This window comes from Meles meles, chromosome 5 (genome assembly GCF_922984935.1).
Source record: "Meles meles chromosome 5, mMelMel3.1 paternal haplotype, whole genome shotgun sequence".
Lineage (NCBI taxonomy): Eukaryota > Metazoa > Chordata > Mammalia > Carnivora > Mustelidae > Meles > Meles meles.
In genome coordinates, this window is record NC_060070.1 from 97,689,774 (window position 1) to 97,761,862 (window position 72,089).

The 72,089-nt window shown below is 38.4% G+C and overlaps 2 protein-coding genes across 2 annotated transcripts; both read right to left on the reverse strand.

Annotated features, from left to right (window-relative positions):
* Positions 1–7,499: 7,499 nt before the first annotated feature.
* LOC123942177 (cytochrome P450 2K6-like) lies at positions 7,500–26,634 on the reverse strand. The gene is made up of 9 exons (XM_046006076.1): positions 26,449–26,634; positions 23,103–23,265; positions 18,710–18,859; positions 17,046–17,206; positions 14,538–14,711; positions 13,783–13,924; positions 13,212–13,396; positions 11,018–11,159; positions 7,500–7,687 (listed from the first exon to the last, which is right to left on the reverse strand). Exons 1-9 carry the CDS (start codon positions 26,632–26,634, stop codon positions 7,500–7,502), a joined length of 1,491 nt encoding a protein of 496 aa, XP_045862032.1.
* A 10,277-nt stretch (positions 26,635–36,911) lies between these two features.
* RHAG (Rh associated glycoprotein) lies at positions 36,912–55,930 on the reverse strand. Its single transcript, XM_046006820.1, has 11 exons — positions 55,774–55,930; positions 47,400–47,583; positions 46,630–46,780; positions 44,472–44,619; positions 44,201–44,367; positions 42,445–42,582; positions 41,744–41,865; positions 40,980–40,988; positions 38,064–38,137; positions 37,659–37,732; positions 36,912–36,944 (listed from the first exon to the last, which is right to left on the reverse strand). The coding sequence occupies exons 1-11, from the start codon at positions 55,928–55,930 to the stop codon at positions 36,912–36,914; spliced, it is 1,257 nt and encodes a 418-aa protein (XP_045862776.1).
* Between the last annotated feature and the right edge of the window lie 16,159 nt (positions 55,931–72,089).

The following is a 72,089-nucleotide window of genomic DNA, read 5'->3' on the forward strand; positions in this document are numbered from 1 at the left end:
GTTTTCAGGCCTGACTTGATAATTTGGTTGTGAGTCATTATATGCCCCCAGGTGACTGAGCATCGAACATACAGTCAGTCAGAAAAGCCTCCTTACCGTGGACCCAAACATCATTGGTTGCCTTCTCTCTGGAGGCCAACCCGGAAGTTTAGCTTCTTGGGTTCAAAACTGTGCAACTTCTTACTGGGACTTTGGGCAAGTGTTTAATCTCTGTGTGTCTCTGCATCCTTATTCATTAAGTAGGGGTAATATATAGTATTAACCTCATAAGGTTTTTTCCCCAGGATTTTGTTAAATGAAAAATACTTAAAATAATACTTCGCATATAATGAATGCTCAAAGTTAGCTTTTACTAGTTCTGTGTTGTAATTGTTTAATTCACTTTCATCCCAAGTAGGCATTTGTCTTTTATTTAAAACAAACAAACAAACAAACAAACAAAAACAGCCAAAGGCATACAACACAAGGGATTCTGTACAACCCAAACTGGTGATTTTTATTGACTCTTTTCTGGATTCCTGAAAGAAAAAACTTCTCTCTAGCTTTTCCCAGCATTTAATGGATCAGTAAATACATCCTTAAATCTCTTAGAAATGACCTCCACGTCTTGTGATATTTATCCTATGATTCAAAGGCCTAAGGTATACATTGCTTGACAGGGTCTTTGAGGAGGTTTCAAGTCTGCTTAGCTCCCTGTGGGCAGTAGGAGTTTTAAATACTTTCTTTAGGTGTCAGGTTTGTTCTCCCTCTGGGATTTTAAATCTGATGCCTTGTTGTCTCAGAAAAACAGAATACACGGAGTTTTCATTTTATCTCCTTTTTGCCAAAAATGTATTTGTTCAAGTCAGCTTAACTCTCTTTTTTTTTTTTCCAGCTTAAATCTTTTAGTCCCAATATAGTTAGGTTAATTTTACCTCAAGTAAAAATCTTTCTATTATTATTTATTAAATGTTTTACTTTTTTATTTGTGAGAGAGAGCCTGCACAAGGAGGGGGAGCAACAGGTAGAGGGAGAAGCAGGTTCCTCATTGAGCAAGGAGCAGGATGTGGGGATGTGGGTCTCAGTCTCTGGACCTTGGGATCATGGCCTGAGCCAGAGGCAGACGCTTAAAGGACTAGGCCAACCAGGTGTCCCTAAAAGTTATTTTTAAAACACTCCCCAACCTCCTTGTTAACTGCCTGTAACACACTTAACAGATTTCTTTCAAACTGATGTCTCCCTGGTAGGAAGTAATAAGTTGAAGCCCTGTTGAATTTGCTTCACAGCTTTTCCTGATCCAAGGAGAACCTGGTTTGCTCTTTGGACTTACCTCCACTTTGTGGAAAAATGTGACCATCTAAAATTGCCTTAGGTCGATGAATCATAGCAAGGACTTCCAGAAGCCACATGGCCACTCAAGGGACCATAAGGTAAATATCACACAACAGCCATTAGGCAAGTGTTGACCTCTCTGAAGACCTTTGTCCACAACCTCCACAGCCTTTGAGATTCATTACATTTGACTTGCTGTTCTTATTCTTGTTAATACCGAATGTGGTTTTTGCCTATGAAAAAGGAGAAGGATGAATCTTACTGTTGAAAGAAAATTTGTTTTCACTGCAGAAGAGTTTGAGGAAATATTTTGCTAGGAAGAAAGACAATTGGGAGTAAAAGAAAATTCACCCTTGCGCCATATCTCTTAATATTTGGTATGTTTCCAGTCTTGTTTTATGTATTTTACTCTATTTTAGTGTGCATTTTATTCTATTTTTTATGTGTATATATATATATACATTTTCTTGGCAAAGCTATATATAAAATCTGAGTATTATAAACTAAGGTATACAGATATTATTCAGAGGGAAACAGGAGCATGAACATCTCTAAGAATGTTTTTTTTTTTTTTTTTAAGAAATGCAGAATCTCAGACCCCAGTCCAGACCTACTGAATCAGAATTTGCATTCTGACAAGATCCCTGTGTGGTTCGCATTAAAGTGTGAGAAGCATTGATATATATATATACACGCTGTATTTAGTTCTGTATCCTACTTTGTGACTTACAAAAACTAGAAAGTTTTCTTTTCATCCTGGTTCCCCATTCATTACCAATCTTTAACAAGGCCATGGAAATTATATTTTGTAGAATTCGGAAAGTGTATAGGGATTACAAAAGAGTGAAACAGATACTGATTTGTGAATGGACAAGATCTGTAATTTTTTTGAGAGTCTTATTCTAAAGTTTTGTAATGAAACACTGATTATTGGAATTCAAATTGTTTCTGAAATGTGGTTCTTTTACTGTCTCAGAATGGGAGACAATACTTATTTAAAAACACCTTGAGGTGGCTCAGTGGCTTAAAGCCTCTGCCTTAGGCTCAGGTCATGATCCCAGGGTCCTGGGATTGAGCCCCACATTGTGCTCTCTGCTCCACAGGAAGCCTGCTTCCTCCTCTCTCTCTCTCTGCCTACTTGTGATCTCTGTCTGTCAAATAAATAAATAAAATCTTTAAAAAAAAAAAAAAGCCTTGAGGGAAGAAGGGCAGGAAGTCATTAAAGAAGGCACAGTTGCCACACTTCTGCAGGCTGAGTCAGGACTTGCCAGCCTAGTGCACTCTCTGCTAATGAGTGGGGAGGGGGTGGGGAGAGAGGCAGAGCCTGAATGTGAATAAACTGCTTCAGGGGAGAAAACAAAGGCTGTGACTTTTGGACACCCTGACGCGATTATAGCTCTAGATAGTACTTCGCTCTTTAATTAGGGAGGGCAAATCTTTATAAACTTGCTAGATGAAGAGAAGAGAAGACAACAGTGCAGTTTACTTTGCAAAGAGGAGGAAATCACAATCAGTTCTTATTCACTGTGCTGCCATTATTAGCCACAAAATGGTAGACCTGGTCAGCTTCAAGGCGTGGAATTAACTTTAAATTCAAATTCAGATTCTAAGTGTAAGATAGAATGAATACTTTTTGGGGAGCTGCAACCTTCACAAACTTGGACGGACAGAGGTTCTGGTTTGGAAGGGAGTCAGGCAACATCACTTGGCACTTGGCAGGGAAGCAAGGCAGTCAAGGTGGTGAGAAAGCTTGACAGAGACCAAGGTGACCTTAACGCTATCCTCAGCTTGACTAAACTGGACAAGTCTCTTTCTGACTGCTTCTCCCCCTCCCTTTTCTTGGAGAGTTTTCTTTAGAAACATGCAATTGCAAATGCATTCTCTGCCTTATTGACGTGTAAATCTTTCAACTTCTTGTCTGTTCTCATCAAAGGAATGTCTTTCTCCAGAGTCTGGGAGCTATCTCTTGGAAATGTAATCAAGAAAGACAGGGTCCCTAACTTCCAGTCTCTGGGAGATGGTAAGAGCCTACCTTAATAAGTATCAATTAACCAACAAGATGGATTAATTGAATTGACCAGCCTCCTCCACAATGTCCTCTAGTACTTTTCCACTAACCTGCCCTAGTGCTTTAAAAAAAACCCACATTTTATTTCAAGGGCACTAAGTTCAGTCTCTGTCTCCTATTGCAATAATTGCTAAAATTTATTTATAAAAAATCTTGAATAAATTCTTCCTTGCCTGCTCAATTCTGTCTGGTACAATTTTTCTTTTACACTAGTGAAAAAAATCATATCTGCTCTGATGGGAAGCTGTTAGCATGGAGAAGCTGGTGGTAGGCTAGCCAAGAGAAGCTTTTTCTGTGATCTACATAGGCATGGGTATTACCCAGTTGTCACTGAGGCTGTTGGTGCGTAAGCATAATCTTAAGGCTGGTTTGTTGGACAATGTACCCCAGACCCCAAACCCTGAGTATTAAAGCTGATTCTATACCCACTGGATTATCCTTAGTCATATGTCCATCTTCCAAAAAAATTCTTGTGACTTTGAGGTTATTTTGGAGGTTTTTTTGTTTTGTTTTTAAAGATTTTTATTTTATTTATTATCTTAGAGAGAGAGGGGGAGAAATGAGCAGGGAGAGAGGCAGAGGGAGAGAATCTCCAGCAGACTCCTTGCAGAGTGCAGAGCTCAAGACCCTGAGATCATGACCTGAGCTGAAAGCAGGAGTCTGTTGCTCAGCCAACTGAGCCACTCAGGAACCCCAACTTTGAGGTAATTTTCAAAGCTGACTAGGTCTGTGGGAATATGAGTATAATTAAATTCCCCAATTCAACTTACATGGGAGAAGGGTTGGCGGGTACAACGGGCACGAAATTATTTTTACTAAACCAAGAGAATTTTCAGGGAGGACTCCTTTACATAGTCAACTTCGGTAAAGACTGATTGTCTCAGACAGCTGGGCTCCATATCTCAGAGAAAAGCCTGAGCGATGCCTGTGGACTTCCCATGCCAGCCTCAATATTAATCCAGTTCACTGGATTTATAAGGCTCAGGCTACTCAGTCCTTCTTTTTTCTTTTCTTTCTTTCTTTCTTTTTTTTTTTAATTAAAGTATAATTAGCATACAATATGACATCAGGTTATACAGTCTTTCTATCCCCATATCACTGAGTGTGAAAATGTGCAAATGTTTAAGTGAATAAGTCTATGATCAAAATGTTGGAGTGGAAGAAAGGAGATTCTGTGACCTGTATTGAATGGTATGCCAAGGACTAGGCAATGGTCAGGATTTGTCGCAGGAGCAAAACACAAGCCATGTGTCATCTTTGGAGATCCTAAAACTGTGATAAATCTGGACTAAAAGTATCATTTGATAAAAGTCTGCTTTTATCAACACCAAGTGCTTAGTGATACAGTACTCCTTTCTGAAAAAAATCTCTTGTTGATCAATTTTTTTTTTTTGGTTGATTTAAGTTCTTAAAACTTCCTTATTACTTTTTGAATTTTAATAATAGAGGAGATGTAAGCTTGAAAGTAATACGTTAAAATTTTTCTTTTCCTTTTTTTTTAAATGAGGAAGGTAATTTATTTTTATTTTTTGAATTTTGGGGTTGGGGGTGGTAGAGGCAGAGGCAGAGTGAGAAAGAGAAACCCAAGCAGGTTTCAAACCCAGCGTGGAGTCCAAAAGGGGACGTGATAGATCTCACAAACTGAGATCATGACCTGAGCCCGAATGAAGAGTTGGATGCTCAACCAGCTGAGCCACCCAGGTGCCCTATGGGGAAGATAATTTCAAAATCTCTCCCATGTTGTCCTTCTAATATCTCTCTCACACACATGCGGAATCAACTACATCTGTTCATTTTGAGAGTAAATTCCTAAGGGTTCAGAATCTCCTGAACTCACTCAGAGTGCACTTTGTGTTTCCAACCTGTGTATATTCTTGCATTTCAAGATTCAGTATAAACATTAATACAGCCATTATATAGGATTATATACAGCAATTGATTAGGAAAATGACATTCAGTTACTTCAATTCTGACATTGTATGTGACATTATATATAAAATTTAAAATAAGGAAACATTAATTTGAATGTTAATTGAATGTAAATTAAATTTGAATACAACTTAAAATAAGGAAACTATTTTCTGTTTGACAAGTGCAAATTTAGTTCAGACATAAACTGGATTTGGATAACATAGTTACCATTTTTATTCGTTATTTTAAAACCAAAGAGTGAATCAAGAAAATAAAACACTACATGGGTGGTATAATTTAGTAGTTGTTTCTGTAGCAGACACTTCAATTTTATTAAAATTTACTTATTAGTTACTTGACAGTTTTTTACATAAATGATTATTATATCAGGCTAACCAAAGGATTAGTTATTTGTTTTACTTTATGATTATTCCCGAACATTCTTGTCTCATTTTAAAGATTATCTTCCTTTTGGTGCCAGATTCACTATGTATGCCACTGCCGGCATGTGGTCATAAAGTCTCAAACATGGGGGACTAAATAGGTTGGAGTTAAAATTCAAGATTTCCTGCTCTCTAATCACAACTGTTTCCCTCATGAGAGAAAGCAGTCCACAAATTCATGTTGACTTGGGATTGCGAATTCACTGATATGTTATTGAACACCAGTAGGTACTGGGGGCAACTCAGAAGGTGCAGCTACCTGCATTTGAATGTGATCAAACAATACATTAAAATTAGCAGCTCCCATTTCTTTGTCACTGACGGTTTTGCCTATTAGGTCAACAAAGTCAGGGAAGCTGAGTATCCCCCATCTGACTCATTGTAAAAAGGTTCTGTGGAAAATGCTACTTTGGGAATGACCAGGAAGGACTTTACATTCCTCTCGGGTTGACTAAAATTTAGAGGAGCTTCTTCCTGGCTCCAGGCCCCGACTTCATTTTCTTAGGGCATTTAGTTGAGAAAACTTCACTTGTAAATTATTTCTCTGCCCTCTGACTTGTAAATCTTAAACAAACAAACAAACAAGCAAACAAAAACAAAAAACAAACTCTTAGCAGTTTTATAAGCCAAGAAGGTCTTTCTCAAGGACACCTGGTCCCATCCCTTTGCAATGGGGTCATCAAGGAAGTCAGCTACCCTATCTCCTTGTCTCTGTTGGAAGGGTAGGAGCCCAGCTTCAGTGGAGGCTAAGTAGCAAACATTAATGGCCTAATCCTAGAGAAAAAAAAAATGTGCCAATTAAGGAGAAACAGTGTAGGGGCACATGCCTTTGAGCCACCTCCCCACTAACATCTTTTCTAACTCACCACAACATTGAAAAACTTTTCCCCTCACCCCGTGTTCCAGTGGATTTTAGTTCAGATGAAGTTCTGGTTTCTTTCCTCTATGACAATAGCCTCAAAGTCTTGCTTGATCGATTAACTTTATCCACTGCCAGTTTTGCTTTGACAGGGATCAGATAAGAGCAGAAGAGAAACACGTTGATGATGGGGAGATACATTTCACTTCATAAAGGCTGAAGATGCTTTGTGTCTCAGGGGAACTGACAATGATTTTGTTACTCTGAAGTCCATGTGTCTTGCATAAGCCCTCGCTGGGACTTCAGGGCACTGGACACTGGCAAGTGGGGTCAGCAAATCCCAGTTAAGTGAGGAACAGGAGCACTCACTTGCCGACCTCAGCAAACTGGCAGGACTCATAAGTAATTCTCCGTTGTTAACCGCCCTTTCTTGGTGAGTCACAGAATGAAACCAATGTCTTCTATATCTTATGTTTAGTGTGATCCTCACTTAAAAGCTGAATTTTCTTCCTTGCAGTTTTGAAGATGTTCATGGGCATATTGGGACAAAGCATTCTGTAGTCATCCTGCCTGAACCAATTAAAACTACCGATTGGTGATACTTAGATGTCTCATATGCCTTGGAGGAAAAGGACAGTTTGGGTTGGAAAGAAAGATCTTAGAGAAGGAAGTGAAGGTTCTAGTTGCCACATGTTCTGTCTTAGAGAATGACTGCAAGGAGTCTCTACAGCGTTGATCAGTCCAGGAACCCAGTCTGACCTAACATGAGAATTCTTGGCAATGATGTGGCTGACTGTTTAAATAAAGCTGAAGTGCTTGGCAGAATATCACGTCTGGCAAAATGTAGCAAAGAGGGGTTTGTGAAGGACCCCATTAAGAACAGGGGCTGCTGCTTGCAATGCAGAGCCTAGGCCCGGGGCAGGGCACGTAGCTTGTGAGGCATTGGTCGAGTGGTGAAGCCAATGTCTGGGGTTAGGTCCAGGTCCAGATGGGAGACCCCGGGGGGTGGCTGGAAGGTGAACTTCTGCATGAGGCTGGTGAAGAACAGGAAAAGCTCCATCTTGGCCAGCGACTCACCGGCACACATCCGGGGCCCTGGAGAGAGACACAGTGGAGGGTTATGAGATGTAGGAGCCCAATAAACAAACATAATCTGGACAGAGAGAAAAGCAGTCCACGTGTGATTTCTCCTACTTTACAACGTGTGGATTAGTCGTGTAGCCTGTTCTGGGCCTCATGGGCTCTGCCGAAGCCCTGGAAAAGCAAAATCAAGTACACATGCCCCCATGTGTACCCAAGTACATATGCCCCCCGTAACTGCCTCCCATAAGGGAAACAAGCAGCTCAAACATTAACATTTCAGTGTGAAAAATGTAAGGGTAAAGCCTAGTGTGTCATGAGAACAGATAGTGAAGGTACCCAATTGAATTTGAAAGGTCAGGGAGGCCTCCTGCTTTGTATGAGAGCTTTCTATCTCGGCTCTTGTGCCCAGGGTGAGAAGAAGTCAGTCAACAAAGACATGGTGGGATGTGGAAGGGTCATGATGTATATCAGGGCTAAAATTATTTGGCTCTGACATGAGCATAGAACATGAGTTATGAAGCCTAAGACCTGAGGCCAGAGGCTACGTAGACCCAAGTCTACGTAGCAGTCTATGTAGCCTCTGAAGACACATGAAGCATTTTAAGAGAAGAGACTTGGTTCATATTACTTTTGAAACATGACTTATTGGGGAAAATGTCAAGATATCTGAAAAGTAGAGTCAATAAAATTGAGGAAGGAAGTCTAGGTTAGTTTTTATTGAAAGAAGAGGGTCCAGTTAGATTTCCTTTGTTGTTGGTTTATGTAATTTCAAAGATAACTCTCAAGTGTACTGAGTCACAAAAGACTTCAAGGTTCGGAAAAATATTGAAATGTAGATATTTTACATCTCAAGGAAAGTAGCACTTTGGTTTAAATGGAACTTCCAGGAAGTAGATGAACACCATATAGGATAGTGGGGGGCAGTTTTTCATGATGTCTTCTACCAAGGCAGGATTTTTAGGGGTGAAAGGCAATGTATACTACGTCTCTCTGTTGGAAAATATTTATTAAATAAAAGCTAACAATTCAGTCCATCGATGTATGTGCAATGTCAACAAGATACAGGTATTTAATTTAGCTTGGCTCTGAGACTTTGCTCAGGGAGGGTTCACTGCCCAGTAGGTGAGCCCAACAAGGAACTAGGTAAATATTATACAGTGTCACAAGCTACGATAGGGTGTTGAGGGCGCCCATGGAAGGCACACCTAATCTAGCTTTTGGGATCAGATCTTCCCACTTGCCCAGAACAACATGTGTGATTGAGTGGTGTCATCTAATGGATGATAAATAATACAACTTAGGGTGTGAATTATCTACCCTATATTTAGGTTTATTCAGTTAAGGTAAGAGTCTAGCTGCCCAACAAAACAAAGCATGTATTGTTTTATTTTAGTTTTAAGAATATATAGGTGAAGGGACACCTGGGTGGCTCAGTGGGTTAAAGCCTCTGCCTTCGGCTCAGGTCATGATCCCAAGGTCCTGGGTTCGAGCCCCACGTCAGGCTCTCTGCTCCACGGGGAGCCTGCTTCCTCCTCTCTCTCTGCCTGCCTCTCTGCCTAGTTGTGATTTCTCTCTGTCAAATAAATAAAATATTAAAAAACAATAATATATAGGTGAAAACATAGCAAATGATCTTGTTGATCTTAAGAAGAAATGCTGTGTGCAAAATTAGTTGAGTGATTGTGATCAAAGATCAAATAAGCCCACCAGAGAGCAAGATGTCTATCTTAATGCAGTAAGTAAGGACAAATGTGAGGACTTTGCACTCAACATTGGTTTTATGACATTTTTTTTTATTGTGATGGTTTTGTTATTGTTATATTTTAAATATGTTCCCATTTGTTTGACTATGATAAAACAGAGTATCACTACTCCTATATTTCCTAAAGCAGGAAAGACAAAAAAACACAGTATATCGGGAAATGTTTGGAATTCCTGTGGTATACTTTGCCAAACTTGTTTGAAGATGAGGCACTGTGTAAAAATCTGGACTATTTGCTCCTTGTCTCACAGTCCAAAGAAGCCTCTAAGCCCAGGTGTGCGAGAAACCAGGAAGGACCTGGAGACACAGTTGGTCAGAAAAAAAACAGTAATTGTTGCGCATGGAGACAAGGAAGTGTCAAGGGGAACATTGTTTCTTCTCTCTAAACATCAGTAAATCCAAGATTAATAAATGAGTCTAGGGAAAAAAAAACACAACATTATGTATGATAGAGTAATTACTCCATCTCTTCACTTGTAAAATGAGGGTTTGGAATTAGATGTAGGTGAATTGCCCTCCAGAGAACATTGTTTATGTTTCCATGGCTTTCTTTTTCAAAATATAATGCAAGGAAACATGAGAAAAATCTAATTCATAGCACTTTGAATTACATGTGGATTTTTTTTCATTTCCTTTAACTCCAGTTCCAGATGTGACATTATGTTTTTATTTAAAGAAGTCATTAATACATGTACTGTTTTCTCATATGTCATCCTACATGTGTTTGCGTGTAAAAAAAATCAGAAGAATGCATTGTACTTTGTATCTCTCTGTATCCCTTGGGTATCAGTAGGTAAGAAAAGTCTATCCTTTGGGTGACCGCTGTTTACTTATCCCTGAATGGGTATATGGAGTGAATACTAACCTATTGTTTGTGTAAGTGGAAAGGCACAAGGTGACAAATTGCTTATGGTATAGTTTTGCTAAGATTCTTTTCTAGGAATGGAGAATTCATTTCAGGTTCTTAAGAAGCCAGAAAATTATAGAGTAAATTCATTTAGTTTCCTGGATTCCAAAATGTACTCTACTGGAAAGCTCTTCTCTCTTCCCTAATCCTAAACCCCCTGCCTCCCTTCCCTACCCAAGAAATTCTAAGAGTAACACTGGCATTTATACATACTAAAGCAAAGCTTTCCAGGGGTGGCTGGGTGGCTCAGTCAGGCCACCAACTCTTGGTCCTCGGGGTCCTGAGTTCAAGCCCTGAAGTGGGCTTCACACTGGGCATGGAGTCAAATCAATCAATCAATCAATCAATCAATAAATCAAGGAAAGCTTTTCTGGTTGGAGTGAAGTAGGCTATCCACTGTCCCCATGCTTAACTTTCTCCTCAAATTCTCAAGGCTCTACCCTAGCCTCAGCTACAAGGAATCTTCAGGGACTCCCTAAGAAAATGCCATTCCAATGCCTAATGTCTTACAGCCAATTTAAAGCCTGGGGAGGAAAGGCCCTTTCCACTCTCCCATATTTCTGACGTTTAGTGCCACATGGAAAAAAAAAATACAAAACCTAAGTACAGTCATCAGACAAGGCCAAATCTCTCCAGATTTCTCAAACCACCTGTCTCAAAGGCGAGACCTTACCCGCTGAAAAAGGCATGAAAGCGTCTTTCTTGACAAACTTTCCGGTGGAAGTCAGGAAATGCTCAGGATTAAATGTGTCTGGCTTTTCCCACTGTGTTTGGTCCCGAAGTACAGAGGTCAGCAAAGTGATGACCTCGGTGCCCTAGAAACAGAAGTGCTATTAATGACAGAGATTACATTCCTTCTTTAAAAAGTGACTCTTGAAAAATGTGTGAAGGTCCCGTTGGTAATTTTTCAGAAGCGGTGTGTTCTGGAAGAATCTGGAAGGAGGGGAAGAGGAGGGGCTTGGGGTTGGTGTAGAACAATCACTTACTGAACCACTTTTTTATTCAGTACCTCCTAAAAAACACAAGCTTTGGACTCAGAACCGGAAACATTCTTTACTTAGACCCATGTTTGCTATGAGATAATGGCACATGATTTAACTCTTGATATAGCCCAGCTTCTACATATGAAGGGAATTAAATAACCCTCATGGGTGACTTTTGAGCCTCAGATGCAACAGTATGTAGGACAGACCCTGGTGCAGGCTCAGTGAGGTTCTGCTCTTTTACCTCCAGGGACTGTGACAGGGGACAAGCTAGACTGAACAAGCCCATCAAAGCAAATTCTCAAAAATCAGTTGCCCCCACACAAGGGAAACAATCACAGAAAGGAATTGTAACTGTGATACAGGAAAGAGCACTCTGGAAACTAAAACTAGAATAATGGGAGGAAAAGCCTGCCCCTTCTTTAAGGACAGTGTTCACTACTTCACCATCGTTAATCACAGCCTCCTCCTCCAGAAAGCTTCGTAGTACCGTCATTGTGGTTAGCTGTTTCAGTGCATGAATCTGGATAGCATTGAGTCACCAAAAGCAAACAACTGCTTTGAAGTGTTTTACTCTACAACTTCCTTTGTTGCTCTCTCTCTCTCTCTTTTTTTTTTTTTTAAGATTTTATATATTTATTTGATGGAGATAGTGAGAGAGGGAACACAAGCAGGGGGACAGGGAGAGGGAGAAGGAGAAGCAGGCTTCCCGCTGAACAGGGAGCCTGATGCAGGGCTCTATCCTAGGACCTGGGATCATGACCTGAGCAGAGGGCAGACGCTTAAGAAGTGAGCCACCAAGACACCCTTTTTCTTTCTTTTTTACTTATATATACCTGGGCATGTGGATTTTTCCTCCTCAGAACAGCTGTGCTAGATTATTTCCATTGGAGCTCAGTGAAAGCGAGGGACCTAGCTGCCAGTAGCATGGTGGGCGTGTGAGACCCCCTGTACCTGCAAAGCTCTGATAAGCTCTGATAAGCTCCCTAGCTTGCAGCCAGATAGAGAACTAGAACCCAAATCCTGCCATTATTATAGCGTCCTTGGGCGGGGGTGTCTCTTTTTCTTCTTTTTGATATTGGTTATATTTGTTTTCATCAGCTACTAGTCTGACTAATTCAATCCAACAGTGTGTTTAATGCGTGCTGGGAAGAGAAACTCCAAAGATGAATGTCACCCCTGTTTGTAGGGTACGCACAGGGTAGCAAGTGATGGTGTGGGGAGGGCGGCCATGTAACCAGTGGTCCCTGGGGATTCATACAGAGATGGACCCAGAAGCAGTCACCTGACGTAGCTTTAAGGAAAAGAATTAGTGTTATGGGCATGCTCTGATGCTAGGCCAATTTCTGCCTTGGGTGTACTTTTAGCAAAGATCTATGCATAGTTCACTTTGCCAGGGGGAAGCACAGGAATGCCTCTAGAGGTCTCAAGATTGAAAAGAAGAGGGCCTGAGCATATTTCTGTGTGAGGAGGGACAGGAGGCTGGGGGTGATGCAGTCAGGAGCCCTGTGTGGGGAAAACCAGCTCTGAAGAGGCTGCACGCGCCTTTCCCGCGATCTGGCCCCCTTACCCACCCACCTCACTTAAACTCTCTGAACCTCAATTTCCTCAGGTACCACATGGAAATAATTATACGTTGCAATACCTTGTGCAGAGTAATTACCACCTATTCTCTGCACACATACTCTGTCACACTCAGTTACCTTTTACTGGATGGTAGGGAGGGAGAAAAGGAGGAGAAAGGGAAGGGAGGGAAGGTGAAGCGGCGGATGGGGGGGAGGACATGAAGAAAGGCAGCCTGTGATTGCCTTCAGCAGTTTATTTCCGTACTTCTGTGATTTTGAGCAGCTGACATCCTTTCCCTCTCCCCTCATTTCCCCTTACCTTAGGAATATAGTAATTTTTAAACGTCACATCTCTGGTTGTGGCGTGAGGTAAGCTCGTGGGCAGGATGTTAGCAAATCTCTGTACTTCGTGAATGACAGCATCTGTGTATGGCATTTGAGTTCGATGTGCAATTCGAGGCTGGGCTGACCCCACAACTTTGGTGATCTCATCACAGACCTTTTCTGGATAAAATGCACTGATTAGAGGTGGGGGGAGAGATATTGGAACAATCTCTCAGTTTTCCATCCATGTGAAAATCAAACCTAAGTGCTCTCTGAGTTCTGACCCACTTTTTTCTGCACCGTTTGCACTCCCAGACCTCTATTCCTGAGACTCCGCTGGGGACCTGCATGGAGTGACACCTGCAAAGAGTGACACCTGTAGACTGTCTCAGGAAGCTTGGAAAGCAAAATCTACTTTCTTATGTCCAAAGGAAACTGAAGGTACACATTGTCCTCAAGGATATAAATTAAAGGTATCCAGGGTGGCCACCAAATTCTGCTTTTTCCATCCCAAGAGATTTCTGAGTCCTTCCTTCAGGCAATGCCCTGACTCTTAAGAGACTTACTCTGGACTTCAGGATACCGCAGCATGAGCAGTAGTGCCCAGCGTAGCGTGGAGGCTGTGGTCTCTGTACCAGCCGCAAACAGGTTACTAACGAGTGCCACCAAATTGTCATCACTGAAATAGGCAGGAGATGTATCTTTCTCCTGAAATGCGAAAAGGAATCATGAGTGATGAAAAAATTTTATACTTGACAATCATAGCAGATAACCTAACATGAATTGAAAAAGCAAAAAGCTTGGCATTCTTTCCTCAATAGTGTGTTGTTGTTGTTTTTTTTTTTTTTATGAGGATGTTGTGCAGAATTTTCAAATAAAACTCATCCTGGATGCTAATGATGATAAATAATTCTAACAATGGGAAAGGCTGTTTGTCATTTTGGAAATTAGTTTTTCACTGAGTGATTAGAATGTGCCCAACATTGTTTCTTTAAAAAAATGGCATTACATAATCTTTCTTGAGTTATTAGACTGAAACACATTTTCAAGATTGCAATAAAAGGAATGCTGTACTATTTCTAAAAGTAACATTCAAGGTCTTCTATGTATCTTTTTTTTTTTTCAGAGAGTGATGTGAAAAGCAGTGGAAAAAATATTAGAGAATGGAAAATGTAGTAAATAGCACTCTTGGTAGAGTACAAATCTGCCATTACTAACTTAATTGAATCCAATGATTTTTCTTCTTTGCAAGAAATATTTTTCCTCCAGATGCTATTAATTAAACTAAATAATAAACAATATGATAAGGTAACACCGTTACCTCCTGCTGTCTGACCAAAAAGGCATCAATGAAACTTCTTGGATCATTTTTGTCAATGTCATGCTGATGATCTAGGAAGGTCATCCTTATGAAAGAGAATAATTCATCTCTATTCCTGAGTACTGTCTTATGACTTTTTAGGAGGAACCCCAAAACTGGAAACATATTGAAAAGCTGAAAGAATAAAAAAAACCAAAGTAAGTTAAATACACACATGTCATGCATGCAGTAGTGGGAATAACACCATTATTTCTGGAAGGATTATAGAATAGCAGCCCATTTGGACTTCAATTTTATCTCAACTAGCTGGCAGACTGACCTGGACAACATGATTTCCTCACTTAGTGGAGTTAGGTAACTTACAGTGAATATTGGCATGGTTTATAGTAAGTCCTATGCACCCAGAGTATTTTATATATTATGCCGGTAGTAACACATCTACTCAGAGGTCAGGCGAGACATGAAAACAATATTAGCTTTTCGGTTAAGGCTATAAATCTAAGTATTTTTCCTGCAAACTCCTAGGTGATTCCAGATCAAACCATTTTAGTGCTATGTAGCATACTCACTTTACCACTGATCTTTCTTTGTAGGATCAGAATACTTATTTTTGTTATTTAGATGTAGCTGACTGTGTCTTGGTTCCCTAGAGAAGCACCATATAATCTAATATTTCCTAACCCTTAGAAAGTTCAGGAAGAACTTCCCTGTTGGCTAAATTTGGTGTGTTTCTCGGTATATTCATGTATGTGAGAGAGAAGCTCTTTAATATTTCATCAGATTCTCAAAGGGGTCCCTAACCACCCAAGTGACCTAATAAATACCCAAGATAAAAAGCCACACCTAACGTTAGACATAGTTGGGCGCCTGGGTGGCTCAGTCGGTTAAGTGTCAGACGCTTGGTTTTAGCTCAGGTTATGATCTCTGGGTCCTGGGTTCAAGCCCTGCATCAGGCTCCCTCCTGAGCACAGAGTCGGCTTGAGATTCTCTCCCCCTCCCACCCCCTCACCCCCACTTGCATAATTGTTCGCACCCTCTACATTTCAAATAAGTAATTAAAATTGTTTTAAAAATTCTGTTTAAGGATTGAGCTATTTATGTACTTATTTTTAATTTATTTAAATTAAATTAATTAACATATAATGTATTATTGGTTTCAGAGGTAGAGGTCAGTGACCCATCATCAGTCTTACATAACACATAGCGCTCATTACATCACATACCCTCCTTAGTGCCCATCACCCAGTTACCCCAGCCCCTAACCCCTGTCTCCTCCAGCAACCCTCTGTTTCCTAAGATTAAGAAACTCCTATGGTTTGTTTCCCTCTCTGGTTTTGTCTTATTTTTCTCTCCCTTCCCCTATGCTCCTCTGTTTTATTTCTTAAATTCCACACGAGTGAAATCATATGATAATTGTCTTTCTCTAAATGACTTAAAAAAATAGGCATAGTTCCCTGTTCCAGGGTTCCCCCACACCTATATTTATAGCAAACCTGTACTTGTAGTAACAGAACCTAAATTATTCTAAAGTGAAATAATATTGTCCGTTGTCAGTTGTGCTATTGAAAATGGGAACTGGGGCCCTTGGGTGGTTCAGTTTGTTAAGTGTCTGCCTTCAGCTCAGGATGATCCCAGGATCCTGGGATTGAGCCCTGCAGGGTAGGGAGCCTGTTTCTCCCTCTCCCTCTGCTGCTCTCCCTGCTTGTGCTCTCTCGCTTTCTCTGTCAAATAAATAAATAAAATCTTTAAAAAAAAAAAAAAGAAAGATAATGGGAACTATTTGACAAAGCACTTAGTCCCTACATTCTAGAAGACAGCAACTTTGTTGCTCACAAATATAAACAATTGGATTGTAGCACTATTTTAAACTTACATGATGCAGAATAAATATTAACAATTTATTTAGTACTGTTCTTAGTACTTGATAGTTTTCCTTTGTTTAAATTCCCTCTTCTAAGTGGGTTCTATTGAATGTTCCTTATTCATTCATGGCTTATCCCACAGTTGATGCATAACCAGTGGAATGGGTAAAAGATGAACGGCCAAAATTGTGAAAATTTACTGAAGTCACAAACTGAACTATTTATGGGTGTGATTCACAATCCATACATCATAAGATACTTGATGCAGTAATTTTTTCTAAAGATTTTTATTTATTTACTTGAGTGAGGAAGAGAGAGAGAGATCATGAGCAGGGGGGAAAGTAAGAGAGAGAAACAGACTCCCTGCTGAGCAAGGCCTCCATCCAAGGACTCTGGGATCATGACTTGAGCCGAAGGCAGATGCATAATTGACTGAGCCACCCAGGCACCCTGATGCAATAATTTGTGATGGGAGAATTATCAGATGTGTTAACCATGTAGGCTTGTCACATCTCTATACTCAGAATGTTCCAGAAAGTGTATTTTTTGAAATGGTAAGTTTCTGACAAACACTTTTTCATGGTCTCTTGAACAACCTAGTGTGCGTTAGAAGAAGTAAGATGATTGAATGGGAAGATACAGTTACCACAATCCTAGGACCTCCAACGAGCTTCACATTTTCACCAATCAAGGTTAAGAGTCTCAGGAATTGGGTGTCTTGGTAATCAAACCGTTTTCCAAACAGCACTGACACAATAACATTGGCAACAGAAGCATTCATTACTGTTTTGACCTCAAAGGGCTTTCCTACAAGAGAATTCATCAATCAGATTAGGAATACTCACATAAACAGTACTAAACTAGTTCTGGAATGATGGGGACAGACTGTCCGCTAAAGATTTCATAGAGGGGCAAGATTATTGGTGACCATGCCTTTTAAGGAAAGGTGAGACTAGATGAACCTTGAAAAATATCCAGAATTTGGTTAAAAGATTGCCAGAAGGCAAACTAAAAGTATAGATGTTGAAGAACATCTACATTTGGCTCAGCTAAAGAAATTAAAATGTGCCAGGTGAGGGCCGTTTCAGTGTGTGTAGGAAGTGTTAATGCATAACATCTGAGAAAATAGCAACCTAGAAGGCTACCAACAACTTCATAAATTTAAAATAGGATATCTAGATGATTAGAATGATTCTACTTGAAAGAACCTCATCTAGAGCCTCTTGTTTTAGCCTCTTCTGTTACTGGGACCTGTTTTCCTCAGCATCATTGAAAACTATTTAGATCATTAAACATACATTAGTGGATGTACATTTATTTTTGGCAACCAGAATGCTAAGATTTACTTTTAACATCAGCACCTACCTTAATGTGGAGGCTGAAGGCTTGGAGGAATTTCTGTAGGTAATGTTTCCTTTTTGTATATAAATGTAAGGGTGTTTTGGATACTATGTACACAAAGACTTGAGAAATTAATGTTTGTTAGGAGCTTAACACTGCAGAGGGGAAAGATATTTTCCTGTAAGTACTTTCTCCAAACTGCTTATGGGCAGATCTCTCTCTGTGTACAGAGACTGCTAACTTAGCACATGGGTCCCTGAGCTTTCTATTTCTTGTCTGTATTCATCTCAGGTTTGCCTGCCTTTGATCATTTCTCTTCATGTTGCTACCTGCATCCGTGAAGGTAATATTCAAACGGACATTTTTTAGTAAGGAATGAGCTCAATTTATTAAGGAAAAGAGAAATTAAAATATTAAATAGATAAAATATTAAAATAATATGGAATTAACTGTATATCATTTAAAGAGATCAGAAACACACCTGTTACTGAAGAACTGTTCCAGACAGCAGGAAGCAAAAGAGACACGACAAGTGAACGTGATGCATGTGTCAGGATTTTCTTTTGCTATTCAGGGCATTAATCGGACAATGGCAAAATCCGGCCAAAGAAGTTTAGGGGATTACCGAGTCAGTACTAATTTCCTGAGTTTTGAAAATCGTACTTTGGGAATGTGAGAGAATATGTTTGTTTATTTCAAGGGAACACATTGAAGTGATTAGGAATAAAGAGAGAGCATGTCTCCAAAGCACTTTCAAACAGCTTAGAAAAAGAGAGCAAGAAAGAAGGCAAACGTAAAATGCTGACATTTGGGTAATCTTAAAGAAGAGCACGATTTGGGGAATTATTTGTAAATTCTTAGAATTTTCCTACAAGACTGAAATTATGTCTATGTAATAAAATATAGCATTTGACTTCTTCTTCATGAAAAATAGGATGTGGTTTAGTTGGTTTAGTTCATTCTACACACCTCTGTGAGACTCAAAGCTGCGGATGAGATGCTGACATTCCTCTATGATCCTGTCTTCTAGGAGCCGCTTGCCCATGCCAAAGTTCCGTAAGGTGGTCAGGCTGAACCTTCTCATAGTTTTCCAAGTTTCACCATGAGAGAAGACGATTCCTTATAATGAGTAAAGTGTTTGAAAATTATTTCTGCAAGGTTTTTAATATTTAATTTGCAAGAACAAATAAAAATTTAAAGAGGCTTTATTCTCCCTGTTGAAAATAAGAGGCTTCTCTTTCACTCAGAGCATTTACTTTAGAAGACTTGTATTTTTCCCCGTTTTAAAATCGTATATAGGTAATGATATCATACACATATGACATATATCACATATAAGTCCTTCTGAAAGTATGAATAGGCCTTTTGTCAACTTTGTGACCTAGCAATGGCTTTCTTCGGGATTTGGGGCCATCTGTTCAGAATATAAACATCGAGGGAGAGAGTGCCTCTCTCTCCCAGTTCCTGTGGGAGAGTAGAAGTCTCACTTTGGTGGGTGCCTTGCCCCAAATTGCAAAACTTCCTCCCATCATAAAGGTATGAGGACTTTATTATTCTTTTGTATACAGACAATTAACACAGATGGTCACCCTGATTACCGGGTATATCTAGGATGAACTATGTGTGACAAATGGTGCTGTTAAGCCCTCTTGTTATTGAGGACTAGTTATTGTTTTCCTTGAGAACATTTTTGTAATGGGTTGAGTCTGCTTGGTTATATAACAGAGTGAGATTTGTTTCTGTCTTTGCAATTTCTTAGTGGATTATCTGCAATACACATCCCATCTTGGTTTGATGCTTATTCAACAATAAAATTGTTTTCTTTTTCTATTACGTTTGTGGAGAGGAGGATTTCTGGGTTGGGAGAAGATTTGGTTTTAATTCTATTTCTCTGACAAACTCGTTAAACAAACCCCGAGTCTCTACTACATGCTTACACCATGCTAGGTGTGGTTAAGGGACTGATGAACATTAGAAAACAAAGTCTTTTTTGCTAGGGAAATATGTGGACTACAGACGCAAGACTCACCCAAGAAAAAAATTAGGAGTAAATAATTACCAAGAAGTGTAGCCAAGCTTCCACACTGGTGCTCTACATACTAATTTCTAGGCTCACATGTTGCTGTAGCACAGAGTAGGTGTATGATAAGTATTTATTAAGTACACCAGCTATGTGAATTTTTGCATGGCTAAAGGAAATAATAAATTCTTAGAAGAGTTGGGATATACGCTAACTTACAGAAAAATAAGGAGAGAGAGGATTGCCCAAGTGGCCCATTTTTTTCCACGGTCAGTTTGTGCTGATGGTGGCCTTACTCCTTGTGTTTCAGTCCCTAGCCCTGGCCCTTCCTCCACTGGCATTTTCCTTTTTTCTATGGAGGGTCGAGAAATAGGGGAGGTCTTTCTGAGTCAGAAATAGGAATAGTTTCCTGAAATAGGAAATCAGAATAAACTAAGGCAACCTCGGTGTTGGAAATGGGGCAGCGCCATCCCTGCCAGTGTCCGCATGAAATCCAAAACGGGGCGAGATCTCTCCTGCTCAGCTGTTGCCACTTCAGGGGAGGTTAAGCCTTCCTTTGAAAGGACACTGGCGAAGGTTAGATTCCGCTCACGTTCAGTTCTTAACATTAATAGAATGTCATTCTGTCTCTGGATCCTGTGGTGCATAAAACTCTTTTGCAACAAATATGTGACTCTTCAAACTACCTCATGTTAATATTTAAAGATTTATGTTTGAGAGCACAGTAGTAGAACATGAAAGGCCCACAGACGTCCTTGTATCTTTCAACGCTAGTGATAGCCCCGCCATGTCATTGTGGAGAACATCAATTTAGCATTATAAGGAATGGAACTTTATTGATTTATTTATTTACTTTCTTACTTATTTATTATTTTTTTAAAGATTTTATTTATATATTTGACAGAGTGAGAGAGCAGAAGTGGGGGAGCAGCAGAGGGAGAAGCAGGCTCCCCACTGAACAGGGAGCCTGATGCAGGAATCAATCCCAGGACCCTGGGATCAGGACCTGAGCCAAAGGCAGATGCTTAACCAACTGAGCCAACGTAGGTGTTCCTAGAACTTCTAAAAACTGCACCTGGGGTGCCTGGGTGGCTAGTCGGTTTAGTGTCTCTGCCTTCAGCTCAGGTCATGATCTCAGGGTCCTGGGATTGGGCCCCACATTGGGCTCCCTGCTCGCTTAGCAGGGGAAGGCTGTTTCTCCTTCTGCCTCTGCCACTAACCCCCTTCCCTACTTGTGCTTGCTCTCCCTCTCTCTCAAGTAAAATCTTAAACAAGCAAGCAAACAAACAACTGACACCAAAGTTTGAAATACATGTAAGTTACATGGCAAAATAATTTATTAAGATGAAGTAATACTCCAAAATGGTCTAATGCTAAAGAAAATATTAAATTTTCCCTCTGTTTATACAAAATTGGTTTAAAGAATGCTATTACCCATTTGAGTAGATTACTAGACAGGGTGTAGCGTGGAGAACTAATCATTTTCTCTTTGAACAAAAAGTAATTTTCCTATGACCAGTTAAGTCACTTAAAAAGAAAGACTACTTGGTTCTAAAATGACTTGCTAAGGAAAAAACTGTTAGATTTGTTATTGATATAAATTAAAACTATTTTGCATGTAATCATAGCATCAGTGAGTAATATGTGAAGTCTTATGAAAAAAAGCAGAGATGTCAGAGGCAAGAGACAAAATGTGTCCCAGATTTCTAGAAGGAATAAAAGTAGAGAGATCCCGGGTGCTAAAGATCAAGGACTGAATGATCTTTTGTTCTTCAAAGCTGATTTTATGAGATGTTAGTAGAAAAAGAAAAAGAAATGTCTCAAGGACTGCTGTGGTAAGAGTGTGTATGAGTGTGTGTGTGTGTGTGTGTGTGTGTGTGTGTGTGTGTGTGTGTAGTTCAATGAAATATTACTCAGGCATATAAAAGAATGAAATCTTGCCCTTTGCAACAATATGGATGGAACTAGAGGGTATTATGCTAAGTGAAATAAGTCAGAGAAAGACAGCAACCATATGATTTCACTCATAAGTGGAATTTAAGAAACAAAACAGATGAACATATGGGAAGGAGGGGGTGGAAGAGAGAGGGAAAGAAGTTATAAGAGACTCTTAACAGTAGAGAACAAACTGAGGGTTGATGAAAGGAGGTTGGGGGGTGAGGCCTAAATGGGAGATAGATATCAAGGAGGATACTTGTGATGAGCACTGGATGTTGTAGATAAGTGATGAATCACTGATTTCTACTCCTGAAACCAATATTACACTGTATGTTAACTAATTAGATTTCATGTAAAAAAAAATAAAAATGTTGCAAGGACTAATAAGTGGGAAGACTGAATTAAATAAAAGTAAATAGACTTTTGGTGTTTTTCTCAGAGGTTTCAGCATCCTATTAGGCACCCCAGGAGTTCAGAGAGAGGCCTTTATTATGTAGTGTTTCTCAAATTCACTTCACTGACACTGGTTTTTGCATAGAACATCTACTAATATCCTTCTCATTTGGAGAAGGATAGTGTGAGAAATGCTTTTTCAAAAAGTTGCTGAAATATTAAAATAGCTTAGTAGTATTTACTAGATACCAATATTAGTTTACTAAAAATAATGTCAAGATGAAACCATTCCCATTTTTTAGAGTTATTAAATGAGCATTAAAGGGTTATTGTAATAACTTAAAGACTTATTATATTAGTGGACTGACATAACAGTATAACATCTGGATTTCCTCAAGGTATTTATCTAAGACACACAAAAGCAAGATATAACAACTTTATCCAGGTGAGAATATGGTTCAGTATTATTTATAACACTACTGCTGTTGTAAGTTCTGATGGATCAATGTCAACCATTAGACTGTGACCTCTTAAGCAGATGGCCTCTGTTCTCTTTGTATTCCCTAGTGCTGACTATACTTTCCACATAGTTTCTGGCCGATAATTATTTGTTTAATAGAATTATCATGTACAATGAGAATAAAAACATAAATTTTCTCCTCAGTAAATTCTATTTGTGTGATGTATATTATGAAGGGAAAATTAAATCATGAAAGGAATTGTTTTTATTTTTATTTTTTTAAGAATTTATTTATTTATTTGACAGACAGAGATCACAAGTAGGCAGAGAGGCAGGCAGAGAGAGAGGAGGAAGCAGGCTCCCCACCAGGCAGAGAGCCTGATGCGGGGCTCGATCCCAGGATTCTGGGATCATGACCTGAGCTGAAGGCAGAGGCTCTAACCCACTGAGCCACCCAGGCGCCCCATGAAAGGAATTATTAAAGATAATATAGTGCAATTGTTTTAATAATTTTAACAATAAGAATATATCTTAAGCTTAGAGCTTATTACCTTTTCCTTCAAAAAGTCTTTCAAATATAGGCACTTGAGATCGTTCCGCAAATTGATCACCGTAATTGACCAGGGCATCTTTCACTGTCTCATATCCAGAGAGTACCACCACCTTCTTTGGACCCATTTGGATGCTGTAAATGGATCCATATTTCTGGGAGAGCTTGGGTGTATAAAAAAGAGAGAAGCAACTAAAACATCGTACTGTAATAAAAAATGAACTAGACCTTGATCTTTGAAAATTTAATTCTGACCAATTAATCAGTTTTATATTCTTGTGAAATGACAATACTTGACTACTTCACTAAAGATACTCCTTGGTTGTTATACCTGTTTAAGCCGTGATTATTATGATCATCAACTGGTTGTCCTTATCCTCCATTTTGTTTGAGATTTCCAGTAGCAGAGCTCTGACATCATGGAACTGACTCCTAGTTTCTCTCTATTATATTTTTGTCTGGTCTCAGAAAATGCCCACCCTGGGTTCTAGGAAGACAAAGCACTTCCTAACCAACACATTGACTACCTGACCACCATATTCACGCCTATTCTTTGTGGGATGCTGTAACGATAGTAGGTACAACTTAATTCTGCACTACTGTGTGACATTTCCTACTGTAAAGAAAACATTCAATTTTCTTTGATAATTAAAAATAACAAGAGTGATCATTTATTGCTTCCTAACTATATGGCCAGTATCTCTTTTAATGCACATTATAAACCCAAAAAGTAGATGTTATCATCATTTCTGTCATATAGGCAAGGTACGGTGGCTTCAAGAAATAGTAGATAATATTGCTCAAAAAGCATACACATTGAGCCTTGCCAGCTGCAGAGCTGACAAGGTTTTACCCAACTAAGGCTTAGGTAAAAAATGAGAAATGGACTTCAAACATTTCTTTCTTTAGGAAACTTGACTTTGGAAAACAATATTATAATTGCAACACTCGTGCACTGTTGGTGGGAATGTAAATTGGTGCAGTCACTATGGAAAACAGTATGGAAGTTACTTAAACAATTAAAAATAGAAATACCATATGATTCACTAATTTCACTGCAGGGTATTCACCCAAAGGAAATGAAACATTAGTTTGAAGGTATATGCACCCCTCTGGTTATTGCAGCATTATACAACAGCCAAGATATACAAGAAACCAAAGCGTCCATTAATGGGCAAATGAGTAAGGAAGATATAACACACACACACACACACACACACACATGCACATGCACACAGAAGACTATTACTCAGCCATCAAAAAGAATGAATTCTTGCTATTTGCAATTACATGGATGGACCTAGAAGGTATTATGTTAGGTGAAATAAATTAGACAGAGAAAGACAAATACCATACAATTTCACTTATAAGTGGCATTTAGAAAAACAAAACAAATGAGCAAAAGGGGAAAAAAAGAGAGAGAAACAAACCAAGAAACAGATTCTTAATTATGGAGAACAAACTGATAGTTAACAGAGGGAAAGTAGCTGAGGGATGGGTGAGACAGGAAAAGGGGATTAAGAGCTATAAACTTACAGTTATAAACAATCAGATGAAAAGTATAGCATAGGGGATATAGTCTATGATATTTTAATAATGTTATTTGGTGACAGGTGATGACTATAAAAACCTTGAATTGAAGGAATAACATTAAGATTGTAACAGGGCTCAATAATTTAGGAAGATAATGTAATTTAAATTAATGTTACAGTTAAGTAAAAATTAAAATAGAAATTTGAGTCTGTGAGGACAGTTTCTCAGGTATGAACCACAACATATAAATTGGATACAATGGCAGGTTTCAGAAAAGGAACAAAAATTACAAAGGTCTATTTTAAGAAAAAAATGTAGACATAGGCTAAGAAGTGATGAAAAGACATTTCATAGGTGAAATTAACATAGAACTTCAGGACAGAAGTAAAAATGATAAAAAATGAAGATCTAAATAGGAAAGAGACTAGGCTGGTTAATATGTAATAAAAAAAACAGAAATGTTAGGAAACAAATAGTGTTGGGCATATGGAATTAGATGAAAGATTTTGTTGAGAGATCTTGTACTCCTGAGGAATCGACTTGTCATGTGACCTTTGAGTATAGGAGAAAGCTGTAAAGTAGCATTAAAAGATCAGAAAATGAAAGTCCTGGCTTTCTAGTTACTAGTAAAAGTTCAATGCGCTGAGTCACATATCTGTGGAATGGAGATAAAAATATCATCCCTATTTTCCTTTGAGGGTGGTTGTAAGGAATAAGTGAAATCCTTGCAGTCCTTTGTATAATAAGAAGTACAATACGAATATTGGGTGTCTAATGATGATTGTGTTGTTCACAGAGGCAAAGTAATGGTTTTCTCTTCAGTATATCTCCTCTTATGGTTTTCAAGCTTAGATTTTATAGAATATAGCAGAACTCAATATCAATTATCTGCCCTTAGCTCTTAAAAATAGGAATTTATGGCCAAATGCAAATTTTAGATATTATATTTTTGTTCTTCCCTCCCTCCCTCCTTTCCTCTGTCCCTCCCTTTCTTCCTCCCTTCCCTCTTTTCTTTTCTCTTCTCTTCTTTCTTTCTCTTCCCTCTTCCTTCCTCCCTTCCTTCCCTCCCTCCCTCCTTCCTCTCTCTCTCTTTCTTTCCTTCTTTCCCAACTTTCTTCCTTTCCTCTCTCTTCCTTCTTTTCTTTTTTCTTTTCTTACTCCCTTTCCTTTCCTCTCCTATCACCTCTCCTCTCCTTTCCCTTTCCCTCCCCTCCCTTCCCTTCCTTTTCTTTCTTTCTTCCTTCCATCCCTCTATCTTATTCCACAATCAAGAACTTCATTGAAGTGGAAGTTAGAGAAATTTGTCCAATATTTGGTCTAGCCCTGTAACTGTACAAAGAAATAGAGATTAAATTCTTATATAAGTTCACACAGTTAATTAATGAGAGATAACTTTGAGTCTCAGTTGCTGGGACCAATTGTCGATTGTGCCTTCCACAGACACTCTTTTTAATAACAATTAAAATTTTCTGGAGTAAGACTATGATCATAATCAGTTCCTTTATAGTGAAATATGTAGGATATAGAATATGGATATAGAATATGGAATATGTAGATCAAAGTGGCTGAAATAAATATTTCAGGGTAAAATACCACTTTAAATAATAGAAATATATTTACTAATATTTTTATATATCCAAATTTAAAAGAAACTAAACATTATATAAAACAGCTCAATTAACTTTGAATCCTATTTAATTACTTCATTATACATATACAAACCATCATAAGTGTGCACATGCTAGTAAACTCACGAGGATAAGGATGAGAGTAGAAAATTATAAATAAGTATGAAACGAACAATCATTTTTTACCTCCAGCATAGTTTGATATGGCCTCTTCAGATTGAGAATATGCAGATTTCCAATAATTGGCAAAGGTCTGGGTCCTGGAGGAAAATGTTGCTTGGAAGCTTTAGTCATGAAGATTTTAATATTGAAAAGAAAAATGAGAAGGAGGCTCAGAATTGGAATTATGACAAAAGTGTCAAACCCACTCATTATCTTTAAGCAGAAGTAATTATCAAGATAATAGAAATGTTTGCAATTGCAACCAGGCAGAATCAGCAGCTTCCAGTGCAAATCAAAAACACGAAGGCATTACTCATCATTTTTGCCCTATGTTGTAGTCAACCATCTATTTTATAATTAAAATGAATTCAGCCCTACACTGTATGCTCGCCTTGTTTCAGCTCCTTCCCCCTTGTCTCTTTTCACTTCTCAGTTCAACCTGTTTTATCCAATAGAGCCTGGAGGAGGGATTTTCTCTTCATGTAAAACAAGGATTTGTCCTGAAATTTCAGAGAAATACAAGATGTTCAACCTTCAGTGTGAAATCTACACTTTCACAATAAAAAGAATTGCATTGTTCGCTAGGATACCCCGTGATCTGTGTGTGGTTGGCCAAATATCAGTGTCACACCAAGAATTTCAAGGCTCTTATACAATAAGTTCTTACCCTTCCAGTCTCCTAAGAGTTTCATAGGAGTCTCAGTGCCATGGAAAGAGCGTCAGTATTACACAAGAGAGCTGTGTGCAGATCTTAGCAGGTGACACATCCTCTTTGAGCCTTAGTTTCATTTTAAACTGAGAGAAATAAATTATTCAATTGTTGCAATGAGTTAAAAATGAACAGATATACAGCTCCTAACATAGACTTAATATTCACTGCCTGGCATTCCTCATTTTTTCCCTTTTTCTCTCCTGGTAAGCTTTCTCATTTCTTTATGTCTGTATTTGTTTATGTCTGTATTCTTTTCTGTAATTTTTTTAAATCTTGCTGTCATCAAATTTTCCACCTTTTTGTACTACTGACTCTCTCCTGTTTTTTTTTTTTTTTAAAGATTTTATTTATTTATTTGTTAGAGAGCAAAAGCAGGGGGAGCAGCAGGCAGAGAAGCAGGTTCGCCACTGCACCCTGGGATCATGACCTGAGGAGAAGGTAGACACTTAATCGAGGTGTCCCTGTGCTACTGACTTTAACTATGCATCTGGACTATAGCCCATTTTAGCTGATTTGCTCAAGAAAGGAATATTTATCTCTAATTTTTTGTGTTAGAATGACTGAATAACGCACTCATTTAATAGATTAAATGGAAATATTTTTTAATATCGCCTTCTTGATAACAATATTTCCTCAAGTTTTCTAGAAGTTGCCATCATGTTCTATATTTACTTTTTAGTTTATCATTTGTTGTCTTCAAGGAATTTAAAATTCTTGAAAACAAGGACTCTATTTTCACCCTGTCCCCCCAGCTGTGGGATCTCCAATGTTTGGAAGGAACAGTGCCTGACACTAAACAAGCTTAAGTTCGTGAATAAATGAAGGTGCAAATAAGTGATTGAAGTCTTCTGAATGTTTTATTTCTGGAGAGTCATTCCTAGTAACTTAGAATTTGGGGAACCCAATGACTGTATGTAACAAAATTCTGTGATTCCGTGATTTTGTAGATAAGGAAACTGGGACCAAAAGAGTTCAGGTTCAGATTCAATTCCGATTCAGTAGAGCTGCAATTATGACTTAAGTCTGGTCTTTCACAATGCTCATTACGCCCCATGGCTTGATGCCATGATACTAAATGTTCTGTACACAGCTGCTTGACTTCTCTGCCTGGCATGGCTGTAGGGTGCAGGAACACAATCCTAATTAGCCTTGTCTGGCAGGCAACAGTGAAACCTTCTTGAACCAAGTCTTGAACTTGGGAATAATCTAAAAGGGGCAGCGATAGGCACAAAACAATGAGCAGTATTTCTTTGCGTGGAAAATGACTGTTAGTTTCAGAGCCATCTTTTCAATGGCATCCACACTGAACTCTGTTACTGTCAGATAGGGTCCTTTTCTAAAACAAAGAGCAAAGGGAGAGACAAAGAGTCCAATCAGACCCAACAGGGTGTGTCAGGAATTCAAATCACTTGTAGTGGGTCATTTCAAATTGCTATATAGTAACAGGCAATACAATATATAATCATAGATCCTAGTGATATTATTATTATCCCAATATTTCAAATGAGGAAATTAAAGCTTTAAGAAGTGACCAGGGGTATGTGGGTGGCCCTTTGGTTGCGCATCCAACTCTTGGTTTCAGCTCAGGTCCTGCTATTAGGGTTGTGAGATCCAGCCCTGCCTCAGGCTCCATGCTCAGAGCAGAGTCTGCTTGAAATTCTCCCTCTCCCTCTGCTCCTCCTCCTTTTGTCCTCTTTCTCTCTCTCAAATAAATACATACATCATAAGGAAAAAAAAAAGTGAAGTGATCCATCCAAGGTCCTATAGTTGATAAGTGAGAGAATTCAAGTTTTCCTGGTTCCAAAGCTCTTATTTCAGGAGAAAAAGTGTAGAGGTTATTACACGCTTTTATATTGATGGGGAATGGAGAGTCATCCCTCAAGGAAGATAATTTTGATAACACACAATATGATTGTTTATTATTATTATTATTACTGAGAGTTCACTATGTACTCTAATATAATCTATGGTATTTAACTTCTGGTCCTAAGGAGGGTCTGAAGCATGTTATACAGCTCCTGATGTGTAATGTATGGCATAATGAAAATAAAAGTGACCTTTGACACCCACCAGATATAAATTTGAATTCAGATTCTGCTTTTTATTTTGTTGCAAGCTACTCAAACTCTATGATTCAATATGAAGGATTATTCATCTAGAGGACTTATCGAAGTGAAAATAAATATACGAAAACAATCTGATTTGTTGGCCATTTATCTACCTTTGTTAACGATTGGGCATATTTTCTATATTTACCGGGCACTGGATTACAGGTCACCCAAATTCCTACTTAAAAGATGAGGGCAGGGGCGCCTGGGTGGCTCAGTGGATTAAGCCGCTGCCTTCGGCTCAGGTCATGATCTCAGGGTCCTGGGATCGAGCCCCGCATCGGGCTCTCTGCTCTGCAGGGAGACTGCTTCCTCCTCTCTCTCTGCCTGCCTCTCTGCCTACTTGTGATCTCTCTCTCTGTCAAATAAATAAATAAAATCTTTAAAAAAAAAAAAAAAAGATGAGGGCAATCTCACCCCCAAAATTTGTTCCATTCTGGTGGGTTGTAAATGAAAATTATGTAAATAGTTGATTCTTTATAAAATATACTATTATTATTAATCTTCACACTTATCTCTCTCACTGCATCCAAGATAACCATGATCCTCTTACTATTTCAATTAGGAAGTGACTTCTGTGGACCATCTATAGGACACCAGAATGTCAAACTTTTCCAAGATTATTTCTTGGGAATCAAATAAAATGAGAGTATGGGCTATCCAGTAATCTGTAAGTATAGAAAAATGTAATTGTTTATTCATGAATATGGCCACCTGATCAATGAACTAGGACCCTTGAATATATTTCTTTAGTCCTGATTAAACCCCTAGATGAATAAAGTATAGTCTCATATCCTCCTCTCCTGAGGGGAGGCATCTCAAGATGTACAGTAAACAGCCTAAAGATTGTTGGCAGAAACAAATACTGGTAAAGCCTGAAAACTGGTAAATTTCCACCAAACTCTCTATAATTATAGTCAGGAATTATCAACTAACCTCTCAGATTAAAATGTGAGCCCAAGATGCAAAAACTTCCAGAAAAAGTCCATCTGAGTAGAACTTAAGGTTTTTAATCAAATCAATCAATCTAAATGGTATTATTTACCACTTTAAGTGATTTTGGAATGTACAAGGCATAAACATACCAAAAACATTGTTTCAGTGCCTCAGAATTGGGAAGGGCTCTTCCTCAGGAAGAGACTCTCCCTGAGACTCCCAGAGTGTGAAGGGGTGAAATGGGTCAAGGAGGGGCAACATTTTGCTGACAACTGCATAATGACTTGAAAGAAATGCCTCCTAAGGCAATGAAAGAGAAAAAGAAAGAGAAAAGAAAAAAGGAAGAAAATGAGAAAGAACTAAAGGAAAGAAAGAAAAAATATTTTAAGGGGGATGAGAGCAGGGCATGATGGGATAGTAGCTGAGAATATTCGCCTGAGGTGAGCCCATTCTCAGGAGGGGTTGTGTGCTGGCTCAAGCTGGAGGACAGACTAATGTTCAGGGGCCTAGAGGTAAGAGAGAAGCTTAACAAAGTTTGGCTAACAAGCATTTTGTTCTGATTGATCAGTGGGATGAGTAGTTCAGGTTATAATTTAATGAGGCAAAAAGGGGAATTTGGAAGGTCTGTGTCCGGCTTTGTCATAGGTAAACAAGGGTATTTTATGAGTCTTTTCTAGTCTTATAGGGAAGGGGTGATTTTTTTTAGTAAGCTCGTTCGCTTTCTGGAGCATAATGGGTGAGGAACCTTTAACAGTGGCTATTTCCAGAGCACAGGGCTTGAATAAAATTCCACATTGTCAGTTCCCTGTTATCTAATGTTTGCCGTGTTATTGAAAATCTTAAAAACCAGAAAAAAGAATTAGTCAGTGAAGATCAACGTGTATGCATCTATTTCCCAAACTTTTGTTGTAAGGCCAAGATCTTATTGGGAGGGTGGAGAGCAGTGTCTGCAGATTGAAATTTCCTATCTATTTCCTGGTATAAACTACACGAAAAGTTCTTCTCTAAGATATTCAGCTTCAGGGTCTTTAAATAAGATAAAGAAACTTGACAAGCAATTTAAATAAGAGTCTTTCTAGATTTTTGTGTTATCTACCTTCTAGTCTGTATTGTCTTATTTATGCTTAATGCAAAATCAGTCTGTTTTTGTTGTCATTGTTTTAGCAACTTGTCTTTTTAGTCTTTCTGATATGTCCAACACAGAAACGAAGACTTTCACTAATTGTGCTTATAAAGACATCAATGAGCATTGAATTTTAGAAAGGTTCCATATAGGCAGGTTACTAAAATTGCATCATTCAAAGAAGTGTTAGGTGAACTGATAAAGTACAATTGTTTGATGTCTGGACTTTGCTCTCAATTTCTGGGAGGTAATCTCTAAGGCCTTGGAATTTCCTGCCTGATAGAAGTGTATTTGTTTACTTCGGGGTGTTGGGTCACCTAGATAGTCTATGCTAATAATGACTTAGAGTGTGGTCTTGGGCCATGTGGTAACAGCTCAACCTCTGGAAGGGTAGAGACTAAGATAAACCATGTGGGTGGTCAATCATGTCTATGTGACCAAGCTCAAATAAAAACTCTGCAAACCAAGGCTTGGTGATCTTCCTGGTTGACATACTTCATATTGCCACCCAATATTGCTAATAGTCCTGTTCACTTGACTCCCCTGGGAGAGGCCACCTAGAAGCTTACGTCTGGAACTTTCCTGGAATTGTCCTATGGGATTCTTTTCTAGCCTGCTTTGAATCTCTATTCTTTTGCTATACTATAGTAAACAGAAACTGTGAGGATAAGTGCTTTTTCTGGAATTCTAATTCTTTTTAGCAAATAATTGAACCTAAGGGTATTCTTGATGACACCCAGACTCTGTATTTTTTAATAAATTCAATGTAGAAATAACCACTCCCATTAAGTACACTTAAACATGAGTGAGTCTCTAACTGGTTGTTTTAGAAAGGCTTTATGTTGGCAAGTTGCTAAAATTGGATTATTTAAACAATTATGAAGTAAGCTGGTAACATATAATTGTTTGGAAAATATGATTACAGTAATAGACTAGACAGCTTGTTTAATTCCATGAGTTGAGTAAAATAGATGTCAGTAAAAAAGAATTTCTACTATATATTAAGAAAATGATGAGAAAGCTATTGTACCTGATTTCACTCACTTCAGAGACATGAATTTTTAGCCAATCATTATGTGTGATATAAGGATATCCGAAAGGGATCTTTTACTGGGGAAATTTTGAAGATATCAAAAGCATGTGCTGAGAATGATTGAATCTACAAACCATAATGTGAAATATTTACAATTTACCTAACATACTTATGGCCAATAAACTCAAAATGATGTATTGTGAGATATGACATAAATTCTCATTTCTAGCTCAGTAAAGAATTGGTGCTAATTATTAGAAAATGCTTCTAAGAGAATAGTTTTGAATTGAACTAGATTCTTTTCGATGAGATCCTGGAGATACTACTGTAGCTCCTAATTGTCTCCTCTTACCCAATTCATGTTTTGTTTTAAGGTACCTGACCTTGAGATTTTTAATTTTCCCTCATGAATTTCTTCAAAGAATAAGTGGAGAGGTGTTCATCAATTGGCTTATATACTTTTTTGCCTGCCTCTGTAATGAACTGAGTGCTGGCTACCTGTTTTGTTGGTGAAAATTGGGAGTGAAAACATCATAGTGCAGCTCACTGCTTGTGTGGTCTCGACTCTGTTCCTCTACACTCCCTCCCCAACAGCATTTTCTCTGTAAGAGGAGTGTGTTCCATGTCATCAATGTGGGCTAGTAAAATCCATTTTGGACTAAAAAGTCACTTTATGGTTGAAATCAAGGATAAAATAAAATGCCCTTAATGTATCACAGGCTAAACATCTACCACACATTGAAGCAGTAGCTTATAAAGTGTTATTTTTCAATCACTTCATGCTCTATTTTGCTTCATTTTAGAAATTTTGGAGAAGAATGACTGGTAATTTAATCTAGCTCAATATAGATATAATCCCTGGCTCCTTCTATAAGATTAAAAGGCTTTTCTGAAATGGAATTGAGTTGGGGTGCTTGGGTGGCTCAGTCTATTAAGCGTTTGCCTTTGGCTCAAGTCATGATCCCAGAGTCTTGAGATCAATCCAGATTGGGTTCCCTGCTCAGCAGGGAGCCTGCTTTTCCCTCTCTTCTACTCTTCCCCCTCCTCTCATGCACTCTTACTGTCTCTGAAATGAGTAAATAAAATCTTTTTTAAAAATTGGATAAAGCTAATCCCATAATGCAAGTTCAGAAGATAGTTATTGTAGGGTGATAGATCCCTGTTTTTTATTCCTCTGACAAAAAAAAAAAAATGGCTCTTCGTCCTCTTCATTTCCATTTCTTCTTCTAATGAAAAATTCAGTTCTACCGCTAAAGGTAGAACCGATCAAGGTAGTCCTTCCCACGTGGTGGTGATGGTGACTCGGTGGCTCAGACCTATCCAATCAATCCACATCCACATAAATATACAGGCACAGCAACAACATCTATCTTCAAAAAAAGAAGGGAAAGTGGATTGAGGAGTCATCTAATCTTCCATTTCATGAGCAAGTGGTTTCTAGGTGAAAGAATGTTAGCTTTATTTTCAATAGGGTTGTTTTGTTTTTATTATTATTTAACGACTTATTGATTTATTTGAGAGAGAGAGCTGGGGAGGGGCAGAGTTAGAGAACTCAAGTAGACTTCATGCTGAGGGTGGAGCCCAACTTGGGGCTCCATCACATGACCCTGAGATCATGACCTGAGCTGAAACCAAGAGCCAGATGCTTAACCAACTGAGTCACCCAGGCACCCTGATAGTTGAGTTTTAAATCACTCTTTGACTAACTGTATATATATATATATATATATATATATATATATATATATATTTTTTTTTTTTTTTTTTTCTGGCAAGTTTTCCTTTAATTTTATTTAGGTCCTCTTCTCTTCTTACTATGACACTCTGTGTATGTTACCATTCTAGCCCCCTCCCCCTTTTTAAAGTAAGCTTCACATCTAATGTGGATCTTGAACTCAAGACCTTGAGGTAAATTGTCACCTGTTATACTCACTGAACCAGACAGGCACCGTTCATCCTATATTTCTAATCAAACTACAAGACCTGTCCTGAGCTGAGCAGTAACTGGGCCTGCTGTTTAACTGGAGGATGTTAGACCTTGGATTCAAAGGAAAGAAAAGCTGATAGAGAAGTTCCCTCTTCTGTGTTTGATGAGAATTTGGAGGCAGGTGGCAGAGACCCAACAAGGAGAGGTTTGAGAACTATTGGTTTGCAGATGTTTGTGAATTCCCAGGGAATGGTAATTTATCTTCTCAGCTGAGCATTCCTGAGGTGACAGTGGGATTCTCTTGTCCCCCATGAGCTGCAGGAATGTTGCAGATGCATTGAGTCCTTTCTGGTCCTGGCTCTAGAAGAACACACCAAGCATGGCCTGCTGAAAAGACTGAGGAACAGAGAGGCTTTGTTCAAGTTCTCATTAGGGGAGTTATATTTTCACACTCTGGCAAATCTCTGACATACTTTGCCAGATTGCTGTGCCTGCCTTCATTATCCAGATCACTGCCACCCAAGGTACCTCAGCAACTGGAATATAACCCCCAGGGAAGAGACATACTAAGTCAACAACCAACCGAAAGGGTGCCAGAACCGAGAATGAAGAGACTCAAGAACACACAAAATAAGTGGCTTCTAACAACATAAAGCTATTGCAGAAGCCCTCCCCTGGATCAGCAGAGCTCTCCTACCTTATACAATAGGCAGTGAAGACTGTGGAAGCAAGGGCTGGGACGTCTGAAAATATCTCGCTTTCACCACACTGTCTGAAATTGCAGTTGGAAATTATAGGCCAGTCTTTCAGATTTAGATAGGAACAAAGAAAAACAAAAACTTCCTGAAACTGATCATCCAAGTAGAGCTTAAAATTCAGCCAAGTGATATAAATAGTATTTTTCAATATCAAAATTTCAATAACAGATCCAGTAGAATTTCCATGTAAATAGCAGGAGTGCTAGATAAGAAAAAATTAACAGATGAGATGAGGGAGCCACTAAGTAGTAGAAGGAAGTTTATCTGAGTAGAAGGCTCAAATATTCAAATTAAAATGCTTCACCAAATTCTAGGCAACATAGATAAAAAAAAAAAAAAAGGATGTATTCTATTGTAGAAAAAAGACCATAAACTCAGAATTTTAAAATAAGACTACCATTTATAAGAACTGCATTGCAGGAAAGCATGAGAGTGTCTATAAGCCAAGGGATAATGGTCATCACAACCCTGTTCCTAAGCACATCACAATTATAGACTTAAACAGACACACACACACACACACACACACACACACGCCTGTGTTTACCCAAGACCCTCTGAGCTTTGCCTTATGATCAACAGGGAATGAGGGGGCCTCTGGGCATCTGGATAGTGAAGATGATTCTTTGTGATGATCAGCAAGACTGGGGATAGTGGATTTTATAACATAAGCACACTTCAAAAACCCATGTGAAAGAGATTCTGATGTACATCACCTACTTATGTAATGAAATACTTAGGATCTATAAATAAATTATATGATTTCTCCAGAGAAATAAAACATTAAATAATTCACTGTTACTTGTAATTTTTTAATATCTAGCATCTAGTAACTGATGTTCCGTTAATTATGCCAGGGTTTATTTCTTCACAGAAACAAAGGCACATTCTAACAAGATTCCGGGACTCCAGAAACCGAAGGAAATCTTAAAAGTTTCTAGAGAGAGAGAAAAAGAAAACCATATTTCTCTAGAAATAGTTTTATATGACTATGTCAATTACCTTTTCTAAAACTTAGTTCCTTAAAACTCACCCTATTATATGAGACATTAACTTGATTATTTTGTAGTTAATACATAGTAACAATTTATTTGGATTGAATATGGACTATATATGAGTTGTGTATGTGTGTGTGTATATGCTTGTTAATAAAATGAATTCCAGCTGTCAAAGAAAGGCAAGCCAAAGACAAATGCTTTAATTTATAATAAAATAACATTTAATTTATTGGAATTTTATACAAAATAGACTTTGGTCACATAGCATTTGAACTCTTGTCTCAAATAATAAACATGAAATAAGAATTAAGCATAAGAATATTCAAGTAAAGATATAACATTATTAACTAGACTATTTTTAAATCAAGAAAGCACCACCAAAAACAATCATGTTCTTGTTGTACACAATAATTTCCTTCATACTTCTTATATAGATTTCTTACATATTGTTTTGTTGGCTTTAGTTTTATACCTTTGGGACTGAAGACATAGTATATATAATAAGAAACTGACATAATCAGATGTGTTGATTTCTTTGTAAGTTCACCTCTATGAGGAAAAAAATACAAGAATATTCATGGAGTGTACACCCTGTACCCACCCACTGGCAAGAGTGGTCAGGGAGTCCTATAGAGAATCTATTTGACCATCTGTTTTATAAGCCATATTCCTTCGACTAAGCAATCATTGAGTGTCAAGAAACAACATCAGATCGTGTTAAGATTTTATACACTGGACATCTGGGGCTCAGGACCTATTCATTCTGCTGTTCTTGTTGGATGCTGCCTTTTAAAAATTTTTTGTTAAACATGATTTTAGATAATGGGAAAGGAAACTGAAGCACAGGAATGATATTTAGTCTTTAGGTTCTGGCTGGTTGTGGCCATCATGTTCATTCATTGTCACCTTCTTCCCTCTTGGGGACCTTTAAAGAAAACAAAATTAGGGTATTTTAATAGTTTCTTTCACTTGGACCTGACAGAGGTTAGGGTTGAAACACAAAAGGTATTTTAATAGAAAGAACTAGGAGTAACAATTGTTTGTCTTGCGGAAAAATAAAAGAACAAAGATTCTTTGTTTACCTTTGTTTACCTCACTCACCCTGACTACATTCTCTTTACCAAAGCTGTTTTTCCTGACAATCCCACGGAACACATCGAAATACCTATCACTCTTAAGCTTTGCAGGAAATAATTTGGGGAAAATGTCAATGGAGTAAAGAGGTAGAAACTGGAGGATAGAAAGAAGACGATATTCTTCATAAAACTCTTGTAAGTTTCTTCACTGAGATTCTTCAAACTTCCATATTCTACTTGTTTTTGTCTAATCATGTATATGGTATAAAATCTCATGCTACTTCCTGGTATTCCTATTATATTTATGAGAAGCTTTTTATTGCTCTCAGAGGAGCAAAAGACGTTTGCCTACTAAATTCTGTCTTAATGTCCTTTCTGCTTTGGAAAAGACCTTAACTTCCGATTTTATCTGTCTGGATACATTGTCTCAATCTCTTTCTATAATTAGGCAGTTTATCCAATTTTATCACAAGGATGCCAAACAGACATTTAGCCTTCGGGTGAGCAGAACTTTCACTGGTATAGTCATCATTTACATTCTTAGCTAGAACGCTGTACATTACCTCCCAATATACAGAATCATCAAAGAAGAATTCCGTGGGTGGCCGGACACAGACAATGAACCTGAGAATTAAACCTATGAGATTAGGGAGAAAATAAGTCACATTATGATGCTGAAAAGGAAAACTTACTTGCATAGTAATAAAAATACTACTGTACGTTACGGGGCAGCATTTGATCTTGGTGTCTGAGTTCAAGCCCCATATTGGGTGTAGAGATTACTTAAAAATAAAATATTAAAAAAATATATATACATATATATGTTTCTATAAAATCATCCCCTTGAGCTTACATGATTACTTTACTGTCAGAAGTTTAGGATATTTTCAAATTTACCAGTCGATATGTTTATCATCTATTATGCTGACCACATGCAGCACATGGAAGTGTTTGCTTTTCATCCTGACCTGTGATCAGCCCTCCAACAATGGCCGTTCCAAGGGAAGAACCTAGAGCCGCTGCCTGCATCACCATGGTAGACCTAGGAAGCCAAAAGAAAAGACCAGTGTTGTTTTTCCAGAATACCAGCAAAGGACTCTCATTTCCTGAGGGAGTGGATGCTTGCCATCTTCAGGCCAGAACGCAGCATTACACCAGCAAAGAAAATAATTTACAATTATTTTTTGTATTTTTATTTTGTATGTATATTTATATTGTATGTATATTTTATTTTGTTTTATTTTGTATTTTATTTTATTAAATTCTTGAGCAATGTTAAAAAGTCCTCATAAGCACTCAAACAAAAATCATATTTTTCTTCAGGAATGATGAAAAGATCTTCCTTAGAAAGAGTTTAGTATTTTCTAAAAATATGGCACCAGGTTCAAATCTTCGATCTGATTCATTCAACAAATATTTATTGAGTCCTCACTCTGTGCCACCTTCCCTTCTAGACATTGAGGATGGAGTAATGTACAAAATAAACATAAGTGGCCATCTTTCCTCATCCTATCCCAAAAGGAAAATTGCAGTTTAATTAAAAATCAGTAAGATCAGAAAAGCTAATTTTAGCACAGAGTGTAAATACAACTTATTGAATATATTTTAAAAATCTCTGTAAGTCATTTTAAACACAGTTACCTTAAAATAAAATTAGTAAAAAAAAAACCTCATAATTTTTGAGATTGGAAGAATGTCATAAAAAACTATTAAAATGCAGAAGGTTGGTATAGGAGTGGCAAAAAAGGACTAGGAATGTGAATACCTCCTTAGCACAGCACCTCACCCTTAGCAGAAAATTCATAAATAGTTGCTGAAAGACTAAATGTGTGATTATGGGAAAGCAAACAATTGGAAAATGAGAGTGTCTTGGTAATTCATCTTCGGTGTTTCATTTTTATCATCCAAGGGAAAGAAGGTACTAAACTCAGATTTCTATTTTCTCTTTTTATTTGAAGGGTTTAAATTTTTTCTACTATGTGAAAATTGTACTATTGTACTGGTAACACACACTCATTTTAAGAGTTTGACAAAACATTAATCCAGAAAAGGAAGGGAAAAAGTTTAATTTCCCTCAAATCTTAATCAGTATAAAAATGTAAAATAGAGACATATATTTTTATAAAAAGGCAATCATGTTATAATACTAATTTTCCCATTAATCCTTAAGTGTCCTTTGATTCTAGTAAGTGTAGACCTGGATCATAATTTTAATTACTACCAAGTACTACATTCTAAAAATATACTGTAATTATAGTCCTGAGTTTGGATACTTAGGTTGCTTCCAATGTGTCATTTTTTTTTTTTAAGATTTTATTTATTTATTTGACAGACAGAAGTCACAAGTAGGCAGAGAGGCAGGCAGAGAGAGAGGAAGCAGGCTCCCTGCGGAGCAGAGAGCCCGATGCGGGGCTCGATCCCAGAACCCTGAGATCATAACCTGAGCCGAAGGCAGCAGCTTAATCCACTGAGCCACCCAGGCACCCCCCAATGTGTCATATTTTTTAAAATGCTGTGAGAATGCATCCTCTTATGAACATGTTTATGAATTTGCCCAATAATTTCCCTCAAATAAAATGTATCTAAAAATGAAATTTTTAATAAAAGTTTACATACTTAAGGGTCATTTGAAATAGAAAAATGTATAATTCATATCCCCATTTCTCTACATTAGCTACCATTCAGTATCATGATTCATTTAATCTTTATCAACTTGATAACTGAGAAATTGGTAGCTTGTGTTAATTTGCATTTCTTTGATCACTAACGAGATCTCATATTTAATATATATCTACTCATTTGATACTTTTCTTTTGTAAATGGCCTGTTAATTTTACCAGAATTTGCCAAAATTTTTCCAAGGTATTAAAAGATATTTTTGATAAAGAATGTTCCTTGATAAAGTGGGCTTGGGAAACATGAGGTTTAACAAAATTAACTGCATTATTAGAATTAGGCTGCCATAATGTGCACAGATAACTTTTAAGAATCCTTACTTCTTCTTGTTCTATGCTTACCAAAAAACCTGATTTGGGTTTTAGTATTCTAAATAGAAACATCTTAGTAAACAGTCTTGGCTCTTGGCCAAAATATTTTATCTGGTGTGTGAGATGTGTATGAATTTCACCCATATGACTAGGCCTTCCAAGGCTTGTCATCCACCCCCCTCCCCCAAGTCCCCCTGAGCATACTGAGAAGTGGTTGATCAACCTGAATACCTAAGAACTTGACTCTCAACTACAGAACCTACCCCAAGGCCACCCAGTGAGACCCAGCCTGTGAGAGCCAGATAGTCTTGTTTTATTGCATCCATACAACTCGTGCAGGCATGATGCTCAGTAGTTCCTTTATTTCTCATCATGAGACACATCTTAAAATTGTGTACACACCATAGCACTTAGGAGTTGAGCTCATGCACCCATGTTTTTGTCATGCTTGATTTGCATTCAAATATGCTAGTGTTTGTCTCAGCAGCATGTTAGGTCCCAGAGAGAGCTGCAAGAAAATGTGGCTATTTCTGGGGTTGTTCTCCAATTTTGCAAAGGGGACAAAAAAAAAAAAAAAAACAAAGAGAAGAAATAGGTCAGTTTTAGACATGAAAGTGGAAGCCAACTTTCTACTGAGTAGAAAATATGATTAAACAATTTTTTTTCAAATATTTATCATGACTGGTTTCAACAGACTTGAATTTTAATCTGGGAAAATGAAAGAAATTTTTCTCTTCAAATTATTCAACTCTAGCCAGTAGTCACTTTGAGTCATTTTCAACCATATTCACCTTTTCTTCATGCTTTCAATGGGCTTTAAAAATTTTAAATTTAAAAATTTAAATTTAAATTTAAAAATTTAAAAATTGAGAGTTTTAATTCCTGCTTCCTTAATACCTGAGTGATCTGGACTCTGTGGTCTTCCTAGCTATTTTACACAGATGACGTTCATATCAAAATGTTCCAATCTTGTTACCTAAAAGTGACAACTGATGGCCTTTGACATCACTTTTGTCCTGGATTTGACTGATAACTGTTCTTCCTCCAGCCATTTAAATATTTATGACCTCTCTGGGAAGAATCTAGGTCTGCTAGAGCTTGAAGGGGTTTTAGAGAATAAATAGTATAATTTCCTCATTTTACAGAAGAGGAAACAGAATCACAGAAGCTGAGTTGTCAAAGGCCCCATTATTAGTCAATAGCAAAGGCAGAGCCATATGCCTGGTTTCCTGATTCCCCAGATCCAGCGCTCTTCATGTTATGCTAACTCATTGTTCAATGTGTTGATTGTAGGAAAGAACTGCTCAGCTCATCACAAATGTCCCCTCCTCCATTTTGGTGAAACTAACTAAAAGATTAAGTCTACTATAATCTGACTATGATTATCATGTTGCCCTGTGAGTATACACTTGCCCATGGTAGAAATATTTAAATTAACACTGTTAATTAAAACAAACAAAAACCAACCACCATTAATAACCTTAGTTAAGACATATCTTCCCACCCAATTTTATTCGCCCAGTCGTGTCTCTTTGGCTTCAGTAAGGATGATACTGTGGCCTGGATTGCTAAAGAAAAACCTTTCTTATTACCAGATTTCCTCCAAGAGTGAGATAAAACATTGGACCTCAGGGTGCAGAAAAACCCATTCTTTAACTCACGCCTTAGATGCTCCCAAGGCTATCACCACAATGCTTGCGAGTCCTCCTATCACACCAGGTAAGCCATGCAGGTTATGAACACCGCATGTGTCATGGATCTTCAGTTTATCAGTAAGACATGGCTAAAATTGTAAAAAGAGGAAGTTTATTATTTTGTTAGACATACTGAAGTCAATAACTATGCAGGAAAATTTTATCTGTAGCCCCTTTTGCCATACATATCTAAAGCCCACTTAAGTCAAAGAATCTGGATACATTGGTGGCAAAACTACTCTTGTCAGTTTTTAGTAGATGAATTTGAAGGTGAGCGATTTCAAGTCCTCCTCTTTCTGACATACTGATGATATTCTAAATCCCCTTAAAATGACACAGAGTTCTTTATTATACAAAACAAGCAAACATCATCAACAACAAAAACTTTAATGAAACTGCCCTGAGGAAAGTAACACCAGTACTTTCACACTAATTCTTTTAATAATTTAATAATATCAGGTTCTTTCCTGGTACACAAAAGTAGTCAAGGAAGAGTAGAAACCACTGGATCCAGAACTGTGAGCTGTATTTCTGATAAGAAGGGAAATGACCCTCGAAGAAGGAGGGGTGATGATAAAAGGAATTTTCATAACTTTTCCCTGCTGGTGGAATGTCAGAAGATGATGGAAGAGATTCAGAGTTTGACTGAGAGCACCTGTCATACTTACAGTCAGAAACTTGAAACCAAGCACGGAGACAATCCCTGCAATGCTCCCAATGATCATAGCACCATATGGGTGAATCTTCATGTCTGCACAAGTGCCCACAGCAACTCCTCCAGCCAGGGTTGCATTCTGAATGTGAACCTGTGGGCAGCACAGAAACATGAATGAAGTGAGCTGAGTGAGGTGGGCTTCAGAAGGAACGAAACAATCTATCTAGGGTTCCATGGACTCCATTGTCTATTCCTCAGTTCAAAGGGCTAGTGATTCTTTTTTTAAAAAGAAGGTTCTTTGTAATGACAGAAAGCTTCTCTTCCAAACAGTTGACATTTGATATCTTTCTCGCTGGGGTTCCTCGGTAGGGACTGAGTGATCAGGTTAGTGAGACCAGCTTGCGGAGGGATGAGAGGAAAACCAAAGAAGTTGTGATGGAAGGCCTGGTGCATATAATGTAGTTATTCTAGTAGTGGTATGACTGTTTATTCAGTATGGAAATGCATTTGTGGTTATCATGAACCAAAAGTGGCTGGTGCGTGTTTGGTGGAGTTTATAACATTCCAATATTCAAAGAGGGAATGTAGAGACATCAAAATGTGCACATTGTACGTGAAAGACAATAGTTATGACATTCCAACATTCAAAGAGGGAATGTAGAGACATCAAAATGTGCACATTGTACGTGAAAGACAATAGTTATGACGTTCCAACATTCAAAGAGGGAATGTAGAGACATCAAAATGTGCACATTATACATGAAAGACAACTTTCACAAGTGTGGTATTGAGAATATTTGAAGACGGTGGAAAGAGTAACCAGTACCATTTACCAGAATTCCTCAGAAGAATCATGTTTTGGCTGTTCTTCCTAAGGAGGAAGTCTCATCACTACTTTTAAGAGAGGACTGATCTGTACATGTATTTTTTTTTTCTTTTCTTGTTTTCAATTTTCTTTCATTAAACAAATTGTATAGCATTGAAATCTATGTCCTTAGCTCTGCTTAAAGAAATCACAATATTATTTTCTTCCCTCAGGCTGGAAAAGAAGAGCAGCTAATGTGTGGATTATTCCTTCACAGACATTTCTCTAGTTCATAGGAAAGAAACTCAGAAGACCAACTTGGGAATGTTAAAAAAAAAATGTGTTCTGATATTTTAGACATGGAATAGCTGCAGAAATACTGCAGAGTTTCCATATATCCCTCATCCAGCTTCCCCCGAGGTTAACCTTTTATGTAATCATAGAACCAGGAAAGTAGCATTGATAGAATACTATCAAAGGTCTTATCTGAATTTTACCAGTATTCCCACTAATGTCCTTTTTTCCTCCAGAGTCTTATTCCAGACCCCACATTGCCTTTAGTTGTTATTTATTTGAGAGGAATATTTGCAGTTAGGAAAACAGACTCAACTCACACCCTCCCCCTATTCTCTTTTTCTATTCTTGGCAAGTCCTGTTTCTAAGGAAGATGTCTAAGACCTGGGAGATAGTCAGCTCCATCATTAAAGAAATATGCCCCAAATCTTTGATTTTTGCATAACTATGTTCCCTAATGGGCTGTAAATTCCTTGAGAACACTTTTTTGATTTGTCACAATATAAATTTGATGAAGAAACAAATGAACATTATTTTTAAAATATTCTGCAAGGTTTGCAGCGTTGTGATTTGTTGCAGCAGCTCAGCAGTGAGGTAGAAATGACCTCCTCATCTGGGAAACCATCAGTGTCACTTAGCAAAGCTTCCATGGTGGTGAATATGTACTGACCATATCAAGCTTGCCTCTCTTCCCCACGAGGCTGGAAAACGCATAGGCTGTGAGCACGCAGGCAACAAGAGAGAAGTAGGTATTAACGATGGCCACGTACTGTTGCTCTGTAGTTTCAGCGATGGCTGAATTAAAACTGGGCCAAAAGATCCAAAGGAAAAGAGTCCCTGTGGTAAAGCACAGAAAGGGATATTAGTACTGGGTATGGAAGACAGTCCAGAGGAGGTTGTTTGCCTTGGGTCCTGAATCAGGAAAGTTCATCTCTACTCACCAATCATTGCAAACAAATCTGAGTGGTACACAGACTCCTCCTTCTCATTCTGCCTTCTCAAGTCTGACCGATATAGGACACCTGCTACCGCCAAGCCAAAGTAGGCCCCAAAAGCATGGATCGTCATTGATGCTCCAATGTCAGAAGCCTGAAGGGCAAAACATTCATGTTTTTAGAGGTGAAACTGAGTCTAACTACAGAAAGAAAGTCAATGAAAGGACTTCTCATTGGTTAAACGGTAGAAGAAATAAAAATAAAGAAAGGGTATGTCAGAGAAAGAATAAAAGAAGATAAAATAGGATAGTGACATTTAAGAAAAATATAGGATTTGGAGACATGCAGAACTGACTTCCAATGCTGGGTCAGGTGCTTCCTTGCAATGTGACTTCATACAAATCACTATATTTCTCTGATTCTCTGCTTCTGTAAAGTGGGAAATATTACCAGCTAATATAGTTGTGGTGAGACTTAGTGAGGCCATGTTTGTAAAGTGCTAGGTCTTTGTGGACATTGAATTCATTTTAGTTAACTTCTCTAGGTTAGGGAAATTCGAAGTGAAATGATATGCACTGCCCTTATTTCAAAAGAAAGATGTTCTTTGCATTCATTTGACATTACAGTTAAGGCTCATTTAATTACAATTCAAAGACTTGAAGCTTTAAAAAGCCTGATTCTTTCCCATATTTTTTTCACTGTACTATATGATGATGTGAAAACCAACTGAGGTCCAAGATTCATTTGAAACAATATATTTAGGTCCCTCTTTAGGACACTGTATGAATTTGATCTGGTCTTCTACATTCTCCTACCCCAGGAGGGAAAGGTTGGAGTGCTAAACCTGATTCATAGCTCCTATTGTACTTATTAAGGTAGAAAAATGATGCAAACTTATTAACTTATTTAGATTTTCATACTTGATAAACTCCTATGTACCTTTCAGGTCCATCTTAACTACCATGTCCTCAGAGAGGCCTTCTTTGATTCCGCAATCTAAGTTAGGTCTTCCAGTTATGCTCTCCCATAGCCCCCTCTACATATTTTTCATAGCATGTATTTCAATTTATAATATTTGTGTGTGTGTGTGTGTGTGTGTGTGCGTGCGTGCATGCACCTGCCTTGTGTGGATAGGTGATAAATGATTCTCTATTCGAGGTCTGTCTTCTCTCACTGGACTGTAAACTCTATAAAGACAGGGACATTAACTGTTTTGTTTGTCAGAGTCACCTGGAAAGTTTTCAGAAACATTTTCCGTGGACAGAGCGGGAGGTGGGTGGGGGAATGGGTGAAATGGGTGATGGGGATGAAGGAGGGCACTTGCTGTGATGAGCACCAGGTGATGTATGGAAGTGTTGAATCACTGTATTGCATACCTGAAACTATATTACACTGCATGTTAACTAACTGGAATTTAAATAAAAACTTTAAAAATATTGGCTGTGGAATTAAATGTTCAATAGAAACAAGCAAAATACTGGGGAATGCTCAGAAATATCCTCAGGGGAATCAGTGTGATTTTTCATGGAGGAGAAGAAATTTGATCTAGGCTTTAATAAAAGCCTTAGACTGGGCTAGTCAGGAGTGCCTGAGTGGCTCAGTCTGTTAAGCCTCTGCCTTCAACTCAGGTCATGATCCCTGGGGTTGTGGGATTCAGTCCTTCGAGCCCTGCTTCCGGATCCTTGTTCCTCCCCTTCTCCTGCTAGTGCGCTCTGTCTTGCACTATTCCTCATGTACTCTCTGTCTCTCACTCAAATAAATAAATAAAATCTTTTTAAAAAAGGGGTTAGTCATCTAGTAGTTGAAATACAATAGGGATTGATCACTGATAGTAAATATAACTTAATAAAAAGAGTTATGGAGTTAGTAAAATCTAGGTTTGAATCCAGATTTGGACCAGTCATTCAGCATCTGTGATCATTAGTTGTAATTTGTACAACAGTAACAGCATGATACCAGGTTATAGTCTGGTGGTGACAATGAAATGAGGTAATGTTGATAAGACTCCTGGCTTATCAGAGGCACTCAAATAAGTGATGGCTGTAATTACACTTGCTATTCTATCATTCTATCACCAATCTTTGTCCCTATGTACAGTGGACATCCTTTGGGTGTAATCAGAATTGATGTCAAAGCTACTAAGTATAAATTATCTAATCCTTACCTGAAATATCTCACCAACCACATATTCATTGCCAGCAAAGACAGCTATTTCTAGTATTGTCATGATCAGCATTTGGACTGGGCTTATTTTTCCCAGGACAGCTCCAAAAGAAATCAGGACTGTGGCTGTACTGAAGTCTGCATTTATTATGCTGAGGGAATAAAGAAAGAATACATCCAAGGATAATGCACACCCAACACAGAACTGTGAGCTCGGATGAATCACAGCATGCCTTTATCCAGCATGCAAGGGCCTACCCCCCGCCCCACATCAGGTGTTTGCCCCAGGTGCCCTTTTACACACCCTCATTTCCTTACCCCTCCTCTTTTCCATCTGCTATACATTCTGGTCACTCCAGCATTTCCTTTATTCTGACCCATCTGTTCTTGATCTCATTTAGGTTTTTCTTTATTTTTATTGATCTGATAAATGAATTATTTTCTACAGTGTTTATATTTCAAAATGTAAATATAGACACGTAGAAAAAGAGCTAATGGAGACTTTTTACTCCCTGTAGCTGAGATGGAAGGAATAACCTTTAATGAGAGGGGATTTCTCATGTCCTTAAAGTTAAACCAGAGAGGATACAGGCATGAATAGATGACCTAGCTCAGTAGAGCACAGTGTCGATTCATGTCCTGGGGTCCCAACAATATTTCATTGTCTTAGGGAGACAGTGTGCCAGCTAGTTTGGAGGCTGACTGACAAGATACCACGCAGAGAAACAACTGCTCTGAAAACATAATGTTTGAAAAATAAGGGATGCTCACTTTTTGATTCCAATGTAAATTGTCCGTCCTTTGTTGTGCAAGATCCCCTGAATAAAAGTGCCCCATTGGAGGCCCAAAGCAGCAATGAGTAGATTGATGCCCACACTACTAAAGCCATATTTTTTCAGGAAGGTCATGAGGAAGCCAAACCCAACAAGTATCATTACATGCACATCTTGGAATACTGGAAAAAAAAAAAAAAGAAGGAAAAATTATGTGTTAGGGGAGAACGAAGAAGGGATGCATCATAATATATTGCATTTATTAAATGTTACATCCGATATATAAAACACTGCAAAGAGAGAGCATTAACTAGGAAGCCAAAGACTAGGCTTCAGAGCCAGTCTGACTGCTTACCAGCCATGAGACGCTGGGCAAATTGTTCAATATTTGCACCTTTTCTTGGAATACCATGTGCTCTCATACCTGAAGAGTTTTCAATTACTTCCCACCTAAGGAAAACTTTGCAAAGCACAGCGCAAACATCACCCGCTCTTGCAGACTTTCCCAGTTCTCTCCAGGAAAATTAATATGTCTTCTTGTCTTTTACACATCATTCCAAATACACTTCAACTTTAGCATTTGCCACGCTATATTAGCATTTATTTAGCATGCATTATAGTGTAATAGTTCCTTGATGAGGTGCTCATCTCCTGCACTGGACTGTGAGTTTCTTGGTTGAAGGAATTAGGACGCAGTCCTCTTTTGCTCCTCAAGATTTGGCATAGAAGTCTGCATATAAGGTAAGAGGCAATAATGACTAAATTAAAGAGCTACAGTCTCCATTTATTATACAGATGCAAATCTGTATAATGGCACTGGCTCTGGAAATCTTATCAGATCAGTATTCAAGTCCAATAAGGTAATGTCTTTGTTAGCACTTTCTAAGTCACTGCAAAAAAAAAAAAAAAAAAAAAAAAAAAAAAAAGGACCATATCCTCTTGAGGAGCAAATATTTTACTTGGTATCTGGAAATGTAAGCTAAGGTCCCCCAGTTCTAGTTCATGATTGTGTGACCTTGGGCAAAGGTTTTATTCTGCCTGAACTCTGGTACTTTCATCTGCAATACTGAAAAGGCCCTGTCTCACAGAGGTACTCCGCGTGGGATGGCCTCTGTGGGAGGGAGTATGCAGTAAAGCACTATAAATAAAACATATGATCAAAAACAAACAAATAAATAAAACATGTGCTCAAATATAAGATAGTGGGAACACAGGCTTTTCCCTCAGGAAAGGTATAGCTTCATGAGTGAGACCTGTATTTGGTTGAACCATATGAAACGGAAATTTTTGCCTTCAAATTTTCAATGAAAATGAGTCAACTATTGGCAACTTATTGTGGTTTAACCTAATAGATACACAAAGCAAACTGAGATGAAAATGGGCACAAATATAAAACCAAAGAGAAAAAATAAAACATTTCATGTCAAATTAGTATTAACCCTTATAGCCAGGGGTTTAAGTGGAAATAGGCATGAAGGAGGATATGCCTCAGAATATATATCTCAGAGGAAACGATGTTAGAATTCAATTAATTGGCCTAAAGGTTGGGGTTAGGATTTGAAGCCAGGCCTGACTCCACTAATTCCTCCATGCATCGAGCACAGTAGGGATGGATGTACAAATAGGCAAGGCAGAGTGTTGGCTTCTCAGGGACTCAAAGACATGTTACTACCCTTTGGTCTTTCTCCCACTGTTCTGCCATCAGGCTTGTGAGACTGTGTTTGTGGATAGGGAGACTACACCACTCGGCTTTGTCTACTGTAGGAGATGTTGTCATACACTGCCCACACACCACTTTTAAAGATGAAGAACTTATTCTTTCTATTTCCCCTGGCTATAGGGAGTGTTGCAGTTGACAGTCCGAAATTCTCAATTCTCTCTGGGAATTCCTCTTGCCTCTCCCTGGGGTAGCCTGTGGTCAATGACTGATTCACAAGAGCATCCCCTGCCCTCAGGGAAAAATCACATGGAGCTAGACGATCCCAGTCTCAGGATACCCTGTGGGGTCTCTCCCAGCAAACCTTCCTGCTACATGCACTTATCCTTAAGGCGGTCCCTACTAAACTGTTTTCAGGCTAATGTCTGTCTTAAAGCCTGATTCCCGGGGAGCCTAACCTGAAGCTCTTACTTTATGGGCTTCATTTCTCTCTGCAGAACTTTTCTGACCTTCTCTCCTGACACAACTTGGAGACCACATTAATTTCAAAGTTTGCAAATTAAATTGGGTAAGCTAATCTCTGACAGTGATCCCACCCAGACGTGGATGGAAGATGTTGACTTTTCAAAGGTACCCAACATTTCAAAGGCTCTTGCTAGGCATTTGAAGAGCTATTTGGAGGCATGGGGATTTATCCTAAGGTATTACTCTGTGATGAGTAACAAGACAGACAGCTATGGTTGGCATCAGAGATTGAGTCAGTAGGGTCCTTTGGTGGCCTAGGATCCAATCTAACTTGTGGACAAAGGCAGCAAATGAAAGAATTAAGAGAATGATAATAGTCCATAATTCAGGTACACACTAGAGTCATTCACTCTTTTGACCCTATCCATGCAATGAGACTTTCAGCCACCTCCCAAGAAAGGCAGTATGAGGAGGATGAGAAAGGGAAGGATAGATTTCTGAAAATTGTTCCTTGTGGGTGGATTTGCGGGAAGTCTCAGCGAGGAGAACACTGCACAGTCTTCCAGTTCAGGTAGGCGACAACGCCCATCCTCATCTCATTATCCACCCAGGGGATTTAGGGATTGGGACTGGGATTCCATGTGACCTGTTGTTGGGCCATGATCAACAAACGTGAGCCTGTTTGGGTTTTGAAATGGAGGGGACGGGACGTATTAACTGTGCTTTGATGGTTTTTTTCCCCTCAGAGATTGTTACTGCTTTTTGCCACCAGGGGGCTTAAGAAGCTCATCTATTATTTAGGTCTAAAGAGTTTATATATAATGTTGTGAAACTCTTGACAGACAGTGATTCTGTGTAAAAAATGTGGATAAGAAAGATCTGTAAACAATCAGGATTCTGTATTGTCTTGTATCCTGTTCTAAGAATGTATGGGTGGGACTAGAGAGAGGGCCATGGGTTTAGTTCTATAGAGCAAGACTGCCATTAAAGGAATAAAATGTCCTCTGTAGAGGGAAAGGAGATTGAACTTCTGTGAATTCTTCCAACAGGTTTTAAGAATTTCCAAGACTTGTCTTAATCAGATATTCTCAATAGAGTGTGATTTTAGTCTCCAGAGGAAATGTGACAATAGTAAAACAAGCTTCTGTTTTACTTCCATCTTTATCTGGCAGTAGGATATCTTGCAAGTCCTGATAACACAGCTGTGCTTAAAATGCAGATGATGATTCTGACTCACTTTCTACCAACACCCCCATCAGATGAATGAAACAAACCCGTCCTTTCCCTCTAGTTGTATAGGCCTGCTACCTCGAATGTCCTCTCCAACTCGAACCCAACACTTCTTGACCTGGAAAGCTTCTATACACCCTTCAAGAAGCAGATCACAGCTGTACCATCATGCATACCCCTCTTATTTTATTTCACTTGCTTATGGGTTTGTCTGTTTTTGTTACTATGTGTTCTCACTTGTCATTTGTTCAAATATTGCGTGAGCACTGCCAGTAAGGCACTCTTTCAGGAGAATGTGAATCCAACCTAATTAGAAATTGTTCAGCTTTCTTCTTCTTTTATTTATTTACTTGTTTGATTTGTTTTTGCTTTTTTAAAGAATTGTACTTCTTTCACAGAGGGAGGGAGAGAAAGAGAGCACCCGTGGGTGTGAGGGTGGCGCTGAGAAGCAGAGGTAGACTCAGTCTGGCTGAGCAGGGACACTCCACATGGGGCTCAATCTCAGGACCCTGGGATCATGACCCGAGCTGAAGGCAGACACTTAAACATCTGAGCCATTCAGGTACCCTTCAGTATTGTTTTTAATTCTCCATTTATCTCCAATTTGTCTAGTTGGCGCTGCTTCAAGCAAGATGCTACTGTGTTCTTTGACATATCCCCATTAGCCCTTACATCCTTGGCAGACCTTGTACTTTTTTTACCCTGACCTGGAACCAGCAATTTCTCCAATGAGCCCCTGAGTGGGGAATGGTATTTAGAAACTAGGATTTGGGTTGTATTTGTGCTCATTGCCTCCAGTCCTTTCCAGTAAGCAAAAACTATTCAATAAAAGGCAACCCCAGGGTTTTACTGGAGGCTGGTATCTTATTGTTAGGTCATAAACCACAGACAGTATGTTAATTCAGGAATAGAAACAATTCCAGGCAACACTTAGACCAACAGCAAGCAATTCCCTAGGAATCATTTACACTGCATAAATTGGTTACTCTTTGCCTGTAACATATACCCAGATCTGCTAAAACTTTTGGTAACAAATGAGCTGAATAATATCTGAGTAAATACAGAAATGCATTCTGAAATGTAGATCATTAAAAATAAATGATTGGGGGTGCCTGGGTGGCTCAGTGGGTTAAAGCCTCTGCCTTCGGCTCAGGTCATGATCTCAGGGTCCTGGGATCAGGCTCCATATCGGGCTCTCTGCTCAGCGGGGAGCCTGCTCTCCCTTCTCTCTCTCTGCCTCTCTGCCTACTTGTGTTCTCTGTCTGTCAAATAAATAAATAACATCTTTAAAAAAATGTGCTTAATCCACCGTTGGTATTGAAATTCATAAACTAATGTCTAGTGTACATCATGTACATCCTTTGTCAGTTTACCTATATCTTCAGTGTTCCCCAAGTGTGACTGGCACACATCTGGGGGTCTTGGAGACACTTTCAGGAAGTCTGAGAGGTGAAAACTATTTTTATGATAATTCTATGGTGTTCCTTGCTTTTTTTCTCTGCGTTGGTATTTCCAGAGATGATGAAACAAAATTATGTAAAGCTATGGGCCCTTTAGCATGGTACCAATCCATGCTGATGGTTGTGGTATTCTTTTTTTTTAATATTTTGTTTATATTTAATTTAGTTAACGTACAGTGTATTATTAGTTTCAAAGGCTGAGTTCAGTGATTCATCAGTGTTACATAACACCCAGTGCTCATTTCATCGCGTGCCCTCCATAATGCCCATCACCCAGTTACCCAGTTACCCCCCCACCTCTTCCCCTCCACAACCCTATAGTTAAGAATCTCTTATGTGGTATTCTTAATAACCACTCACTTGCAGGGGGTGGGGGAAGGCAGGTTTTAATTAAGAATTTTTTGATGAAGCAGGAAAAATTATTAATCTAACTACTGACCTTCATATATGTGTCTTTTTTTTTCTTTGTTTATTTACAGCATAACAGTGTTCATTGTTTTGGCATCACACCCAGTGCTCCATGCAGTACGTGCCCTCCCTATTATATGTGTCTTTTTAATACCCTGTAGGAATTAGTCCATGGAAATGCCGTTACACATAGAGTACTGCTAACATGGGATGGGTATCTCAGAAATGAAGCATTTTTTTTTAAAAGATTTTATTTATTTATTTGACAGACAGAGATCACAAGTAGGCAGAGAGGCAGGCGGAGAGAGAGGAGGAAACAGGCTCCCCGCAGAGCAGAGAGCCTGATGCGGGGCTCGATCCCAGGACCCAGAGATCATGACCTGAGCCGAAGGCAGAGGCTTTAACTCACTGAGCCACCCAGGCGCCCCAGAAATGAAGCATTTTTGTTTTTGTTTTAGTACCAACTGAATGAGCAGGTTTATTTTTTTTTTTTCCCACGGAACTCTATTTTTACTTGAAATAAAAGACTGACATAAACTATGGTTTTTCAGACAGGTATTGACATTATCATTTCAGGGAAAAGAATCAACAGTATTTGTTGCCAGGAGTACCTGTTGGCTTTAAAAAAAAATAGAATTTTAGAAAGTTTGTGTCCATCACTGCGAGCTTATCAGCTTCCTGATATTTCTCAAGGGTTTTCTGGTGAGATGGCTGGTGGTATTAACAAGTATCCTCTTTCATTATTATATGATGAACTATGTCAATGTTTGAAATATTTGCATAATGGTGAATTAATATTTTTCAAATGATTGAGGCATAGCATAACAAGATCACACATGGGTAAAAACTACTCAGAGTACGAGACAAGTAGATTTTAATGTAATAGAGTACAACAAGATCATGGCTGTGGTTTTGCTGTCCCATAGATATTACAGATGTGTGTCTGTAGAATTCTAATAAAACGTTGACAGCCTTCAAAGGGCCTTCTCCCTAAACTCTCCTTTTCTCTGCTCTGTCTATAGCTTAGCAAGAATCAGCTGCCTGTCATAGTCACACTTCATTCCTTGTCAAACTGTCTGCCTCAGGACACTGGGTGGTTTAGTTGGCTAAGCATCTGCTTTTGGCTCAGGTCATGATCCCAGGGTCCTGGGACCAAGTTCCACATCAGGCTTCCTACTCAGCAGGCACCCTGCTTCTCCCTCTGCCTGCTCTGCCTGTTGCTCCCTCTACTTGCACTCGCTCTCTTTCTCTTAAAAATATATGAAATCTTAAAAAAACACAAAAAACAAAAAACAAAAAAACCTGTCTGCCTCAGCAGAGTGACCAGCACTGTGTTAGGTGCCATGAAGCCCCAACACCCACACAGTATACCTTGTTTCTCAAATAAGTATCTATGGAGTCATTAGTAGCATGAAATGTGATATTCAGGCATGCCACACACTTTCACGGTTATGCCTGGGGATGGCCTGTGTGACCCCAGGCTCTATTCTGCTATTCAGAAAAGCATAGCAGAATGCAAGCAAGAGGGATGAATAAACCTATATCTGACTGACTTTACTTAAATATAAATTAATATTCTGCCTTGCTTATTTGTGAGAAACTCATAACTTCCACTACCCTGCAGTTAAAACTGCTGTAATAGGGGGCGCCTGGCTGTCTCAGTTGGTTCAGCGGCTGCCTTCAGCTCGGGTCATGATCCCGGAGTCCTAGAATCGAGCCCCCATCGGGGCTTCCTGCTCGGCAGGGAGTCTGCTTCTCCCTCTGCTTGCTGCTCCCTCTGTTTGTGCCTTCTCTCTCTCTCACATTCTATCTCAAATAAATAAATGAAATCTTAAAAAAACCAAACTGCTGTAATACACCCCGAGCTTCACAAGCAGGAGCAGAGCCTTCCTGTACTTGACGCCTGCACTTGGCACAACTCCCGGCACTGGGCAGGCACCCACATGTGTTTGACTTGAACATTTCTTCTTAACAGGCAAGTATTTAATCGCTCTAATGATGTAGGCTGTCATGTAAGTTTTGTGTGAGTTGATTTGAAATATAGGGAAAAATGTAGGAAAAAAATATATGTATAACCACAATCATGTAGCTTCTGGGCTATTCTAGAAAATATTTTATCTAGGGATAATATGGGTTGAGTCATTTAGGGGCTCTAGGGTCATTATGTCTGCATGAGAATACTCCCCATTATGTAATCCCCTTCAAAAAATGGAGGAATGAGAAACAAATGTCATATGGGTTTTTTTTGAAAAGCTTAGACATACCCCATAGAACTGTTATAAACATTGCTACTATTTTCAATGATTGAATAAATTTAATAGTTAATAAATTAATGAATAATAAAATTATGTGTGCCTTATTAAAATATATATAATAGGGATATATTATCACCTCCCTCCCTGGTTAATGATGTAATGAATATGCCTGACTCCAAATAGGCAGTCGGTTAATGGTAATTATTATTACTTTGTTAACTATTTCATTGTCTTCCCTATCAAACTTGAAACTAAATCCTTTCTTTTCTTCAGTTACCATTTCCAGGGAAGGATTCTGCTTTTAAAATACATTAGGTGCCCATGTTTTTCTTCCCATTGCAGAGGAACAAATTGCTTTCCTTTTAGAAGCTTATAAAACCCAGAGTATATCCATTTACTTCTAATGTCATCTTTAATACCACTTAGGGCCCCCACATGAAATCCAGTCTCCCTTCTCCATATCCCACTTTGTTTCTGCTCTCCCCTTGAAAGTTACCTTAGACGCTTGTTGTTGCTGTTGTTGTTGTTTGGGGGGTAATATGTTTATACCTTGCAGAACTAGGGATCGATTTAAGGGAAAATTAATGTCATTTAGCAGATGTAGGTAACACAAAAGATTAATCAATTATTTTAATTTTTGGCTTCTTATGCTGATATCTTAATAGACACAGATTCTATCCAAACACATTAACAAGAGAGACCAATGCCATAGACGAGATACCTCAGCACGAAATTATAATCCCCTTAGTACCCATAAGTATCACAGATTCTGTAAGGGGCTCCAGTGTGGAGCTCAAGGGGTTATAGAATACAAAGATTTCACATTCTAAGTCCCCCAAATGCGTTCACATTCTGAAAAGCCCAAAATGGATAATAAGAAGTAGATTGTTTACTCACGAGAATGCAACTCAAGGAATTTGTCCGCTTTTGTTGCATTGGTGCTGTACTGCTGCTGGACAGAATTCTGCTCTGTATCATACTTGACAAAGAATCCAAATAAAACAATCATGGAAACCTCCAGTATAATGGCTACGAGAGGGAGTAAGGCCTTCATGTCTGTGGCAAAACACAGAGGAACACTGAGGGCTTCACAGGCTGTGGGAGGTTGATAAGAACTGAGGGACTGCTTTGTGTGTGGAATTCAGCTGCATGTTCAACTCACTCCCATGACATTGCAAGAAAAAAAATTGGACAAGACTGATCAAAACATCCCACCTCTTGGAGAGAATTATGTTCTATAGTCAAATCATTCAAAATGCTAGTTAGAAGAATATACAATGTAGATTTGAAGAAGTCGGGCTACAGAAATGATCTACTGCACCAACGTGTCTAGCATCTTATTTAATATAGTTCAACAGACACTTCTTGGGCACTTATTGTATGGCAGGCACTGAGCTAGGCTCTATAGAACACGTGAAACTAAACAAAATATAGAATGGGCTTATTAACTTCCCAGCTGGGAAGACAGACATACACAAATGATTGTATAAAAATGGGTAGGTAATATAATAGTGGCTCTAAAAGTACTAGAGAACATATATAAGGCAGCGATTTGTCTTGGACTAAGAACACTAGCACATAAAGTGATACTGATGGGGACATTAAAAATAGTATCAGTAAGATAGAAGGACTAGCAGAAATCTTCGAACATGGCATATTTGAGGAATAGCCATTAGTTATGCAAAGCTAGATTACAGGGCAGCTGGGGAGGGAATTAGAAAGAGGGGATAAAACTTGCCTGGGTTGTAAAAGGCCTTGCATTCAATATTAAATATACTAGACGTTGAATATTAGCCAATGGACAGTGAGGAAAATACAGCACTGTAAGAAGTGGTCTTGCTTCTTAAGATACTGTTTTTCTTGAATCCATACTCAGCTTTACACAACTGTAAGTATATGAAGGCACAGATATGTTGAGATATGTTTTTTTAGTCTTAGAAAAGAAGGGGTGAACTTAAACATGGACATAGCAAATCCAAACTCCTGAAAAACAGTCACTTGCAAATAAGGTGCCAAACACTTAAAAAATACGGAGATAGTTCTTGCTTCCATTGTGTAGTTGTTCTCATCACAGAATAGAGAACTTTGAGAACTTACAGCTAGCAGTTAAATAAAATTATTTTTATTTTATTTTTAAGATTTTATTTATTTATTTGTCAGAGAGAGAGAGAGAGCGAGCACAAGCAGGGGGAGTGGCAGGCGGAAGGAGAAGCAAGCGCCGGGCTGAGCGGGAAGCCCGAGGTGGGATTCTATACCAGGATCCTGGAATCATGACCTGAGACAAAGGCAGATGTTTAACCAACTGAGCCACCCAGGTGCCCCTAAATAAAAATAGTTTAGTGAGTCCCATTTCTAAAAGATTCTATTCAGAATATAAGTGCAAATAACTGCTGAACCAAATTCTGTATCGCAACAAATGTTTATAAAAGAAAGCAGCAAGTTTGTTTTATTTTGTCTTGTTTTTGTCTTTCTTCTGTATTTTTCCACAATAGAACATACAATATTAGGACTAAATCATCTTTGAGATTTTCTAAATCTACAATCCAAAGATTTTGGAAATGACTATTTCCCTTGTTCCTCACAGGATGACACAGCCAGCTCATGCTTAGCTGGGAAATACACATAATCCGTTTCACACTTTGATGTCCAGTTCTGCCATGGCCCAAAGATTATTCATGTAAATTCCAGCAAGTCATAAATGCCCAAGTGTTTCTCTTGATAAACTATACACCATGCTGCAAAAAACCCCCCAAAGTAATAGGTATATATTGCAAGAAGAGCTAAACAATATCTATCATTTGCATCAACATGGATTGAACTGAAGGGGGTTATGCTAAGTGAAATAAGTCAAGAAGAGAAAGACAATTATCATGTGGTTCCACTCATATGTGGAATATAAGGAATAGTGCAGAAGACCACAGCGGAAGAGAGAGAAAACTGAATGGGAAGAAATCAGAGAGGGAGACAAACCATGAGAAACTCTGGACTCTGAGTACCAAAGTGAGGGTTACAGAGGGAAAGGGGGTAGGGGGGATGGAGTAGCTGGGTGATGGGTATTAAGGAGGGCATGTAATGTGATGAGCACTGGGTGTTATATGCAACTAATGGATCATTGAACACTATATCAAAGACTAGTGATGTACTGTATGTTGGCTAACTGAACATAATAAAAAATACATAAAATAAAATAAAAACAATATCATAAATCAATGTGGCTTTAAACTTTAAAAATGACAAAATGTAGTAGATATATTGGAGTATTGACCACTGAGGAGTTCAGATCTGTTACCTGCCTTTTGAACCTTTGCACTGAAATAAGCTGAATCATGTACAACCTGGGAAAATATTTTTTTTTCTTTTAGCTCTTCACTCAAACTATTCTAAATAGAACACACTTTCCACACATTTTCCCGCCATACTTCACACACATCAGCCTTTGGTTCTCAGATAAAAAGCTATAACTTCTTCCTCAGCAAAGCCTGCTTTGACTTCCCATTTGAACCCAAGTTCTTGCTAGTATATCTCATTGAACTGGATCTTCTCTTTCATAGCACTTCTCATAGTGGGTTTATGTGCAATGTTTCTGTGGTGTTTGTTGTTTTTATGATATTTAAAAAATGGCTATTTCCCTCACTACCTTGTTGTTCCCTGAGGACAATCCCATATCCTTTAGCAATCACTCCCTTAACCCCACATTCCCTAAGCAACCACTAATCTACTTTCTATCTCTATTGATTTCCCCATTCTGGACTTTCACATGAGTGGAATCATATAGCATGAACTCTCTTGTGACTGTTTTCTTTTCTTTTCTTTTTTTTTTAACTTAGCATAATTTTTCAAGCTTTATCCATGTGATAGTATATTTCAGTACCTCATTGCTTCCCATGACCCATTAATAACCCATTGTGTGGCTAAACCATATTTTAACTGTTTGTCCATTGACAGACATTTTGATTGTTTCCAACTTTTGGCTATTATGAATAATGCTGCTATGAATAGTCATGTACAAATTTTTGGTGTTGACATGTTTTCATTTCGTACATTGAAGGGTGGAATTTTAGGTCATATGATAATTCCATGATTAAATTGTTTGAGAAAATGCCAGACTGTTTTCCAAAATGGTTGCACCAGTTTTTATTTCCATCAGCAGTGTATGAACATTCTGATTTCTCCACAACCTCAGCAACACTTGCTGTTTTCTGAATTTTTGACCTAGCCATTCTAGTGGGTATGAAGTAGTATGTCATTGTGGTTTTTGATTTGTATTTCCCTGATGATGAATGATGTGGAACATCTTTTCATGTACCTTTTCGACCATTTTTAATTCCTACTCAAAGTAATGTCTAGTCAGATTCTTTGCTCATCATGGAATTTTTTTCAGTGTTGTTAAGTTGTTCTGATCCAGGTTCTTGACAAGACTCTGTCACTAACTCTTACACCATAAAGTGAATCCCTTATACTGTCTCTGTCACCTTTTTTTTTTTTTTAATCCTTCAGGTGGACAAGGATTCCTATCCATCTCAAGCAGTTGTTTGAAAGAGCAGGCAAGAGAGTGTATGTGAAGGTACTTTATAAATCATAAAGAGATGAGAACCCTAGGATCTTAAAGATCTATCAAAGTGATACCTATGGGGCAGGGTTTTTTCCTTGGAAAAATTTGAAACTTCTGTATCAAAGTACAATAAATTGTAAAAATGAGGACACACTATTCAAATAATAAAGTCATCAAAATGGTTATATCCTATCAACATAAGGAATCAGAAAAGATTTTCAAACGGTTTATGAATGATTTTATGTTTGCCAAAGTTGCAAAGGTAAGAGTTCCTTATTACCTTTCATCCAGTTTCTTTCTAGTGTTAGTATCTAACATCATCATAGCACAAGGCCCAAAACTGGGAAATGAACACTGGTACAATATTAACTAAACTCCAGACACTTACTTCCAGGGTTTGATCCAGGATCCACATTCTATTAACTCATCATGCTTTCTTGGTCTCCTATAACCTGTGACAGTTTCTCAGTCTCTCCTTGTCTTGCACGACCTTGATGGTTTTGAGGAGTACCGGTCAGATGTTCCGAAGAAAGCCCCTCAGTTTGGGTTTGTCTGATGTTTGTACATGCTTAGTCTGGAGTTACGGATTTTAGGGTTAAATACTACAGAGGTGAAATGTGCTTCTCCTCCTATTATATCAGAGCTTACATGACATCAACATGTTTCATTCCTGATGATGTTAACTTTTTGTTACTTGGTTAAGGTAGGGAAGAGTTTTATGTCTAAAAATATTCACTCTCTACAGTCTTGCCAAGAAAGGATTATATCCCAAATATGTTTCCATAAACTCACTAATAAAATGAGTGCAGTAGCTGCTATTTCCCTGTACAAAATTAAAATAAAGTACAAAAGAGAAGGAGGAGCTAGTAGAGGGGGAGGGGAGGGGACAAAAACTTGGATCTGGGGGCACCTGGGTGGCTCAGTCATTAAGCGTCTGCCTTTGGCTCAGGTCATGATCCCAAGGTCCTGGGATCGAGCCCCGCATCGGGCTCCCTACTCAGCCGTAAGCCTGCTTCTCCCTCTCCCACGTGCACTGCTTGTGTTCCCTCTCTCCTTGTCTCTCTGTCAAATAAATAAAATCTTTAAAAAAAAACAACAAAAAAACAAAACCCCAGAAGTTTGATCTGGGTTCCAGGGAGATCCTATCACATTCGTATGCTGACCGTTGGGCCCAAGGGAGTGTACAGCTCAAATGAAAGGGAAGTCATGTAGAGCAGGCATGGGCTTGAGCAAGCTGTTTGTCAAAGATAAGGTTGGAACTGAAGGTCTTCCTAGAAAATAAAACAGCCTTTAGTTTTTTGGTTTTTTTTTACCTTCCAGAACTTGGTCTCTCTCCCTGCCACATTTTATCAATGTGAGTCAGCTTGCTGAACTTTAGGTAATAATGAGTCTTTTGAGCAAGCATTTGATGCCCTTTTTAACATCTACTGGCACCTGATACCTGCCAGGCTCTTTATACATGCTGATTATAACTCTTACAACAGTCCAGCAAGGTAAGTTTCTTATTGTCATTGTACAAATAGAAAAACCAGGAAACGAAATGACTTCCAAAGCTTATCATTTAGAAAATTCCAGGACCCAAATTAAAATGCAAGTGTGTCTGACTCTGAAACTGTTGTTCTTTTCCTTGGGCTAACTGATTGTTGGTTCTCTGCTACTTACGCTCTCGGGTATTACTCACATCCTAGAAAAAAATGCTCCCCTTCCTAGAACTACAAACAATTGTGTACGTATACATGCATATGTAGTAAATTTATGTTCATTTTTAGTTTTTAAGTTGTAAAAGCTGTAAACAAATTTGTCCTTTTAAAAATGATTCCTACCACACAGAACCACATAAAATCAAAACGAGCATCTAGCCATTCACTTCCACTTCTGTAGCAATAATTTGCTGTTCATTTTTCTGATGTCCTTCTATACATTTATTTATCAATATGTTTTTATTTACATATATTTTATTTTTAAAATGTCAACATCACAATATATACTCTTTTATTAAAAACTTAACTTTATGTCCTAGAGTATAACTATGTCATATATCCTATAATATGTCCTAGAGTATGAGTTTTACTTCTTTTTAAAAAATTTATTTCTATTTTTTTTCAATTGAAGCATAGTTGACACACAATGGTTCCTTGATTTCAAGTGTACAGCATAGTAATTCAACAACTCTACATGTTATGTGGTGCTCACCCCAAGTGTAGCTCCCGTCTGCCAACACACAACACTATTACAATACCATTGACTATTTTCTCTTATCTCTTTATTTTGTAAGATGGCAAAAAATATTTCATAGTATAGATGAACCACATGTTTTAATACTTTAATGGAGGACCACTAAAGATTCTTATTAGAAGATTACAACTCTAAGGATAGAAACTGTACTCTGAAACTTCAGAATTATAACCAGCTGGGAAAGGAGAGGTTTGGAAGCATTTTGGAGCATGTAGTATATAAATCAGTTCTTAGTACCTCAGGCCTTGAATCCAGCCTGTCTGGCTTCTTATCCTAGCTGCAAAGTTTACTTGGTATGTGAACTTGGGTAAGTCTAATTCTGTGATTGGTTTTATTCTCTGCAAAATGGGGTTAATAATTAGTTCAGAGAGTCATAATGGAGTTATAGTGAGGATTCTAAAAGTAATGCATATGAAAAACTTAGAACAAATCCTGGGTGGGGGCAGCTGGCTGGCTCAGTTTGTTAAACATCCTAGTATTAGTTTCAGCTCAAGTCATGATCTCAGGGTTGTGAGATTGAGCTCTGCATCGGGTTCCCACTGGGCTTGCAGCCTGCTTAAGATTCTCTCTCTCCCTCTCCCTCTGTCCCTAGCCCCACTGCCCTCTCTTATTAAAAAAAAGAAAGAAAGAACAAAGCTTAGGACATAATATGGGCATAATAAATGTAATTAATTATTGCTCTTATTGTCATTTTTGGCCACGCACATCCAAGACTCTTTGTATTTCAAGGGAATCTTCCTTTCTTCCTTCCTTCATTTATTTCCTTCCTTCCTTCCTTCCTTCCTTCCTTCCTTCTTTCCTTTCTTTTTCTTTACTTTTCTTTGAAAAAGATTGTATTTATTTATTTTTCAGAGAGAGAGGGAACACAAGCAGGGGGAGTAGGAGAGGGAGAAGCAGATTCCTAGCAGAGCAGGGAGCTGGATGTGGGACTTGATCCCAGGAACCTAAGATCATGACCTGAACTGAAGGTAGATGTTCAACCGACTGAGCCATCTGGGCACCCCTCAAGGGAATTTTTAAATAGACACCTTGATTCCAACTGTGGAAACTCAAGCTGGAATGGATATTTCTGATTTTCCCCAACCCCCCTTCAGCAGTTTAAGCCTGTGCCCTGGCTTTGTCAATTGGATCCTCGTATCTGGAATTAGATAGTTTGGCAACAGTTATGAAAAATGTACAGGAAATGACACCCTGAAGGCTGGTTGTGAAGAGCAAAAATGATGGCTTTCTAACAAGCATAAACTAAAATGTTCCTGTACTGTCCTCTGCCTGTGAATCAGCCTGCCTTGGTGGGGCTTGCTTTTTGACCTTTAGTCTCCAGTTAGTTTTGTGAACTGCTTTCTTCCAATGAATCCCATTTTCTCCTTAAAAAAGATTTGGTTTCTGTAGTTTGCACTGAGAAATGTGATAGTTCCACATCCTCTTTATAGAGTTCTTTAATCTCACTATTCACTCAAAACATTCACTGAAGACTTCTTACGTACTGACAGTAGAGTTAGAGCATGTGGCATTTGTCAAGAATGTATCTAGGAAATACACTTTCACATTAGGATACCCTGACCAAAGTGCAATGGGGTTTTGGATCTGTCACTGGATTTAGGACATTTTTACAAGTTCGAATCACGAGATTGTTTATCTACAAACACACACACTTCTAGAGGGAAAAGTCACTTTAAGCTAACCAAGAAATTAAGTGACTACTTGCCAACATTTTTGAATTCAACGTATTTTCTTCTCAACCATTTTGCATGTGGGAAAATCGCATCAGCAGGCGTTGTCTGGGTGTAACAACTTGGCAGCTTCTTTCCACGTTTGAACTTTCATGGGAACTCCTTATCAAACTGGCATTGGATTACTCTTTTGGCTAAGACACTGTCTTGACAATGAATGGTCTCTGCCTGATACCATACCAATAGCCTAAGACTCTGACCCTCTGATTCATCGCAAACCAACTTCTCATCTGCGAAAAGGAAGCTTCAGGTTAAATCTCCTTATATGATTTTATTTTTCATCTCAGCTCCCAGCTTTAAAGATAAGGTCAGTTAATATCTGGCCTTTCAGGAATTACTTGGTCCATTTATTAGGACCCTTTATGGTCTGAAGCTCTCAGCTGTTCATGACTTCTAGAGTCTTGGCTCAGCTGTATTTTGATTCTTTTTCAGTTCAGTGGATCTGTAAATGCTGTTGTGATGGAGATGATACCAGACATTGACCAACAGAAAATGACTGCATTGAAGGTGTTCTGATACCAGCCTCCAGTTTACAGCCCCTATACTTCTGCCCATCAGGAACTAGACAGCCAGTTTAATAAAAGATACTTTATACAACATATTTCCTGATGTTGAATATAGGATTTTTAAAAAGTCTTCTTGATTTATTCAAGAAAGAGAGAGAGATAGCAAGAGCAGGGAAAGGGACAGAGGGAGAGAATCCATTGAGCATGAAGTCAGCACAGGGCTCAGTCCTACACCCCATGAGATCATGACCTGAGCTGAAACCAAGAGTCAGATTCCCAACAGACTGAGCTGTGCAGGCACCCCACAATAAACAGTTTTTAAAGAATATTGTGACTTGTGATGACTGTTTTTTATGAGGGAGCCAATGGATAAAGGCTGGCAGCAGGAAGAAATGAGGAGGTCTACAAATGTATGGTATAAAAAAGGAGACTCACGTGCATTCAATTAATCTAAAACAATGCTCCTTTTATTGACTTTTCACCCATAAGGATCGTTTTCCTTTGAGAGGTTTATTGTTCCTTAAGAGCTTTGGGGCACTCTAAAACTGTATATATAATTTTAATCTTGTATATGATATATATACCACACATAATCATGATTATAAATTATAACTATATATTATAGAATATAAAGTACAATTATAAATATTATTCCTATATTTTTCTGTTTTCCAAAGTTTCTAAGACTACTATGCATTATTTTTACAGTAATAAACTACAAACATTATTTTAAAATATTGATGAGTTATAGAGATAAGAAGGGATATAAGTTAAAAATCTTTGCAAATTTTCTGTGTATAGATTCTTAGTCTCTTTGGTTAGGTTTATTCCTAGGTATCTTATAGTTTTGGGTACAATTGTAAATGGGATTGACTCCTTAATTTCTCTTTCTTCAGTCTTGTTGTCGGTGTACAGAAATGCAACTGATTTCTGTGCATTGATTTTATATCCTGACACTTTACTGAATTCCTGGACAAGTTCTAGCAGTTTTGGAGTGGAGTCTTTTGGGTTTTCCACATATAGTATCATATCATCTGCGAAGAGTGATAGTTTGACTTCTTCTTTACCAATTTGGATGCCTTTAATTTCTTTTTGTTGTCTGATTGCTGAAGCTAGGACTTCTAGTACTATGTTGAATAGCAGTGGTGATAATGGACATCCCTGCCGTGTTCCTGACCTTAACGGAAAAGCTTTCAGTGTTTCTCCATTGAGAATGATATTTGCGGTGGGTTTTTCATAGATGGTTTTGATAATATTGAGGTATGTGCCCTCTATCCCTACACTCTGAAGAGTTTTGATCAGGAAGGGATGCTGTACTTTGTCAAATGCTTTTTCAGCATCTATGGAGAGTATCATATGGTTCTTGTTCTTTCTTTTATTAATGTGTTCTATCACATTGATTGATTTGCGGATGTTGAACCAACCCTGCAGCCCTGGAATAAATCCCACTTGATCGTGGTGAATAATCCTTTTCATGTACTGTTGAATCCTATTGGCTAGTATTTTGGCGAGAATTTTTGCGTCTGTGTTCATCAAGGATATTGGTCTGTAGTTCTCTTTTTTGGTGGGATCCTTGTCTGGTTTTGGGATCAAGGTGATGCTGGCCTCATAAAATGAGTTTGGAAGTTTTCCTTCCATTTCTATTTTTTGGAACAGTTTCAGGAGAATAGGAATGAGTTCTTCTTTAAATGTTTGGTAGAATTCCCCTGGGAAGCCGTCTGGCCCTGGGCTTTTGTTTGTTTGGAGACTTTTGATGACTGTTTCAATCTCCTTACTGGTTATGGGCCTGTTCAGGTTTTCTATTTCTTCCTGGTTCCGTTGTGGTAGTTTATATGTCTCTAGGAATGCATCCATTTCTTCCAGATTGTCCAATTTGTTGGCGTAGAGTTGCTCATAGTATGTTCTTATAATTGTCTGTATTTCTTTGGTGTTAGTTGTGATCTCTCCTCTTTCATTCATGATTTTATTGATTTGGGTCCTTTCTCTTTTCTTTTTGATGAGTCTGGCCAGGGGTTTATCAATCTTATTGATTCTTTCAAAGAACCATCTCCTAGTTTCATTGATTTTTTCTATTGTTTTTTTTTTTTGGTTTCGATTTCATTGATTTCTGCTCTGATCTTTATGATTTCTCTTCTCCTGCTGGGTTTAGGGTTTCTTTCTTGTTCTTTCTCCAGCTCCTTTACGTGTAGGGTAAGGTTGTGTACTTGAGACCTTTCTTGTTTCTTGAGAAAGGCTTGTACCACTATATATTTTCCTCTCAGGACTGCCTTTGCTGTATCCCACAGATTTTGAACTGTTGTGTTTTTGTTATCATTTGTTTCCATGAATTTTTTCAATTCTTCTTTAATTTCCTGGTTAACCCATTCATTCTTTAGAAGGATGCTGTTTAGTCTCCATGTATTTGGGTTCTTTCCAGCTTTCCTCTTGTGATTGAGTTCTAGCTTCAGAGCATTGTGGTCTGAAAATATGCAGGGAATAATCCTAATCTTTTGATACCGGTTGAGACCTGATTTGTGACCCAGGATGTGATCTATTCTGGAGAAGGTTCCATGTGCACTAGAGAAGAATGTGTATTCTGTTGCTTTGGGATGAAATGTTCTGAATATATCTGTGATGTCCATCTGGTCCAGTGTGTCATTTAAGGCCTTTATTTCCTTGTTGATCTTTTGCTTGGATGATCTGTCCATTTCAGTGAGGGGAGTGTTAAAGTCCCCTACTATTATTGTATTATTATTGATGTGTTTCTTTGATTTTGTTATTAATTGGTTGATATAGTTGGCTGCTCCCACGTTAGGGGCATAGATATTTAAAATTGTTAGATCTTCTTGTTGGACAGACCCTTTGAGTATGATATAGTGTCCTTCCTCATCTCTCATTATAGTCTTTGTCTTAAAATCTAATTGATCTGATATAAGGATTGCCACCCCAGCTTTCTTCTGATGCCCATTAGCATGGTAAATTGTTTTCCACCCCCTCACTTTAAATCTGGAGGTGACTTCGCGTCTAAAATGAGTTTCTTGTAGGCAACATACTGATGGGTTTTGTTTTTTTATCCATTCTGATACCCTGTGTCTTTTGATTGGGGGCATTTAGCCCATTAACATTCAGGGTAACTATTGAGAGATATGAATTTAGTGCCATTATTAGCCTGTAAGGTGACTGTTACTGTATATTGTCTCTGTACCTTTCTGATCTACTACTTTTAGGCTCTCTCTTAAAGTACTCATGAAAGAAATTGAGGAAGACACAAAAAAATGGAAAAATGTTCTATGCTCCTGGATTGGAAGAATAAATATTGTGAAAATGTCCATGCTACCTAAAACAATCTACACATTTAATGCAATCCCTATCAAAATACCATCCATTTTTTTCAAAGAAATGGAACAAATAATTCTAAAATTTATATGGAACCAGAAAAGACCTCGAATAGCCAAAGGAATATTGAAAAAGAAAGCCAAAGTTGGTGGCATCACAATTCTGGACTTCAAGCTTTATTACAACCTGTCATCATCAAGACAGCATGGTACTGGCACAAAAACAGACACATAGATCAGTGGAACAGAATAGAGAGCCCAGAAATCGACCCTCAACTCTATGGTCAACTAATCTTCGACAAAGCAGGAAAGAATGTCCAATGGAAAAAAGACAGCCTCTTCAATAAATGGTGCTGGGAAAATTGGACAGCCACATGCAGAAAAATGAAATTGGACCACTTCCTTACACCACACACGAAAATAGACTCCAAATGGATGAAGGACCTCAATGTGAGAAAGGAATCCATCAAAATCCTTGAGGAGAATGCAGGCAGCAACCTCTTCGACCTCAGCCGTAGGAACATCTTCCTAGGAACAGTGGCAAAGGCAAGGGAAGCAAGGGCAAAAATGAACTATTGGGATTTCATCAAGATCAAAAGCTTTTGCACAGCAAAGGAAACAGTTAACAAAACCAAAAGACAACTGACAGAATGGGAGAAGATATTTGCAAACGACACATCAGATAAAGGGCTAGTATCCAAAATCTATAAGGTACTTAGCAAACTCAACACCCAAAGAACAAACAATCCAATCAAGAAATGGGCAGACTGGGACGCCTGGGTGGCTCAGTGGATTAAGCCGCTGCCTTCGGCTCAGGTCATGATCTCAGGGTCCTGGGATCGAGTCCCGCGTCGGGCTCTCTGCTCTGCGGGGAGCCTGCTTCCTCCTCTCTCTCTGCCTGCCTCTCTGCCTACTTGTGACCTCTTTCTCTGTCAAATAAATAAATAAAATCTTTAAAAAAAAAAAAAAAAAAAGAAATGGGCAGACGACATGAACAGACATTTCGGCAAAGAAGACATCCAGATGGCCCACAGACACATGAAAAAGTGCTCCACGTCACTCGGCATCAGGGAAATACAAATCAAAACCACAATGAGATATCACCTCACACCAGTCAGAATGGCTAAAATTAACAAGTCAGGAAATGACAGATGCTGGCGAGGATGTGGAGAAAGGGGAACCCTCCTCCACTGTTGGTGGGAATGCAAGCTGGTGCAACCACTCTGGAAAACAGCATGGAGGTTCCTCAAAATGTTGAAAATAGAACTACCCTATGACCCAGCAATTGCACTACTGGGTATTTACCCTAAAGATACAAACGTAGTGATCCGAAGGGGCACGTGTACCCAAATGTTTATAGCAGCAATGTCTACAATAGCCAAACTATGGAAAGAACCTAGATGTCCATCAACAGATGAATGGATAAAGAAGATGTGGTATATATACACAATGGAATACTATGCAGCCATCAAAAGAAATGAAATCATGCCATTTGCGACGACGTGGTTGGAACTAGAGCGTATCATGCTTAGTGAAATAAGTCAATCGGAGAAAGACAACTATCATATGATCTCCCTGATATGAGGACATGGAGAAGCAACATGGGGGGGGTAGGGGGATAGGAGAAGAATAAATGAAACAAGATGGGATTGGGAGGGAGACAAACCATAAATGACTCTTAATCTCACAAAACAAACTGGGGGTTGCTGGGGGGAGGTGGGATTGGGAGAGGGGGAGGGGCTATGGACATTTGGGAGGGTAAGTGCTATCATGAGTGCTGTGAAGTGTGTAAACCTGGCGATTCACAGACCTGTACCCCTGGGGATAAAAATACATTATATGTTTATTAAAAAAAAAAAATTTTGGAAGGGGAGGCAAACCATAAGAGACTATGGACTCTGAAAAACAACCTGAGGGTTTTGAAGGGTCAGGGGTGAGAGGTTGGGGGAACAGGTGGTGGGTAATGGGGAGGGCACCTTTTGCATGGAGCACTGGGTGTTGTGCAAAAACAATAAATACTGTTATGCTGAAAAAATAAATAAAATGGGAAAAAAATCTTTGTAAACTGTAGCTCAAAAGGATTTTTTTTCTCATTTAGTGGAAAAGATAAATGATCTGTGAACTTAAATCTTGAAACCAAGTAAAAATATGTAAAAACCTTGATCTACTTTATCTAACTTGGGGGTACTTCTAATTTTGGAATAATTCTGTGCCTTAAAGTATACCTTGACTCATTATCTAATATCTAGTCCTAAACAAAATTCACCTGTTATACAAATAGGTAAACACATGAAGTTAGTCTTTAATATTTAGATAGAGAAAAAAAGAAAGAAATTCTTTTCAGTTCATTAATACATTGTTGACAGACCTCTTCAGTTGCAATGTAACTGAATCATCATTAATTAAATGATAGGTATTATCTCAGTAAAATAGATCATCTAGATAGATCTACACCATCTTCCCTACTATTGTGTAGACCTAATGGAAAGTTTTTTCAGATTTTGAGCAAATCTGTTTGGTTGTAGCTGCTATTAAAGGATGCCTAGTATTTGGGGAAAAAAAGCGGAAAAGTGATGTGGGAAACTGAAATGTTCCTAAATCATTTATAAGTCAAATAAAAATCAGACAGTGAGCACAGACTTGGCATATAAAGAAGAGACTGTTCTTATTTGTACTATTTTTGAATATTTTCAAAGTCCATTTGTGAGATTTATGACTAGCAAATGGATATTCATGAATAGATCCTTTCTTGACCAAGGAAGATCTACAGTTATCTCCAGTTTAGGTTGAAAATTAAGAGGCTAAATATATCGTTATCATACAATCCATGAATTCCACTACTGGATATAAACTCCAAAGAAATGAAAACAGTGACTACAACAAATATTTTGGTATTAATATTAATGTTAATAGCAGCATTATTCACAGTACCAAAAGATAGAAACAATCAAATATCCACTCACGGGTGAATGGATAAACAAAATGAGTATAAGCTTAAGAAAGAATAAAATTCTGACAGATGCTACAACTTGGATGAACCTTGAGCACATCAGGCTAAGTGAAATAAACCAGACATGAAAGGGCCAATACTGTATGATTCTATTTATAATATATACTAATCTCATTTGGAGATCTAGAATTAATATTGGATTGATGTATCAATGGAATGGAAACTGGGATCCATTTTTATTAATTCATTCATATATAGGTGCTCTGACTGCTTTGATTGGAAACAAACTGAACCAAAAATTGCTCAGTGTAGCGTTTTCAGCTACATTCATGTTGAAACAAAAAATAAACAAAAATACATGGAAGGGTGACAAAGTTGAACAATAATTTAACTGCTTGTTGTTTATTCATGTAACTTCATTGCATGGTATCTAAAAATATGAATCATTAGTTGTTTCCCACTGTTCTATGTGAGGATCTGTCCTTCGTATTAAAAATACTCACCAAACTATATATAATCTGGTAGCTTTAGGATGTATTGATTGAGAAGATGAATAATAAAAAAGCTAGTGAGACTTCCATTCCATTTTTCTATGCATTTATATTTATTTTGTCATTGAGGTATATGCACAAGTCCTGTATTTCAGTTTATATTTACTAAAGTTGGGGCTCATTATTTTTTTTTTAATATTTTATTTATTTGACAGAGAGAAATCACAACTAGGCAGAGAGGCAGGCAGAGAGGCAGGCAGAGAGAGAGGAGGAAGCAGGCTCCCCGCGGTGTAGAGAGCCCGATGTGGGGCTCGATCCCAGGACCCTGAGATCATGACCTGAGCCGAAGGCAGAGGCTTTAACCCACTGAGCCACCCAGGCGCCCCTGGGGCTCATTATTGAACTTATCTAAAGACAATTTAAAGGCAAAATCAGGAGAGAACTGTTTTTGTTAGTTAACATGCAAATATACACATAACATATAAACCTACTTCTTCCATGGTCTTTAAAAAGTCATGGAGGGAGAAGATTTGAAGTTAAAATGCAATAAATGCGTTCATTCATTCATTCCCTCATTCATTCTTTTAGCACGTCCAGTAAGCATCACTTGAAGGGTTGATTTACATGCCTTCTGTTTTACAGTACTCGATGGGGGAAATATTCTCCAATCAGATACAATGTTCACCCCCATGATATAATCAGGTAAGAGAGACACAATTGCTCGACATAAAGCCAGTTCAAATATGTCAGTTCAGCTATAAACTTTTACCTTAATTCCAGCAACCCTTACATTTCGAGCCATGGCCTCCTTTAGGACTTCAACAGGTTTTGGTTTTACCATACTAGGTCAGGGAACTATTGCCCTATATGACATAATATCCATTCCCATAAGACATTCAGCTAAAGGGACAAAATTTCTTTATATAGGACTCGATAAACATTCCAATTTTCATAATCCTATCAACCATTATATTTTTAAAAAAATATTTTATTAATTTATTTGACTGAGAGAGAGAGAGAGAGATCCCAAGTAGGAAGAGAGGCAGGCAGAGAACGAAGGGGAAGTAGGCTCCCTGTTGAGCAGAGAGCACGATGCAGGGCTCGATCCCAGGACCCTGAGATCATGACCTGAGCCCAAGGCAGAGGCTTAAACCACTGAGCCACCCAGGTGCCCCTTAACCATTATATTCTTATGTTCTCTCAGTACAATTGTAGTCCTGGTCAAGACTTCACCAATGGGCTTTTGGACCACAATTCATGGAGCTCTGGTATCAAGGAGTCCTGGAAGCTTCTCTTCTCTACCATTTGACCACTTCACCTACTCTTGTGCAAAAGGCTTTGAGTCCCCAGCATGGCGTTGAGCTAAGCGACTCTGGCCTTCTTATCAATCCTCAACTTAATTAATCAGCCTATTCACTGCTCCAGATGATTATTG

Bases quoted from the DNA above. Each gene is read 5' to 3' on its own strand.
- RHAG (XM_046006820.1), bottom strand. From the start codon at position 55,930: ATGAAGGCCTTACTCCCTCTCGTAGCCATTATACTGGAGGTTTCCATG. The intron at 42,583-44,200 runs GTCAGTACATAT...TGCTGCCCACAG, and splicing joins AGAGAGGCAAGCTTGATATG to GTTCACATTCAGAATGCAAC. The intron at 37,733-38,063 runs GTCAGGATGAAA...CTAATCTCATAG, and splicing joins TGTTGGAGGGCTGATCACAG to GTTTAATTCTCAGGTTCATT.
- LOC123942177 (XM_046006076.1), bottom strand. From the start codon at position 26,634: ATGAGTGGGTTTGACACTTTTGTCATAATTCCAATTCTGAGCCTCCTT. The intron at 14,712-17,045 runs GTAACTGTATCT...TTATTCTTTCAG, and splicing joins TTGGAGGTCCTAGGATTGTG to CTTTTCAATATGTTTCCAGT. The intron at 7,688-11,017 runs GTAAGGTCTCGC...GTCTCTCTCCAG, and splicing joins TTTCATGCCTTTTTCAGCGG to GGCCCCGGATGTGTGCCGGT.